The sequence below is a fragment of the Melospiza melodia genome, unplaced genomic scaffold, assembly GCF_035770615.1.
Source record: "Melospiza melodia melodia isolate bMelMel2 unplaced genomic scaffold, bMelMel2.pri scaffold_35, whole genome shotgun sequence".
NCBI classification, from domain to species: domain Eukaryota; kingdom Metazoa; phylum Chordata; class Aves; order Passeriformes; family Passerellidae; genus Melospiza; species Melospiza melodia.
In genome coordinates, this window is record NW_026948670.1 from 5,952,193 (window position 1) to 6,024,122 (window position 71,930).

General features: G+C 46.7%; 1 long non-coding RNA gene and 1 pseudogene across 1 annotated transcript; both read left to right on the plus strand.

Moving 5' to 3' along the window:
- Nucleotides 1–10,568: 10,568 nt before the first annotated feature.
- Nucleotides 10,569–11,479, plus strand: LOC134434407 (uncharacterized). The gene is made up of 3 exons (XR_010031859.1): nt 10,569–10,681; nt 10,990–11,113; nt 11,201–11,479. It is a non-coding gene; the product is annotated as an uncharacterized LOC134434407 (long non-coding RNA).
- A 16,089-nt stretch (nt 11,480–27,568) lies between these two features.
- Nucleotides 27,569–49,947, plus strand: LOC134434361 (synaptonemal complex protein 1-like; annotated as a pseudogene).
- The last annotated feature ends 21,983 nt before the right edge of the window (nt 49,948–71,930 follow it).

Sequence of the window (71,930 nt, forward strand, 5' to 3'; positions counted from 1 at the left end):
ATCCCCCAAAAAACTCTTTCAAGGAGACATTTAAAAGGAAACTCAAATTGTTTGTGTCCTCTGAGTTTTATGTGCTGAAGAAATAGCAACAAGAGACTCTAAAAAGTTCAAAAGAGCAAAACAACCTTTATTGTCAACTTTTGAAAATCAGAGAAACTTTTGCAAATATTTAATATGACATTAAATCAACAAAAAACACAACTCAATGCATTACCTTGTGCTATTCAACTTCATAAGCTCTAAGCCTGTTCAATTTTAAGTCACTCAAAATTTGGAAGAGGACATATATACGAGAAGTAGACACACAAAGAGAGACAGACAAAAAAGATACAGAGAAGCATACACACAAACAAACACACAGAACTACCAACTCCTGGATTCCAGCAGTATTCAGATGGAAATTCCAAGAGGAGGTAGGGTCAAGATGTGTGCTTGCCTTGTTGTCAGCCTTCAATACCCCTTGGTCTTCCTGGGCCCTTCCCCCAGGTGGAACTTGGGCTCATTTGGTCCCTCAGGAGCTGGGCTGGGGCTGCAGAGGTGGCTGTGGAGCATTGCCTGTGCTGTGCCAGGGACTGGCAGACACTGCTGGGCTGGGATAGAGGCTCTGGGGGGATTGGGATTCCAGGGCAGGGCAGGGCTGGGGTTACAGGGCAGTGCAAGGCTGGACCTTCTCTTTCCTTCCCAACATACAAAATTTTTCCAGCCAAAAATCTCCTCCAGTCTTTCACAACAGGCAATGTTGGAGGTGGAAATCCCAATTCTGGGCATGGGCGCCTGACTAAGAAGGACAGTTCTTTTCCATAGGAAGGAAAGCATGGAGCCCCAGTGTTTCAGCAGCTAATAAGAAGAGACCCCCAACATGCCAAGGTCAGTTGGATCAGTCAGGAAGTCAAAAGGAGGCCAAACCAGCCAGACCTATGGGGCCTAACAGTGTCACAACAGTGCCTTGATTCCATGGGGTCCAGCAGTGTCACAATGGTCCCATGATGGTCCCTTGAGAAGACCTGCGGTGTCACAATGGACCCTTGGGTGTATGGGGTCCAGCAGTGTCACAGTGGCCCCTACATTTGATAAGGCCCTGAAGTGTCACAATGGTCTCCGTGGCTCCCCAGGCCCCATAATGTCATGTGACTCCTCTGTTCCATGAGCCCTGAAATGTCACAATGGACCTTTGGTTCCATGCAGCCCTGCAGTGTCACAAAGGCCTCTTGGTTTCATGAGGACCCACAGTATCACAATGCTCCTCTTGGTTCTGTAGGTACCCCCATGGTCACAATGGTCTCTCTAGTTCCATGAGGCCTCACAGTGTCACAATGCTTTGCTTATTCCATGGTACCTCATAGCATCACAAGAGTCTCAATGATCCCATGAGTCCCCTCAGTATCACAATGGAGCCCTCAGTGCCATGGTGCCCCACAGTGTCACAATGGCCCCTTGGTTCCATGAGGCCTCACAGTGTGCCAATGGATCATTGGTTTGATGGGGGCTCTCAGTGTCACAATGACCGCTACATTCCATGGAGTCACACAGTGTCAGTACTGTTCCCTTGGTTCTATGGGGCCCAGCAATGTCACCTTGGTCTCCATGGTTCCATGAGGCTCCACAGTGTCACAATGGTCCCTTGGTCTCACAGGGCCCCACAGTGTCACAATATTCCCTTGGTCTCACAGGGCCCCACAGTGTCACAATGGTCCCTTGGTCTCACAGGGCCCCACAGTGTCACAATGGTCCCGTGGTTCCATGGGCCCTGTGCTGCTGCATTCCCCCCTCCCCTTCTCAGGCTGCCCTGCCAGCTGAGAAATGCTCCTTGGGCCTCGGCCTTGGCCAGCAGCCCCTGGGCTCAGCTCCTCTGCAGCTCATCACAAACACTGTCTGCTCCAGCCACTGCTGCTGCCCAACCAGCTCCTGCTTTCTGTAGGAGCAGCCCTGGGAACTGTTTTTGTTCCCTCAGCGGCACAACATCCCTGTTCTCACACTGCCAAAGAAAGCTGTTGGTGCCAAGTGCGGCCAGGATGAACCATTGCTGGGACTGCAGCCCCTCTCTTGGGGCCCTGCAAACAGCGCTCCAAAAGGAGCCCTTGGAACTCTCCTGGGCCAGCGACTCCCTCTGAGTGGGGCCTCTCCCAGCTGGGAACTCTCCTGTTTGCTGCACTCAGGGATCCCCAACAACCACAGAGCCTGGGCCGATCCCCCCACTCCTCCAGGCTCAGCCCTTCACCTGCTGGGGAGATGCCAAAGGATCCACAGTGAGTATTTCCTGCCCTCAGGGGAATTGCTCACAGGGGCCTTGCACCGACACTTTGTGTGCACACAGGAGTGCCTATGCTGGGGAAATGTGGCAGAAATACTGCACTCTGAGGGGTTTGAGTGCCTTGGATAGCTGAGTCAGCCAGGCCTGTAGGTCAGGTTAAGTCACAAGGCCTAAGTGAAGATAAATGCTGCTAAGAGTTGTTCTTTTGCTAAGCTGTTACCTTTAATATAAGTTATCTGTTAAGCAAAATATTGTAAAGTGTTATTCCACTGTTAAATTGCAAACTCATAGGTTTGAGTTAGATTAAATGCTGTTACACTCTGCTGTTTTGCTACATTGTGAAGTTGAAAGTATCAGTTAAGGTTAATGTGTAAGTTAAGTCCTGTTAAGTTTGAGCTCTGTTAGGCTTTCAGGCAGTATTCCTTTCATCCTTGCCCTCGCTGTCCTTGTGTCACACACAGACACACAGGGACAGTTCTCGGGTAATTTCTGGTTTGATTGCCTGGATTTTGTTTGGTTTTGTTGTTGCTTTGTTTCCTTGGTGTGCCTGAAGTATCCAGTCAGGAGCAGAGTGACTCTTGGCAAGGAACTTTGTGCTGCTGTCCCTTAATATTAAATGTGGTTTTTGCTGATCCCTTGCTGGGGATTTTTTCAGCGCTCTCAAGCCCTCATTCATAACAGGGTGAAGGAGCCCTGGCCCAGGCTCTGGCCCTGGGGGACATGGGGACGCTGCCGGAGGGTCCCTGTTCCCCTGTGCCACCCCCAGGGCCCCGGCCCCCTATCCCCGTGTCAGGCTCTGCGGTTGATCTCGTGGAACATCCTCTGGGGGAGGCTGCAGGGCCGGGGGCGGGGGGACCCGGGGGGACAGGGGACCCCACTGTGCACGAGCAGGGTTGGACTGCTCTGGGGGGAGCTGTGAGGGGGGCCGGGGCAGAGTGACCTCCCCAGTGACCTCATACAGCCCCTGTGATATCACACTGCCCCTGTGATGTCACACTGCCCCTGTGATGCCACACAGCCCTCTGTGATGTCACATAGGCCCTGTGATATCACATAATCATATCTGTGATGTCACACTACACCTGTGATGGCACACAGCTGTCTTTGTGATGTCACACTGCCCATGTGATGTCACAATCTGTTCTGTGATATCACAGCCAACTCTAAGATGTTCCACAGCCACCAGGTGATGTCACAACCCACTCTCTGATGCCACAGAGCCACCCTCTATGTTGACAGGATCTGCTCTATGGCCTCACACCCTAATCTGTGATGGCACAGCCAGCTCTGTGATGTCACCACCCCCTCGTTGATGTCACAAAATCCTCAAGAACTCAGTTCTATTGAAACCCTGAAGTTTCTTGTATTTGAAGAAATTTCTGTCAGGGACACAACTGAGAAAGTGTCGCCAGCTTCCAGTCAGAACAGAACATTGGAGGAAGTGATGGCAGCTGGGGACAAGCAAGGCAAAGGTGTCTCTGGTGCTGAGCAAAGCTGGATGTGTTTCAGGAATGCAAAGGGCCAAGGCCTGAGCCCCAGCCCCTGGCCAGGCAGATCCTGTCCCTCCCTCCTTGCTCAGGGCTCTTGCCGGGATGGGCACTGGCATGTGGGGATGTGCAATGGCAAGGGCAGGAGCATGGGGCGGCCCCTGCCAGGCTGCTGAGCAGGGACAAGGAGGCAATGAGGCCCCAGCCCTGCAAGGGTCACTTGTCCCCTCGTGGCCTCAGGCCCTGGCCCAGCAGCCATGGCCAAAGTGCTGCCCATGTTGGCTCTGGCAGGGCTGTCTTGCAGCTGCTGCCCATCCCTGTGCCCTGTGCAGCCCAGGCTGTCCCACGGTGTCCCTGCCCTGCGCCTCTGTCCCTGCAGGCTGTCGGCATCCCCCGGCTGCGCCACCTGGCTGGGCCCTTCCTTTGCTGACAGCTCTGCCTCCTGCCTGCCCCTGCCTGCCCACACAGAGCCAGGGCTGCTCCAGGCTCCATCTGGAGGACATGCTGCACCACAGCCCTGCCCTGGCAGGGAAATTCCCTTCTCCTGGTGTGCATTCTGGGCCTCCTCAGCTGCCCTTGGTGCCATTGTTTCCTTCTCATGCTTATATCCTCAATGAAAAAAGCTCCAGCATCTGTGGAACCACCCTTCCATTCCTCCCAGGCTATTCCTGTTCTGTCCTCAGTCTCCACCCCTCAGCCTCTTTCTGATGCTTATGTGATGAGGCCTCTAAACCCCATCTGGGGAGATTTTTGTGTCCTCTCCAAGGTCTGTGAAAATGGAAAAATAGTGGTCAAATTTATTTTCTCCCACATCTTGCCAAGACAGAAAAAGGGTCAATATCTTTAAACTGAATGAGGGTGGAGTTACATTTGTAAGAAGGAGGAAATATTTTACAGTTATGAGAAAGGCACAAAAGTGCAAGTGCATTTCCAGAGAAGTAGATGCCCAATCCCAGGAATACTCCAAGATCAGGACTTTTGTGCAACCTGACCCAGTGAAACCTTCTCATCCCCAGGGACAGAATTCCTGTTCTCTGTGTTCTCTGATGTGCTGGGTGCCCTCACAGCACTTCTGGCCAGAATGTCTGCTGAGGACAGCCAGGCTGCTGCTGGGGCAGTGACCTCACAGCCATCACCATGGCAGCCCTGTCCCCTGGGCCTGGCTCTGCCCTTTGCTCTGCCCCTGCCTTGGCTCTGCTGGCATGAAGAGTTTTGTCATTCATATCTTGTCCCCAAGGTGCTGGGGCCAATGGCTTCCCAGTCAGGCTCCTGGGGCAGAAGTGGCTTTTCAGAGCCCAGCCAGGAATGAGCCCTGAGGCAGCAGCTCTGCAGTGGTGGCCACCAGGCCGGGCTGCCAAGGGAGGCTTCTGGCCATGGCCTGCAAGCAGCTGCTGCTGCCAAGGTGCCTTTGGTGCCTCAGGCTCTCCCTGGCACAGCTCCCCGCTGATAAGGAACAAATGGAACAGAAACAATATTGATAACAGAAGAGATGAATAAAATTGTTAACAGGGAAAACTAAAACACAACTTACTGGGTCTTCCTGGCCACAGATTCCCCTTCCTGGAAAGGACACCCTTCTCCTCAGGGAGAGAGAGAGTCCCTTTCCTGCCCCTGGCAATGACCTGAGGTAGGAGTGAATGTAATGACAGGGCCATTGCCAGACCCTCATGTTTTTCAATGCCACATCATGTGACTGGGAGGGGCAGGAAAAGGGACTGGTGTCTTCCCCACATAGATCACAGGAAAAATGGATCACCAGGGCTCTGACCAGTGGGGGTCCTCCAATGATGTGTGAAGTTGGGGCAGTGCACAAAAATCCTCCTGCAATTGGGGCACTGGCAGGCCTTCCCTTATCGGTGCCTTCGTTGGTGTCAGGTAAAGAATGAGCGGTCTGAGAAGCTCTTCTCACACTGGGGACACTCATAGGGCCTCTCCCCAGTGTGGATGCGCCGGTGGGTGATGAGGTTGGACTTGCGCTTGAAGCCCAACCCGCACTCAGGGCAGCAGAACGGCCTCTCATTTGTGCACATCTGCTGGTGCTGGAGGAGATTAGAGCTTCTCTGAAACCTCTTCTGACACTGGGGACACTCCTAGGGCCTCTCCCCAGCGTGGATGTTGTTGGTGCCTGATGAGGGTGGAGTTGTCATTGAAGCCCTTCCCACATTTCCAACACTCATAGGGCCGTTCCCCAGTGTGGATCCTCTGGTGCTTGATCAGGGTGCTGCTCTGCCTGAAGCTCTTCCCACACTCCAAGCACTTGTAGGGCTTGTCCCCATCATGAAACTGCCCATGGACCACCAGCTCCGAGCACTGGAAGGAGCTCTGTCCACCTTCCTGGCACAGGGTGGTTCTTTCCTCCTCAGAGCACCCTGGGCTGCGTTTGCAGCCCCTCCTCCTGTGGAATCTCTGGGGATTTTCCACCCCATTAGAATTCTGCACTGTGGAGTCACTCAAAATGGCCTTTTCCATGAGGTTCTGCCATGGAGATTCTTCCTCCATGGTCTCCATTCTCAGCTCCTTCTCTGGAGTAGGAAGGACAAGGAGAGGATGGGATTTGCCTCTGTGCCAGAGGGAAGGGGAAGGAGATCCCCCCAGTGCATCCCCAGCAGGATGGGGTTGGCAGCGGGGTTGTCCTGCAGCCAGGGGCCATGCTGGGCTGGGAGATGGAGCAGGAGAGAGGGGGAAAGGGGCACTGACTTCCTCCTCACCTGACTAGGTGTCCCGGGGCTGCTTCTTGTTCTTCACTGCCTCCTCCCCCATCCAATCAAGTTTTGGGAATAGGAAATCCTGGTTTGGGAAGAAGACAAGCGGTGAGTACATTGTCTTTTGTACTGATTTGAAGGCAAACCTGGGGGAGTGTCTAAGCGCGAATTACAATTTAATAAGAAAATTAAGATCAAGGCAATGATACAGAAACACTGCCTTAAACTGACAGAGTCGGGATATAACCTGACACCCTGTTGTTCACGGTGGTGGCAGCAGTCCCAGTAAATGGTGGTGCAGTCCTGTTGGAGAGATGAAGGTGATTCTGTTGAAGCAGTGATCCTGTAGAAGGGTCTGGTCTTCCTATGGAGGTCCAGTGCTGGTTATGGAGCTCTTGTCCTCTGGCAATCCAGTAGGCAAGCTACGCCTGGTGTAGCAAGGCTCAGCTTATATCCAGGTAGAAATGCTTGGTTCCTCCCCCGGGGCAGAGCATTCCACACTGGGATGATGGAATTTTATCAGTCCTGCAGTGACACTCAATGGCCCATTCACAGAAGATATCTCCCGTGGAGGGAATAATCAGGGCTGAGTCATGGAAGAGATAAAGAACACTGCCCTGCCATTTTATAGCAGTTGATGAAGATGGGGATTGAAAACATGCATTTGGTTACATCTTGCATGGCAACCTGAAACAGTGGGGTAATCCCTGCTCAGGGGGTGAACACCACCCCCCTTACCCAAACCGGCTCAGGTGTAAAACCCCCACCCTGGGAAGGCCAGGCACACAGGGGACAATGTCACACTTGCCCTGCCCCAGGGGAGGGCTCTGTCCCTGTCACTCCATTGCTGTCCCTCTTTTTCTCTTTCTTTCCATCCCTCTCTCTATGTCACATTTACTGTTCAATAATATTCATCTTGGATTTGGTATTGTTAGCACTTTAACTGGGGCAGAAGAATCTCTCTAACAATTTTCTTAACTAGACTGTGACGTTATTTTGGCACAGTGGGTTCAGGGCACTGTTCTCTGACATCAAGTGCCTTTGACAATAGCATGGTTCCCTCCTCTGAGGAGGTTGTGCTTCTTTCTGGAGGAACTCTTGGAAACATGGATGCAGCTTCCTCTGAGCAACTTATGGGAAAACTTATGAGGAAAATGGCTGTGATAGGTGGCCAGTGTAAAGAAAATACTTTTTTGTCCTTTCTTGAAAAGTTCGTTAAAATCACTGGAGGAAAGGGAGGAAAATATACCTGAGAGACTGACAAGGTTCATTCACCCCAAGGTGAGGAACAAAAGGCTGCTAAAAGTCCCACAAGAAGCCCAGCTCAAGTAGCTCAGTTCCCAAATAACTCCTGAATTCCCAGGCTTGGGTTGTCAAATGTGAGAATCATTTTTCTCTTCATCCCTGTCACTTTTGTGACAGCTACAGAGAGCTTTCCCTTCCTTTTAAAAATCTGTATTAGGCTGAATTTCTACTTTTCTTTTATCAGAAACTGCCAGCAGTTGAGCTGGAGCTATGCAGAAACCGATGAAACTTGGAATTGCCACAAAATTACTTCTATGGTTCATTTATTATTATTTGGGATTTGTTTGCATTTCCATCACATGACTTGTGGAAAATTCAAATATACATCCAAATTATTTATGCAGAGTTAAGTTTGATTTCTGCCAAGTTTACTTTTGTCCAGTGCCCAGGAGATGCTTTAGTGGTGTCTGTGCCTCTGGCCCGGGGGGATGCTTGGGAGGGGTTTGGGGGTGTTTTTCCTGTCCCTGTCACCCCAGGCCATTCCCCAGAGGGTCTCCATCATTCTCACCCCAGGGAATGCCTGGGGGTTTTCCCTCCCTCTCACCCCTGTTCCAGGGTGTGCTCGGGGCAGTCTCTGTCCCTCTCAGCCCAGGGGATGCTCAGGGGTCTCTGTCCCCTCACCCTGGGGGATGCTCGGGGGGTCTCCATCCCTCTGGCCTCAGGCAATGCCTGTGCAGGGCTGGGGACCAGGGGCTCTGTGTCCCTCTCACCACTGAGGGTGCTCGGGCCTGGGGGGGCTCTCCGACCTTCTCACACCTGGGGAGGCCGGGGGGGTCTCTGTCCCTCTCAGCCCTGGTGTGACCCCACCCAAACATCATCGGGCTCAGAGGGACAGAGACACCCCCAAACCCCCAGAAGGGCTGAACCTGGGATTTGGTTTGGGGCTGAGGATTTAGGAAGGGGCTGGAATTGGGGCTAGGTTGGAGTTGGGGCTGAGATTTGGATTAGAGCTGGGATTGGGGTTAAGGCTAGACATGGGATTGGCTTTAGGGCTGGGGTTGGGATTGGGTCTGAGGCTAGATGAGTTTGGGATGGGATGAGATTAAATACAGAATTGTGTGTCTAAACATGGAGTGAGATTGAGAGCAGGATCAGGGTCAGGATTGGGACTGAGCTCACCCAGAGCAGGACAGGGGGGATGTCCCAGCCCTCCTCAAGCAACTCCAAACATGAGGGGCAGCTGGGTGCTCGATGATCCAGGTTCTCCCATCCTGCCCCTCAATACCAGGCGAGCATTCCCTGAGGGCAGCCCTGACTGTGACCACTGGGGCTCTGGGATCAGCCCTCACATCCCTCTGGGAGCAGCTGCAAACAGGATGAGAGATTCCCCTCCTCTTTCCAGAGGAAGGGTGAAGCCCGGCTGCCCTTTTCTTCTGGTGCCTCCTTCTCTCCTCAGCTGAGGATGTCAAACTCTCCAGGAGCAGGAAAATCCCCATTTTCTCTTTCCTTGTGGCTGCAGCCTGGAACATCCACCCAGAATGAAGGACTATCTGACAGCCCTGCTGAATGACACTGGGAGAAGGTTTGTGAGAAAGAGAGGAAACTGTATTTTGTTAGGAAATAAAAAATGCAAAATTATTTCTTTGTGTCCCTTTCATTTTCAGTCAGTTCTGGTCTTTTTTCAGTGTGCCACCTTCTCAGCTGATTGTGTTCTGCCCCCTTTCTCACCTGCCTCTCTTTCCCTGCTCTGTTTCTCTTTCAGGGTCTCCCTTGACCCAGGGCAGCTCCCACCAAAGACCCCGCCCTGATTTAAGTCCCAATCCACGAGCTACAACAACCATGGGTGACGTTATGAAGGCTGGCAGTGAAATGTCACTGTAAGATCTTGCTCCACTTGGCTTTTGGTTCCTTCTTAGAGCTTTGCCTTCAAGGGGAGGAACATCTTTTCCTGGCTGAGAACTGGAATTCCAGCCCCTGGGAGTGTGTGCCATGGATCCCAGAAGGGCATTCCCGAGGCTCCCAGGGTGCTGCTCCTGCCGTGCCTCCCAAGGAACTGTGCAGGGCCAGGGGACAAGGTCCAGCAGCTCTGTGGGGTCCCGGAGCACACAGCAAAGATGGCTTTGCCGGACATTTTCCAGCACCTTCCCTGCTGGAAATAGAGGGAGGGAGGAAATGGAAGCGAGTCCCCAACAAAATCCTGGAAGGATTGGGCTGGGAAAGGACCCTGTCCATGGGTTACGATTTCGCGAGAGAGAGACGCCTCTGCCCCAGGGAAGGAGCGAATGAGACTATGGAAACGCAACCTGCGGATCTGCTCGAACTTGGATTGAACTGATTAAGAAATGGGGAAGAGAGAAGGAGAGAAAGAATTCGGGAAGAGGTCTCAGAGAGAGAAAGAAATAGGAAAGAGGTCTCAGAGAACAGATAGAAATAGGAAAAGGCTCTGGGCCGGACTCCGCAGCTCCCAGGGACACCCGCAGGGCGCAGCGTCTGTCATAATTCCAGCCAATCAGAAGAGGCGCTAAACAATTTCCAGCCAACCAGAGCTTTTCTCTCCGATGACTCACCGGTTGCCAGGCGGGCCCGCAGAGCCCGGCGGCCCCGGAGCGGAATTTGGGGCTCGGGCCGGGGGACGGATCCGCCCCGGGGGGGTCCCCGAGCCCCTGCCCAGCCCTGGGGCCGATCGGGGGCTCCCCCAGCCAGCAGCCGGTGCTGCGGGGCCGCGGGGCAGAGCGGTGGGAAAGGGGGGTCCGGGCTGGCAGCGGAGGAAATGCGGGAGGAAGAGGAGAGAGAGGAGGAGCGGGAGCGGGAGAATCGCGGCGCTCGCAGCGCCCGCACGCCGAGCCTGCAGCGCCCCCTGCCCCGGGAGCATCGCCCCCAGCCCCGAGCCGCAGGGGAGGGCGGAGGCCGAGCTCGCCCCGGCTCCAGCCAGGGGTCTCCGGGAGGATTCTTTTGGAGAGTGTTCGGAGCCGGCAGATCCCGGACTCGAGCCCCGGGTATCTCCGGGCTCCCCAAGAGGAGCTTTTTCGGGGGGAGAGCAGCCGCGATCGCCCCTCGGAGGGTCCCGGGGGTCCACGTGGGGATGGCCCGGTACCGACAGGGCGGGACATTGGTTTTGGGGATCCCCGTGAGAGCCGGGGCTGTGGAACGGGGGACCCCCGGGGCGGGGAGAGGGGAAGGGGCGATACCTGAGCTGGGGGACCCCCGGCAGCCCGGAGATGAGGCGGGGACGGGACCCCCTGACCCTGACAGGGGCGTGTCCTGGGGTGACTTCATGATGCTCGTACCCCATCGGTCTGTTTAGCCCAGAAATGAGTTCTGCACCTTTAAGGCTGGTTCTGAGAGTGAAGGGGAGGAGAAAGAAGCAGCAGTTTGTTTTCATACACTGCATTCCTCTACATTCCAGCTGCTGGATGGAGAGACAGCAGGTAAGAGCTGTCCTTTGCTTTTAGTTAGCTTTTAGCTCGCTGAGGCAGAGAAGTTCCCTGGACTTTGATTTTTCTTTTTCTTTGGAGGTGTTTAAATCTGCTCTGCACTGAACAGCCAGAACACCGGCACCTCGCACCTGTGGCCCACCTGGCTGAGCCTGGGCCACAGCATTTCCAGTGCTGGAGGGACTGAAAAGAGACTGATAAGAGACTGATAAGACACTGAGTGCACGGAGCTACAACCCAAGGAGGGACTTTCGGAGTTTGTCATCTATTTTGGAGCAGCAGGAGGTTTTATTGCTTAATATTGTTCAGTTTTTGTGCTGGTGAATGCTTTGCCTGTAGAATAAAGTTTTTTCCACTTTTCTCCCCGGAAATATTTTCCCGGACTGGCTGAGGGTGGGGCTGCTGAATCGACATTCTAGAGGAAACTCCTTTTGGAGGGTTTCAACCAAATTTGCCCTAAACAAGGACGGGGTGGTGGAAAGAAAGGGGAACCCCAAGTGGCTGGATTGAGGGGAGGCTGGAGAGGGGGACCTTGGGACCCCAGAACCTCCCAGAAGCCAAAAGCAGGACCCTGGAGAGGGGGGATCCCCAGCAGCCTTGAGATGGGGGACCAACCATAACCCAAGAGGGATGAGAATGGAAATGGAAAACCCCTGGTGGGTTTTTTGATTCACTCTTGATTTTTGGACATCAGGTGACTTCTACAAATGGACATGGGTGGGAGGAATCCCCAACCCAAGGCATTCACAGCTTGTTTTTCCCCAAACAAGGATTTTCCCCAAACCTTCCCACCAAAACATTCTCCCTGTCCCGCTCTGGGTGAGCTCAGTCCCAATCCTGACCCTGATTCTGGTCTCAATCTCACTCCATGTTTAGACACACTCATAGTTCTGTATTTAATCTCATCCCAGTGCCAGACTTGTCTAGCCCCAGACCCAATCCCAACCCCAGCCCTAAAGCCAATCCCATGTCTAGCCTTAACCCCAATCCCAGCTCTAATCCAAATCTCAGCCCCAACTCCAAGCCCAGCCCCAATTCCAGCCCCTTCCTAAATCCTCAGCCCCAAACCAAATCCCAGGTTCAGCCCTTCTGGGGGTTTGGGGGTGTCTCTGTCCCTCTGACCCCGACAATGTTTGGGTGGGGTCACACAGGGGCTGAGGGAGACAGAGACCCCCCCCGGCCTCCCCAGGTGTGAGAAGGTTGGAGAGCCCCCCCAGCCCCGAGCACCCTCAGCGGTGAGAGGGACACAGAGCCCCTGGTCCCCAGCCCTGCACAGGCATTGCCTGAGGCCAGAGGGATGGAGACCCCCCGAGCATCCCCCAGGGTGAGGGGACAGAGACCCCCGAGCATCCCCTGGGCTGAGAGGGACAGAGACTGCCCCAGACATCCCCTAGCACAGGGTATGAGAGGGAGGGAGAACCCCCAAGCATTCCCTGGGTGAGAATGATGGAGACCCCCTGGGGAATGGCCTGGGGTGACAGGGACAGGAAAAACACCCCCAAACCCCTCCCAAGCATCCCCCAGGACGAGAGGCACAGAGACTCCTCGAGCATCCCCTGGGCACTGGACAAAATAATTTCACAGACATCAAACTTGACTCTGCATAAATCACTTTGATGAATATTTGGTTTTCCCACAAGTCAGATGTGATGAAAATGCAAACAAATCCCAAACATTAATAAACTGACTGTACAAGCAATTTTTGACAATTCCAAGTTCCACGGGTTCCTGCACAGCTCCAGCTCAGCTGCTAGCACATTCTGATAAAAGTGTGAATTCAGCCCAAGACAGATATCATAAAAAGGAAAGGAAACTCTTTGTAGCTGTCACAAAGGCGACAGGGATGAAGAGAAAAATGATTCTCACATTTAACAAAGAACTCAAGCCTGGGAATTCAGGAGTTATTTGGGAATTTAGCTACTTGAGCTGAGCTTCTTGTAGGACTTTTAGCAGCCTTGTGTTCCTCACCATGGGGTGAATGAACCTTGTCAGTCTCGCTGGTATCATTTGCTCCCTTTCCTCCTGTGATTTAAAAAAACATTTCAAGGAAGGATGTCGCAGACATTTTTTCATAAAATCCTCTCTTTTAGGATTTGTCCTTTCTGGGAAGCTGAGGCCCCAGAAGAAAAATGCAAACAATAATTATCTGCTGATGTGGAATGTAAGAGGAGCATCTGTGATTGGTCTTCTGTGAGTGTTTGGATTTGCTGACCACTCACAGGAGAGTTGGTCCTTGCTTTCTGCTGGACACAGAACTTTGTTATTCATTCTTTTCTTTCTATTCTTAGCTTAGCAAGCCTCTGCAACTTTTCTCTTTATTCCTTTTAGTATAGTTATAATGTATTATATATCATATATCAATAAATCCAGCCTTCTGATCATGAACCAAGATTCTCGTCCACTTCTCTCACCCTGAAGACCTTCATCAGGTCGCTGTAATAGAAGGACAACAAAATATTTTCTTTACACTCCGGGCCCACAAAGGCGATTTACCTCATCAGTTCTCCCATAAGTCACTCAGAGGAAGCTGCAGCCCAGTTTCAAAGAGTTCCTCAAGAGAGAACCACAACCTCCTCAGAGGAGGGCACCATGCTGTTGTCAAAGGCACTTGGGGTCAGAGAACAGTGCCTAAACTCACTGTGCCAAAATAATTTCACAGTCTAGTGAGTCTGGTTAAGAAAAGTGTTTGAGAGATTCCTCTGCCCCAATTAAGGTGATAATGAGACCAAACCCAAAATGAATTTTATTGAACAGTAAATGGGATAGAAAAAGGGGGACAGGAAGGGAATGACGGGAAAAAGAGCGCTCCCCTGGGGCAGGGTAAGTGTGACATTGTCCCCTGTGTGTGTGCCCTTCCCAGGGTGGGGGTTTTACAGCTGAGCCAGTTTGGGTAAGGGGGGTGGTGTTCACCCCCTGAGCAGGGATTACCCCACTGTTTCAGGTTGCCATGCAAGATGTAACCAAATGCATGTTTTCAATCACCATCTTCATCAACTGTTATAAACAGGTGGGGCAGTGTTCTTTATCTCTTCCATGACTCAGCCCTGATAACGCCCTTCACGGGAGATATCTTCTGTGAATGGGTCATTGATTGTCACTGCAGGACTGATAAAATTCCATCCTCCCATTGTGGGATGCTCCGCCCAGGGGGAGGATCCAAGCATTCCTACCTGGATATAAGCTGAGACTTGCCACACCAGGAGCAGCTTGCCTACTGGATTGCCAGAGGACAAGAGCTCCATAACCACCACTGGACCTCCAGAGGAAGACCAGACCCTTCTACAGGATCACTGCTTCGACAGAATCACCTTCATCTCTCCAACAGGACTGCACCACCATTTACTGGGACTGCTGCCACCACCCTGACCAACAGGGTGTCAGGTTATATCCCGACTCTGTCAGTTTAAGGCAGTGTTTCTGTATCATTGCCTTGATCTTAGTTTTCTTTTAAATTGTAATTCTCCTTAAGACGCTCCAAAGGTTTGCCTTCAAATCAGTACAAAAGAAAATGTGCGCACCCTTTGTTTTCTTCCCAAACCAGGATTTCCCATTCCCAAACCTTGATTGGATGGAGAAGGAGGCTGTGAGGAAGACGAATGAGCCCCGGGACACCCAGATAGGTGAGGAGGAAGTCAGTTTCTATTTCCCCCTCTCTCCTGCTCTATCTCCCAGCCCAGCACAGGCCCCAGCTGCAGGACAACTCTGCTGTCAGCCCTGTCCTGCCAGGGATGTACTGGAGGGATCTCCTTCCCCTTCCCTCTGGCATGGAGGCAAATCCCATCCTCTCCTTGTCCTTCCTTCCCCCAGGAAGAAACTGAGGATGGAGACCAGGGAAGAAAAATCTGCATGGCAGAACCTCGTGAAAGAGACTGTTTTGAGTGATTCTAGCACACAGGAATCCAACAGGGAAGAAAAACCTCAGACATCCCGAATGAGGAGGGGCTCCAAACCCAGCCCAGGGTGCTCTGAAGAAGAAAGAGCCACCCTGAGCGAGGAAGGTGGACAGAGCTTCAGCCAGAGTTCAGAGCTGGTGGTCCATAAAAGGCTTCATGATGGGGAGAAGCCCCACAAGTGCTTGCAGTGTGGGAAGAACTTTAGGTGGAGCTCCAACCTGATCAGCCACCAGATGATCCACACTGGGGAGTGGCCTTACGAGTGTGGGGAGTGTGGGAAGGGCTTCAGCTACAGATCCAACCTTGTGACCCACCAACGTCTCCACACTGGAGAGAGGCCCTACGAGTGTTCCCAGTGTCAGAAGAGGTTTCCGAGCAGCTCCAATCTCCTCCAGCACCAGCGGATTCACACTGAGGAGAGGCCCTTCCTCTGCCCTGAGTGCGGGAAGGGCTTCAAGCACAACTCCAACCTCATCAAGCACCGGCGCATCCACACGGGGGAGAGGCCCTACCAGTGTGCCACATGTGGGAAGAGGTTTCAGACCAGCTCCAGTCTCCTCCAGCACCAGCGGATTCACACGGATGAGAGGCCCTTCCACTGCCCTGAGTGCGGGAAGGGCTTCAAGCACAACTCCACCCTCATTACCCACCGACGCATCCACACAGGGGAGAGGCCCTACAAGTGTCCCCAGTGTGAGAAAAGCTTCACCAGTAGCTCTCACTTGACCAGACACCAACGGAGCCACCAGTAAGGGAAGCCCTGCAAATGCCAAAAATGCAGGAACAGCTTCATGCACCACTCCAGCTTCATCCCCCATTAGAGGGCCCACATTGGGAAGAACCCTGGTGATCCAGTTTCCCTGTGGTCTATGCTGGAAAAACACCTGTCCCTTTTCCTGCCCTTGCCAAAGACATAATGTGGGACGGAAGAACATGAGGGTCTGGCCATGGCCGTGTCATTACATTCACTCGCACCTCAGAACATTGCCAGGGGCAGGAAAGGGACTCCCTCTCTCTCCCTGAGGAGAAGGGTGTCCTTTCCAGACAGGGGAAATTGTGGCCAGGAAGAGCCTCTTGTTGATGTATTAGTTTTCCCAGTAAACTGTTTCATTTATCCCTTCTGTTATCAATATAATTTCTTTTTCTGTTTGTTCCTTATCTCATTGTTGTTCCCAATAAATTGTTCTTATCCCAGCCCAGGATCTTTGCCTTTTGTGCTTTCCATGGGAGGCGGAAGGGCAGCGAAGGCAGCACGGTTTTAGCAGGGGCAGGAAATTGAGGAATCCCATTCCTGAATCCCGGCCCGTGGAAACCGAGAATCCCAGCTGGTCCCAGCCCTGGTGGCCATGGCAACAGCCTTGGGAGCGGGTCCCTGGCTGGGGCTGTGGGAACCTCTTCCCTCTGGTGCCCAGGGACAGGAGTGGAGGGAACGGCTGCAGCTGAGTCGGGGCAGGCTCAGGTTGGATGTCAGGAAAAGGTTTTTGCTCAGAGGCTGCTGGGGCCCTGCCCAGGCTCCCCAGGGAAGGGTCCCAGCTCCAGGGCTCTCAGAGCTTCAGCAGCGTTTGGACAGCGCTGCCAGGCCCAGGCTGGCATTGTTGGGGTGTCCTGTGCAGGGCCAGCAGTTGGACTGGAGGATCCTGTCAGCTCAGGTCCCTCCCAGCTCAGCCAATTCTGTGGTTCTGGGATCCCATGAGCCTGGGGATGGGGCTGCCAATGGTTGCCATGGCAACGGGCTCTGGCTGCAGGCCTGAGCTGGTGTCCATGGTAACCACCCCTGGCATGGGGTCTCCATGGAGCTGCCAAGGGACTGACCACAGCAACAGGGGGCTGGTGATGGTTGCCCTGGAAACTGACCATAGCAACAGGGTCCCAGTGATGGTTGCCATGGAAACTGATCATAGCAACAGGGTCCCAGTGATGGTTGCCATGGAAACTGATCATAGCAACAGATGTCTGGTGATGGTTGCCATGGAAACCGACCATAGCAACAGGGGCCCAGTGATGGGTACCTGCTAAAGATCAGATTTGTCACAGGCCCTCAGAGGGGTGCCATGGGGACTTTCCAGGAGTCTCAAGGCTGTTCCAGAGCTGGAATGTCACAGGCACAGACAGGGGCTCCATGGAGACCTCCCAGGGCTTTCTGGGGATGGTAAAGAGCCCTGTGGTCAGAGGCAGTCTCAGCCATTCCATGGTGACATCCCAGGGCACCTTGAGCTGCAAAGGCACTGATCTGTCACAGGCACTCACGGGGGCTCCACAGTGACATCCCAGGAGTCCCCAGGCTGCCAAAGAGCCGGGATGTGCCCGACACCCACAGGGGTTCCTGTCATGGGCACAGAGGGAGCTTGAGGCAAGAGCTTTATTTCTTTATTGGAGAAACTCCTGCCAAATCATGAGGTGGAGAAATGACACTGAACAGTCACCATGGATCCTCAAACCCTTGCAGGGCCTGTAGACTTCTAAAATTCCTTCTAAGAGAGGAGACTGGGAGTGGCTGGATCCAATCCCAGCCCCAGACTTTGTCAAAGGTGTAAAAGATTGAACAGGTGGAATTCAACTTCAACACAATTTGTCCCACAGGATTAATGACAGAATACCAGATACGTTTATATAAATATGTCTCTGGCTTATTCTGATCATGGTCAGATGGAAAGATCACTAGCACAGTTATTTACTCCACAGTTCAGGAGCTATAACCATTATTAGAATATAGTGCTCTAGGAAGCAGTTTTGAAGTCAGCAGGGCCTTGCTGGAGTTGTTGGAGCCCATTGCAGGCAGAGCCTCCTGCTCCAGCAGGAGCTGCCTTTCCTGTGCCATGAGCAGGGCAGGTCCCGCTGCAGGAAAAGCCCCAGGCCAGCCCCAGCACAGGGAAGGGCTCGGGCACAAGGGCAGAGTGCCGTGCTGGGAGCTGTGCCAGGGAGAGCCTGAGGCACCAAAGGCACCTTGGCAGCAGCAGCTGCTTGCAGGCCATGGCCAGAAGCCTCCCTTGGCAGCCCGGCCTGGTGGCCACCACTGCAGAGCTGCTGCCTCAGGGCTCAATCCTGGCTGGGCTCTGAAAAGCCACTTCTGCACCAGGAGCCTGACTGGGAAGCCATTGGCCCCAGCACCCTGGGGACAAGATATTAATGACAAAACTCTTCATGCCAGCAGAGCCAAGGCAGGGGCAGAGGAAAGGGCAGAGCCAGGCCCAGGGGACAGGGCTGCCATGGTGATGGCTGTGAGGTCACTGCCCCTGCAGCAGCCTGGCTGCCTTCAGCAGACATTCTGGCCAGAAGTGCTGTGAGGGCACCCAGCACATCAGGGAACCCACACTACAGGAATTCTGTCCTTAGGGATGAGAGGGTTTCACTGGGTCAGGCTGCACAAACATCCTGATCTTAGACAGTTCCTGTGACGGGGCATTCCTTTCTCTGGAAATACACTTGCAGCTTTGTGCCTTTCTCATAACTATAAAAGATTTCCTCCTTCTATCAAATGTAAATCCACACTCATTCATTTAAAGATATTGACCCTTGTTCTGTCACTGCAAGATTTAGGAGAAAAATCCTTTAATCACTATTTTTCCATTTTCACAGGTCTTGGAGAGGACCAGAAAATCTCCCAAGATGGGGTTTGGAGGCCTCATCAGATAAGCACCAGGGAGAGGCTGATAGCTCGGGGGTCACTGGGGTAGAGATTGAGGACTAAATGGGAATAGCCTGGGAGGGATGGAAGGGTGGTTTCAGAGAGTCTGGAGCTTTTTCTTCATAGTGGGAATGGGCCTGAAGAAGACATAATAGCACCAATGGCATCTGGGGAGGCCCAGACTGGCACCAGAAGAAAGGACATTCCGTGGCAGGGCAGGGCTGTGGTGCAGCACGTCCCCAGCAGGAGCCTGGAGCAGCTCAAGGCTCTGTGTGGGCAGGCAGGGGCAGGCAGGAGGCAGAGCTGTCAGCAAAGGAAGGGCCCAGCCAGGTGGCGCAGCCGGGGGATGCCGACAGCCTGCAGGGACAGAGGCGCAGCTTTGCTCAGCACCACAGACACCTTTCCCTTGCTTGTCCCCACCTGTCATCACTGCCACCTGTGTTCTGCTCTACCTGGAACCTGGGTACATTTTCTTGGTCCTGTCCCTCAGAAGGATCTATTTAAAGTATGAGAAACTTCAGTGTTTCACCCTCTTTTTGAGTCCCTGCGAAATTCTTTGAGCACATTCTGGGGGATGGGTCTGAAGCAAAGAGCACCAAATCCCCAGAGGGTCATTAAAGTCCCTGTGCTGTGTCTGTGCTGCTGAGCTGGGCCGGGCTCCTGGCCCAGAGGCAGCTCCTGGCAAGAGCAGCGCTGCAGAGAGACAGCTCTGGCCAGGAGCAGCTCCTGTGCACAGCCCAGCAGGGCTGGGGCACTGCCAGGGCCCCTCAGGGACACCAGGAGGGCACAGACAGAGCTCACAGGGGCTCAGCACTGGCAGGGGCTGTGGGACGGCCCTGAGGGGGCTGTGTCACAGCAGCACCTCTGTGGCTGTGTCATAGAGGCACAGAGCAGCTGGGATGTCAGCAAGGGGCTGTGTGACAGCACAGACTGGGCTGTGTGAGGTCACAGATTGGGCTGTGACATCACAGAGTTTGTTGTGTGAGGTCACTGAGTAGCTACAGGATCACAGAGGGAATTGTGTGACATCACAGAGCAGGTTGTGAAATCATGGTATGGCTGTATGACATCATAGAGCTGGCTGTGAGGTCAGAGTGTGTGCTGTGACATTACAGAGTGGCAGTATGACATTGCAGAGAGGGTTTTGTGGCATCACTGAGACTGTTGCAACATCACACAGCTGCCTGTGACAATAAAGAAAAGGGTGTGAGGCCATAGAGCAGATCCTGCCATCATAGAGGGTGACTCTGTGACATCAGAGAGTGGGTTGTGACATCACTGGGTGGCTGTGTAACATCACAGAGCAGGCTGTGACATCACAGAACAGACAGTGACATCACAGGGTGCCTGTTTGACATCACAGTGTTTTCTGTGACATCACAGTGTAGCTGCATGACATTCCACGGTGACATCCCAGATTTGGTTCTGTGGCATCACAAGCGTGATGTGTGACATCCCAGAGTGGGCTGTGACATCATTGGTGTCTATGTGACATTGCAAAAGAGGTGTGTGGCATCATAAAGGGCAGTGTGACATCACAAGGGCAGTGTGACATCACAGGGGCAGTGTGAGGTCACTGGGGAGGTCACTCTGCCCCGGCCCCCCTCACAGCTCCCCCCAGAGCAGTCCAACCCTGCTCGTGCACAGCAGGGTCCCCTGTCCCCCCGGGTACCCCCGCCCCCGGCCCCGCAGCCTCCCCCAGAGGATGTTCCACGAGATCGACCCCAGAGCCTGACATGGGGACGGGGGGACGGGGCCCTGGGGGTGGCACAGGGGGACAGGGACCCCCCAGCAGCGTCCCCGTGTCCCCCAGGGCCAGAGCCTGGGCCAGGGCTCCTTCATCCTGTTAGGAACGAGGCCTTGAGAGCGCTGAAAAAATCCCCAGCAAGGGATCAGCAATAACCACATTTAATATTAAGGAACAGCAGCACAGAGTTCATTGGCAAGAGCCACTCTGCTCCTGACTGGACAGTTCAGGCACAGAAAGGAAACAAAGTAACAACAAAACCAAAGTAAATCCAGGCAATCAAAACAGAAATGAGCTGAGAACTGTCCCTATGTGTGTCTATGACACAAGCACAGTGAAGGCAAGGATAAAAGGAATACAGCCTGAAAGCTTAATAGAGCTCAAACCTAACAGAATTTAACTTACACCTTAACCTTAAGCGATACCTTCAACTTCACAATTTGGCAGAAGAATGCTACTTAACAGTATTTAACCTAACTTATAACTTACGACTTAACAATTTAAAACAGGAATACCACTTTAAAAAATTAGGTAATAACTTAAAATAAACTTTATATCTTAGCAAAAGAACAGCTCTTAGCAGCATTTAACTTAGCTTAGAGCTTGTGACAAAACCTTACTTACCAATACCTGGATATCTGACTGACTCAGCTATCCAAAGCACACAAACCCTTCAGAGAGCAGCATTTCTGCCACATTTCCCCAGCACAGGCACTCCGGTGTGCACACAGAAACAAAGTGTCGGTGCAAGGCACCTGTGAGAAATTCCCCTGAGGGCAGACAATGCTCAGTGCTGATGCTTTGGCATCTCCCCAGCGGGTGAAGGGTTGAGCCTGGAGGAGTGGGGGGATCGGCCCAGGCTCCGTCGTTGTTCAGGATCCCCGAGTGCAGCAAACGGGAGAGTTCCCAGCTGGGAGAGGCCCCACTCAGAGGGAGTCGCTGGCCCAGGAGAGCTCCAAGGGCTCCTTTTGGAGCGCTGTGTGCAGGGCCCCAAGAGAGGGGCTGCAGTCCCAGCAATGGTTCATCCTGGCCGCACTTGGCACCAACAGCTTTCTTTGGCAGGGTGAGAACAGGGATGTTGTGCCGCTGAGGGAACAAAAACAGTTCCCAGGGCTGCTCCTACAGAAAGCAGGAGCTGGTTGGGCAGCAGCAGTGGCTGGAGCAGACAGTGTTTGTGATGAGCTGCGGAGGAGCTGAGCCCAGGGGCTGTTGGCCAAGGCCAAGGCCCAAGGAACATTTCTCAGCTGGCAGGGCAGCCTGAGAAGGGGAGGGGGGAATGCAGCAGCACAGGGCCATGGAACCAAGGGACCATTGTGACACTGTGGGTCCCTGTGAGATCAAGGGACCATTGCGACACATTGGGGCCCTGTGAAACCAAGGGACCACTGTGACACTGTGGGTCCCTGTGAGATCAAGGGACCATTGCGACACTGTGGGGCCCTGTCAGACCAAAGAGCCAGTGTAACACTGTGGGACCCTGTGACATCAAGGGACCATTGTGACACTGTGGGGTCCTGTGACATCAAGGGACCATTGTGGCACTCTGGGGCACAATGGAATCATGGAGAGCACTGTGACATTGCTGGGCCTCATGCAAACATGGAGACCATTGTGACACTATGAGGCCCCGTGGAATAAGCAAACCATTGGGACACTATGAGGCCTTATGGAACCAGTGAGACCATGAGGAAGTCCATTGTGATACTATGGACCTCCTCATGGTGGCCCTGGGAGGACCATTGTGATACTGTGGGGCCTCATGAAATCAAGAGGCCTTTGTGACACTGCAGGGCTGCATGGAACTAAAGCTCCAGGGCAACACAGAGTGGCCTCATGTCATCAGTGGTCCATTGTGACACTGTGAAGCCAGAGTGTCTCAGACATATTTCTCCACAGAAATCCTTTCTTTCGGATTTCTGCGTCTTCTGGAGGCCTCAGAAGACAAGGTAAACAATTATTATCAGCTGCTGGGGAATGCAACAGGGGCACCTATTTTGATTGGTGATTGGTTCATGTTCCCATGTTTATAATTAAGGGCCAATCACAAGGAACAAGCTAGGGACTGAGTCCTTGGCCACAACTTTGTTTTAGATTCTTTCTTTCTATTCTTAGCCTAGCCTAGCTGCTCTGCAAACCTCTCTCCTTATTCTATTAGTATAGTAATAATGCATTATATATAATATCTTATATTGATAAATCAAGCCTTCTGATTCAAGAAACAAGATTCACTGTCTCTCTCTCACCAGCTGCGACCCACTCAGGCGCGGTAATACCAGAGGGGACCATTATGACACAGCAAAGCCCCAGGGTACAAAGGTCCATTGTGACATTGCAGACCTCATGGAACAGAGGAGTCTCATGACATTTGGGGCCTGTGGAACCATGGAGACCATTGTGACACTGCAAGGGCTCATGGAATCGTTGGGACCATTGTGACACTGTGGGGCCTTATGACACCTAGGGGCCACTGTGACATTGTGGGACCCCATGGAACCTAGGGGCCATTGTGGCACTGCAGGTCTTCTTGTAATCAGGGGGCCATTGTGACACTGCTGGAAACCATGGAATCAAGTCACCATGATGACACTGCGGGGCCCCATGGATCCAAGGCACCATTGTGACATTATGGAGCCCCATAAAACCAAGGGAACACAGAACAGCTCTGGCTGGTTTGGCCTCCCATGGACTGCCTGACTGGTCCAGCTGACCTGTGTATGTTGAGGGTGACTTCTCATCTGCTGCTGAAACACTGCGGCTCTGTGCTTTCCTTCCCAATGGAAAAGAACTGTCCTGCTCCAGGCACCCATTGCCAGAATTGGGATTTCACCTCCAAATTTCCTTATATCCCGAGATTGTTCCCATAGGAATATTGCCAGGACAAGTCTGGCTGGCAGTGGTTTCACAATAGTCACTTCTCATCTGTCCCCAAAACACTGAGGGAGGGTCCATGCTCTCCTTCCCATGGGAAAGAACTGTCCTGCCTCTCCAGGTGCCCATGGCCGAGATTTGGTTTCCACCCCCAAAATTCCCTAAATTCAAAGACTGCTCCCAAAAAAAATCTGCCATTCCTGACACGTCTGGCTGGCCTTGGCCTACTGAGGTTCTCACCTGCCTTCCAAACCTTGGAGCTCTGTGCTTTCCTTCCTATGGAAAAGAACTGTCCTTCTGAACCAGGTGCCCATGACCACAAATGGGATTTGATTTCCAGCATTCCCTGTTGTGACAGACTGGAGGAGATTGTTGGCTCGAAACATTTTGTATGGGGGGGAGGAAGGGGCAGGTCCAGCCTTGCCCTGCCCTGTAAGCCCAGCTCTGCCCTACCCTGGAACCCCAATCCCCCCAGAGCCTCTATCCCAGCCCAGCAGTGGCTGCCAGTTCCTGGCACAGCACAGGCAATGTTCCACACCCACCTCTGCCGCCCCCAGCCCAGCTCCTGAGGGACCAAATGAGCCCAAGGCCCACCTGGGGGAAGGGCCCAGGCAGACCAAGGGGTATTTAAGGCTGACCACAAGGCAAGCACACATCTTGACCCAACCTCCTCTTGGAATTTCTATCTGAACACTGCTGGAATCCAGGAGTTGGTAGCTATGTGTGTGCTTCTCTGTATCTTTTTTGTCTTTCTCTTTTTAATTCACACTTCTTGTAAAATTTGAGTAACTTAAAATTGATCAAGCTAAGAGTTTGTGAAGGTGAATGGGCCAAGTCAGTGCTTTGAGAATTGGTTTTTTTTGATTGAATGTCATACTAAACCTTTTGCCAAAGATTCTCTGATTTTTCTAAAGTTCCCAGTAAAGGCTGTTTTGTTCTTTTGAGCTCCCAGCCCCATTCCACACTCCATTTCCCAGCTGGAGCCGCTGGTGCCTCTGAGTTGTGCTGCCCCAGCCCCAGGGACGCTCTCCTTGTCTGCTCATTCCCCCACGATCTCTGGGCAGGGATGGCCTCAGTGGGGGCTGCTGACATCCTCACCAACTTGGAGGCTGCTGCTGAATTTTCCTGCTCCAGAGGCTTGTTAAGCCTTCAGCTCTTCAGTGCAGGAATTCAGTGTCCCAGGGCTCATTAACATTCAGAACACTTTAACAAGCCAAGCCTCTGGGGATAATTTGATTTCAGTTTTCAAATCTTGTGTGGTTAATTAGGCAGATTTCAGAAGTGCATTCAAACTGAATATATTCTATTTTAAAAAACAGTGAGAAAAGATTTCTTAGGTCCCGTTTAGGTTTTATTCCCTGTTAATAAATTGATATGTGCAATCTTCAATTGACACTGAATCCAAGTACATCCTCGTGCAGTTTGAATAGATATGAAAATCAAGACCCTTCATGGCTGACAATCAATCAGACTCTGTCCCTATCCCCACCCCACCATTTCCCCCATCCAAGCCCTGGCACTCAGAGCAGCCTTGTGCAAATCTGAGCTCCCTCCAGCCCAGGCTGCACCTGCAGCTTTCAGCTCCTTGGCTTCAACTCCCACCTGCTTTCCTTGGAGAAGGAGCTGCCTGAGACACAGAGGGATGTTCATTTCTTGTCAGCCAACAAAGCCAAGGGAAGGCACAGCTCCATCAAATGCAACAGTCATTCCTCTGCTGGATATTAAATCCACTTTCCACTGCAGACAGCCTCAGAGCAATGGAAAACACCTTCTGTGCCCAGCACAGATCCCAAGGTCTCCCCAAACCCTCCCTGCCCCAATTCTGCCCAGATTTGCTCTTTGCACACATGAGTCACAGGCTGAAGTCAGGAGCTCCCTCCATGCCCAGAGGGAGGAAAAGAGAGAAAGGGGATGAAGAGCTCTCCTGTGCAGAGCCCAGGTCCAAGTGCTCTGGGATGTCCCAAAACCATATGTCCACCATCCCCCAGAGATTTCCGTACAGCAACAGTTTCAGACAAAGACAAAAGAAAAGGTAATTCTGTGAGATATAAACACAATTAAGATGTTGACTAATATGATATTTATTTGAGCTTCAGAAATATTAGGCAATTCCCTGAAGCTTGAAGCATGAAACCAGTCAGCTGAAGGGCACTTCAATGACAAGAAAGCATTGGGAGAAGTGCTGAGGGTTTTTTGCAGGACAATGGACATATGCAACATGTGCACAATCCAGCCTTCATAGAAACTGAGTAAGGTCTCTATGCCCTTAAAGGACACAAAAGGAGAAGAACATGCTCAGCAGCGACGGTTCAGGATGCAAAGGCACACAAGAAAACCTGCAGCAAGATGCACGAAGAAGAAAGACTAACTAAAATTAACTGTCAAAATGCATGCGTAAAAAGGATTTAACCAATCATGCATTAGCTTGAGGTGTGAACAATAGAGAACAGTATAAAAATGGCTTGCTTTTTGTAATAAATTGGCTTCACTTGATCATATTGATCATTGTGTGATGTCCCGTCAATGATCCTCCGCACCTGGGGACCAGAAATGCATGCAAGCCTCCACCCCGAGAGACATTATGAATTCAGAAAACATGGCCATTAACTGCTTGATACCAACACAGAGTAATGGCAACCAAAATGCAGTCAGACCAGGGGTTTTTCCACTCTCTCTCAAGCCCCATGCGTTGGGCACCAAATTTTGTCCTGGTTTAGGGCAAATTTGGGAGAAAACCTCCAAAGGGGCCCCTCCAGAAAGGAAACCCACACAGCCCCTCTCCCCAACCGGGTTGGGAAGGATTCCTTGGGGAGAAGTGGAAAGAACCTGTTTATTTAACAGGCAAAGCACCCCCAGGACACAAAATGAACAATACCAGGGGACAACACTCTTTCACCACTCTGAAAAAGATGACAAATTCAGAAAGTCTCTCTTGGGAGTGGTCGCTCTGTTATCAGTCCCTCCGGTGCTGGGGCAGCTGCTGCAGCCACAAGGTGCAAACTCTCGGTGTTTCCCAGGTCCCAGTCCAGAGCAGGCTTGAGTGGTTCCAAAAAAGGGAAAGAAAAACAGTCCAGGCAAAAATTCAGACTGCTTAACTAAACTAACTAATGAGCAGAAACAAAAGCAAAAGCAAAGCAAAAAGCCAAACAAAAAGCCAAAGCAGCACCATGTACTGCCCTGTCTCTGTGTCCCGCCAGCCATGGGGGAGCAGCTGATAACAAAACCAAAACAAAACTTCGCTCTTCAGAGCCAGTCTTGAAGGCACAGAACATAATATCCAGCACAAACAGAACAGACAGCTAGGGATACAAGCATCCTAATGTCACCCTAGGACAGCACAGTTACTCCAAACTGACCCCCAGCAGCCCCCTCCTCACCGATGCCATCTGCTGGGGCTGTGCCAGTTCAGGAGATGCCTCCAGGGCCTGCATTACCTGTGTGAAAAATGCATATTGTATGACTGGCTTTTCACAAATATTAAAATGAATATTATATGTGTTGTGTTAGACAGTTATGTTGTACTAATTTTCTTCAGTAGTGTGTTAAATCTAGTTTTAGGTTATAATATAATGTTAAAATAGAAACTATGCTACGTAAGATACTTTTATACTTAGAGTATTAATAATTTGGACAATTTGAATTAGGACAATATGAGATAATAGAAACAAAGAGTTACAGACGTCTGGGTAACTTCTTCTGGGCAGCATAAGCCTGAAAAAGGACACACATTAACAGAGGGTTAACCCTTAAAAACAACAGCCTGTTGCATATTCATACCCCTCATACACGATGCATAAATTCCATTCAAACACAGGATTCTGTCTGATCAATGTCAGCTTCTTCCTCTGAATCCTGACGGCGTCTTCATGGCAGAGCAGGCAGGAAGAAGTTCGTTTCTTCTGATAAGAGAGCAATAAATTCTCTTTCTCTGAAAGATTTAGGTGTCCTGTGGCCGCTATCTCGTTGCGAGTCCTTTCTTTAAAAAAAGTATCTCACATAGCATAGTTTTTATTTTAACATTATGTTATACCCTAAAACTAGATTTAACACACTACTTAAGAAAATTAATACAGCATAACTTTCTGACACAACACATATAATATTCATTTTAATATTTGCGAAAAGGCAATCATAAAACACACATTTTTCCCACGGGAGGACTGGGCTCCCCCAGTTATTCCCTGCACAGGCGGGACCCCTCCCTTCCCCTCAGAGCTCTCCCGCGCTGAGGGGCCGCTGCCACTTCCCGCCCTTCGCGCTCGCCCTCAGCGGCTGCCGGGAGCTGGGGCTGCCCCGGCTGCCCTTTTATCGGAGCCATGGAGAAGGAAAACCGCTTTAAATTGTTCATGCCGCCGCGCCTGAGTGCTGGGCAGGTGTCTGCGGGCACATCCCAGGTGAGCGCTCGGCCGCGGGGCCGCTGAGGGCAGCCCATATCGCACACCCCGACCCCAGCCGCCTCCTCGGGCTGTGCTGCTCTGGAGGCCGCGGCTGAGGAGGGGACGGGGGTAAAGGGCAGGGCCCTTCCCCGGGGACACGGGGACAGTGCTGGGCCCGGGGAGTGCCCCGGCAGAGCCCCGGGCTGGAGCACACACACACCTGCCCCTTGCATGGGCACAGCCCCGAGCTGGAGCACACACACACCTGCCCCTTGCCCCAGGCTGGAGCACACACACACTTGCCCCTTGCATGGGCACAGCCCCGGGCTGGAGCACGCACACACCTGCTCCTTGCCCCCAAAGAGCCCCGGGCTGGAGCACACACACACACACCTGTCCCCTTGTCCCGAGCTGGAGCAGACACACACCTGCCCCTGCATAGGCCGGGACGGCTCCTGCACTCGACTCATTTCTGTGCGTGTGCCTTGAGTGGCGTACGCACAGACATCTTCGGTTTGAATTTTAAAGACTTTTGTTGTTGTTTTCTATCAAAACTGAAGGGAATAATCTTCTGGAGCATCCGCTCTGTGCTGTAAGTCTACGTTTGCTGTGGGTAATTCAGCCCAGAGAGCAAGCAGGGCTCTATCGCTGGCCAGGGTCTCTTAACAAATCACCAACGGGACAGGACTGCTGAGGAACTGCCTTGAGCTGTTTTATTTTCCAGCATCAGTCTCATTACATGGTTATGACAATGGGAAGATGCCAGCAGCTCACATCCCAGGCAGCCGACCAAGAACTTAATGGTACAACTTACTTGAAAAGTTTTTTGACCAATCACACAAAGCAAAAGCACACTGACAGTAATTCTATCCAACCACTATAAGCACACATACCTTTGGTTAAAACAATGCTTGCTTATTTTGAATACAATACCTGCTTGTAAGCCTTAAAACACAATGCACAGAGCTCCATTATTAAGCTTAAAACTTCCTAATACCTTGCTAGATGAACTTTTCCGTAACTTAGGGAGTTGTTCTAGCCAAGCGTTAATACACAGACCATTGTTCTATTTGTCCTTGCTTTTCTACTTTTTACATAATTTTTCTGCTGACCTATCTCATGGCTTCTGCTTGGCTCTAATCACAGTTCTGCTCTCTCTGAGGCCTGCCTTTTGCAGCTTTCCCAAACCCTTCTGATTTTATGGATTCCCACAGGCCCCACTCAGATGCTCACACTGGCATTGGTGTCTTGGTCTCATCGGATCAGGTGTGCAGTGAAAATGTTCTGTCCCCATGCTGAGTTATGGGAATTCAACAAGTTATTTTTTCATGTCGAAGCTCCTAATGAAATATTTTGAGATTAGGGATGAGATATTCTGACAGCAGATGAGTTAACTGTTTACAGGATGAACTTCTGTGACTTAAAAACCTTGTAAAAGGGTATTTTCATGCTGAAACATAATCAGATATGGTTTAGAAGTGCCCTTGGAAGTAAAGCAAAGAAATATCAACTACTGGTCTTCAAAAAAGTAATTTATCTCCTTGAGTCCTTTGCCATGCAGCAATGCCCAGACAGGCAGGAGCTGCTGAGTTCCCTGCATTGAAAGCTCCCCTTTGGCCACAGTCTGTAAATCAAACTGCAGGACACCAACAGTTTGATCAACCACTGGGAAGTAAGAAGTGAGTTCCAAAGCCATTACCAATCCCCTGGGCTTTGAAAATTGTAGGCAGCTGTTTTATTAATGACAATTCTATTTTCACATCATCTGTAGGGATTTTTTTCCCCAGGATTTTATAATTCCTCTTTACAAATTTACACATAAGAAACTAAGAAACTAAAAATTCATAAATTTGTGCAGGGTTTTAACAGGCGCTCAGATGATGACTTTAAGTTGCCATTCGATGTGTTGAGCCGTGGCGAAATCACTGATTCAAGTACGATTGGAATATTTGCCATGCACCTTCTTTAGATTTGTATATATTGTCAAGTTTTAATTTTCATGAGTAGTCCCACAGTTTCATATCTGTAACTGTTAAATACAGTTTCACTGTTACTTTTTTTAGAAATAAATTGATCAAAATCTCTTCATGTTTCAGATACAATTTGACAGCAAGTGAAACTTTGCTCTGAAGTAGATGAAGAGGTCAGCTAAGTATCAGCTCTGCACATCTCATTCCTTGGGGTCTTTTGAATTTGTTCCCAAACAGTGCCTAAAGCATTATTCAGTAGATATTTGAGGGCTAAAGGAAGTAGTCAGAAGGGAATAATGTTTTCTGTCTCCTGTTTAAAGCTGAATCACTTAGAGGAGATACTTGTGATTTAGTGATCATGCCTGGAAATTAATCTTTAAAAATTAAGGTGATTGCAATATTGTTGTTGTTTTTTTCTTTGTTTGAAGTGTCTGCAAAGCCTATGAGCTTTAATTAGAGTAAGATTTAAACACTTAAATATCCTTGTGGAACTGGTTCTGAATATTCTGTTGAGGGGCAGAAGGGTTGAAGTCAGAGTATTCTTTGGAAAACTGAAGTGGATTATCCCAATTGCCTTGTCTGGCTTTATTTTATCTGTAAAACAATGAATTCAGTAGTTTCCTCAAGTACTGGGTTCTTTTCACAGTGTCTCTACCAGCAGATCTCTGCTTTAGCACAACTCAGTACAGCTCAGTTTTTTTGCAATAGCTTCTGTACTTTGCAGCTACAAAACACTGTTTGCTAGCACAAAATAAAACACATTTCTTGTGCTCTCTCTGCTGATTTTCATATCCCTGACAATTTTTAGATTTTTTAAATCCTAAGCTATTAAAGTACCATCAGGACTGTAAAAAAACTGTGGTGCAGCCAGAACAAGGATGTTGTTTGGGGCTGTTGTAAGTGAACCAAAGGGCCCTTGGGGCTTGTGTGTTGCTCTCCCTGCCTCAACCACTGGCCCAGCACTGCTTGTAGGGAACTTTCAAGGTGTTCTAAGAGCACAAGGGTGCCAAGGGTGGTGGTTTTCCTTCTTGCTCCATGTGTGAGCAGAGAACTGCTGGGACACTTGGGTATTTATAAACCCATGGGTCCAGATGGGATCCATGCCAGGGTGATGAGGGAGCTGGCAGATGAGCTTGCCAAGCCTCTCTTCATCAGGAGTTGTGGCTCACTGTGAGGTTCCAGATGATTGGACACTGGCCAGTGTGACACCCATGTACAGAAAAGGTAGGAAGGAGGATCCTGGTAATTCCAGGCCAGTCAGCCTGGACTCAGTGCCAGGTGAGATAATGGAGCAGTTCATAGTGAGTGCTATCACACTGCACTCCCATCATGGCCAGGCTATCAGACCCAGGCAGCAGGGCTTTACCAAGGGTGGGTCATGTCTGACCAACCTGGGCTCCGTCTGTGAGCAGGTGACTGCCTGGTGCATGCAGGAAAGGCTGTGGGTGTTGTGTATCTGGGCTCCAGCAAGGCCTTTGGCACTGTCTCCCACAGCACACTCCTGGAGAAGCTGCAGCCAGGGCTGGGACAGGAGCACTCTGTGCTGGGCTCAGAACTGGCTTCATGGGCCCAGAGAGTGATGGTGAATGGTGCTGCATCCAGCTGGCAGCCAGGCACCAGTGCTGTCCCTCAGGGCTGTACTGGGACCAGTTCTGTTCAATATTTTTATAGGCGACATGGGTGAGGGCATTGAGTCCTTCATCAGTAAATTTGCAGAGGACACTAAGCTGGGAGCTTGTGTTGATCTATTGGAAGGAAGGAGGGCTCTGCAGAGAGACTTAGATCAGTGGGATGGATGGGCAGAGTTCAGCAGCATGAAGTTTAATCAGTCCAAGAGCTGAGTTCCACATTTTGGCCACAGAAGTCCCCTACAACGTTCCAAGCTGGGGACAGTGTGTCTGGACAGTGCTCAGGCAGAAAGGGCCCTGGGGGTGCTGGTGACAGCCGGTTGAACATGAGGCAGCAGTGTGCCCTGGTGGCCAAGAAGGCCAATGGCTCCTGGCCTGGATCAGGAATGGTGTGGCCAGCAGGAGCAGGGAGCTCACTCTGCCCCTGTATGGGCACTGCTGAGGCTGCACCTTGAGTGCTGTGTCCAGCTCTGGGCCCTCAGCTTAGGAAGGACGTTGAGATGCTGGAGCACATCCAGAGGAGGGCAGCAAGGCTGGTAAGGGGTTTGGAACACAAGCCCTGTGAGGAACGTTTGAAGGAGCTGGGGCTGTTTAGCCTGGAGAAGAGGAGGCTCAGGGGTGACCTTATTGCTCTCTGCAGCTTCCTGCAGGGAGGTTGGAGCCAGGTGGGGTTGGTCTCTTCCACTGGGCAGCACTGACAGAACCAGAGGACACAGTCTCAAGCTACAGCAGGGAAGGGATAGGTTGGATGTTAGGGAAAAAATTTTCACCAAAGGAATAATGAAGCACTGGAATGCTCTTCCCAGGGAGGTGCTAGAATCTCCATCTCTGTATGTGTTTAAAAAAGCCTGGACATGGCACTTGGTGCTGCAGTTGAGGTGTCAGGGCATAGGTTGGACTCGATGATCTGAGAGGTCTCTTCCAACCTCATTATTCTGTGATTCTGTGATTCTGTGTGTGTCCATGGCAATATCACAGATACTCCTGGGCAAAGTCTCTGAAGCTGCTTTTACTTAACTCAGCAGTGTCTGTCAGAAGGAGAGGACAGAAATGTGTGAAGAGCCTGCTAGAAGGAATTTTGGCTTCACTGATAATTCTGGCAAAACATTTATTGATTTTGGTGGACTGCAGTTATCTGTGTCTTTAAGCCCATATATTTGGTGATGTCTGAAGGGGGTTTGGGATATTTCATTGTTTCTCCTATGTGCTCTGTAATGCCTTTTGATACATACACAGAGGAGGCACAAAGATTTAAACTTGGGCTCCTGATCATATCTAAGCTTATATCACCATCTGTAGAAAAATATTACTCTTGTGATGTTTCTAAGAGATAAATACATTATCTACAACAGTATTAATTACATATTATATCTTATTAATTAGATAGTATTCGAGATTAAATTGTGGAACCTGTTTTATTAGAATCCAGAAACAATGAATTAATTGTTCTCAAAACTCTACAAAGAGGCTGAGAAGATCAAGCAGTGGAAACTGACTGTGGAAACTGAACTAAACCAGAAAGAAAGAAAACTCCAAGAGAACAGAAAGATTATTGAAGCACAGAATAAAGCCATTCAAGGACTGCAGGCCAGTATTGTATAGTGTACATTGAATAGATGAAGTTCAGTGCTTCCTGATTCAGTATGACACTATTATTGATACAATTAAATATTAAAGACTGTTGCAGTTTGGTTTGTGCCTTGAGAAAATGATTATTTTGAGAAGTTGCAAGCACCTGTCCTGTGTGAGGGTGTGTATGAAGAATATACCTGTCAGTGTCTCATTTGCTGGTAAATTATTGTTCATTAATTATTACATCTTTCATGCAAAAGATGACTCAGCATGTAATACCAGATAAAACAGATTTCTGTCTACTGATGCCCCAAATGACTTTTTCATGAGGGATTTGAGAAGTCAAAGTGCATTTCTAATATATTTTTCAATAACGTCTTTTTGCATTTGTTCCCTATGAAATCAGTTTGAAAATGAAAAACTCCATTTGAAACTGGAAGATGAGATATGTGACAATAAAGATCTTGAAAGAGTAAGTAATAGAACCAAGGATATATTTTTGTGGTGGAAATAATCAGTTTCCATGTGGGCAGTTTTATGCAGCTGTTAAAGTTTGAAGGTCATTTCCATTGTTACTCCTTAGGTAAACAAAGCACTGTGCACTCCTGTGCAAACATGATATTTTTCCCTCCTTTAGAGCTGCTGCTTTGAGGCATCTGTGTAATCTGCTCAAGGAAACCTGTACTCACAGAGAAGACCAGCAAATGTAAATGCTTTTTTAGTTTTTATTTATCAGAGTAAATGTGCTTCTAGCTTGCTCTAAATTCACAAACAGAAGCAAGAAGAAGAAATTCTCGTGCTGTTCAGAAAAGTTCTCCAGCTGAGATTGACTGGATGTGGCTCTCAGAGTGAAAAGTGAATTTTAAGTGGCTCACAAAATTGGAAATGAAGCCCCAGGTCTAACAGACTTGTGGTTTGTAGTGCTAAATGCAGAGGGCTTTTGAAGGCTGTGAAATTGCTTGCTGCAAGGTTGCCAGCCTGGGAGCTCTTTGGGTGCCCAAACAGTGCTCCAGGTTTGAGGCAGTGCCCACAGCCCCGACTGGCACTGGAGCCACTGCAGAGCAGGGCAGGGCTCCCCAAGGCTGCCCAGCCCATTGAAGCTTTGCAGTCCCAGCCACACTCTGGGAATATATTCAGACATGAGAAGTGACACTTCATGCCTGGTTTTAGGCAGTAGAATCTACTCTGAATTCCCAGCACTCTGGGATTTCCAGAGCTGACATTTCCTGTTTTCAGCCATACACATTTATGGGGAAAAAGGGTCTGAACCCCAAGGTGTAATGAGTAACTGGAATTCTTCTCATGAAACTCAACAAGCCAAGTCAGTTGGATAACTTATTGAAGTTTAAATTCTTGAGGTTTTAAATATGTTCTTGATTGGAAATTCTACTTTATATGCAATTTTGAATTGTTATTATGATAATTAGAATTTTACTAACTTGATCCTGGATACTAAGAAATGTCTATTCTTTTTAGCCTTAATTCTAGAAACAATTGTATATAGATGTACTGTTCTTTTTTGATAGCTGTTTCTTTTACTGTTCTCTTTTAAATTGTTTTCTTAGGAAAAAAGAGTATCAATTACAAAAGTGAAAGGAAAGAAGGAAAATATGGACATGGAGTGTTGCAATTTTATAATGACAGCTCTGTGGTTATAGGTATCTGCGGATAGGAAGAAATTCCGTGCTAAACCCTAGATTACAGTTTATAACTACTAACAGTTGTGATACATTATTATTAAACAGCATTAATACCATAATAATTAATATGGTCACGTAAACTGATCTAGAATTACACTTTTCACAGAAAAAAATATCTTAGGAAGGAAATTTAAAAGCTGAGCTTGCTCAGTGTTTCAATGAAATACATATTTTCCCTAGATTCTGTAACTTCTGGCACCATGTTTCATAATGACTTATTTAATAAGAATGGAGCTGAGAATTCCTTTTTGAATTCATTTTGCTGATTAAGTATAATGACTTGGGCAGCTGGCATTCTTGTTCAAAAGAAAAACTTTCTCATATGTTCTTGCTTTGATAGATGAACAGGAAAAGGAAGCAACAATACAATTGTATGAGGAACTTCACAGCAACATAGAAGTAAGTTACCAAGCTCGATGAAAGGAATGTGAGTTATGTGAGCTGAGCTGAGTTCCATGTTTATGTTGGGATACTGTTTTTATCCATCCTGTGTGGGTATCATGTCATGTGTGATGCAGGAAGTTGGGTTTTCAATCCCTTTTCAAGAATTATTTTTGTGTTCTATCAAACACATTCAATGGAGAAGGTGCAGCCAGTGTGTGGGATGTAGATCCTGTGATCTGGGTGATGTGTGCTTAGTGCTGGGTCACTGCCACAACTTCTGGCTTCTTTCTGGGCTCTGTTTCATCTCCCTGCTGGTTCCTTAGAATGGCTGAGGTGGGCAGCAGCCCCTGGAGAAGTTCCAGGGTTTCCAGTATTGAACTTCAAATATTAAATTTTGTTTTTAGAGAATGACAGTGGCATTTGAAGAGCTTCGTGTGCAAGCAGAGAACGACAGATTGGAAATGAGTTTCAAATGTGAGAATTCTGTTTATTGAGTTTATGCAGCTGGCTCAGTTTTGTACTTCATAGCTTGTGTTACACATGCAGTGTCAGGGCAGCCAGATGTGAAGTGCTGGAATGGTGAGCAGCTCACACTGAGACACTGGGACCCTTCTTTTATTCATGCTGCCTTTGGTCACTGCCTGGCCCTTTCTGTTGCTGTTCCACTGGGCCAAAGCTGGAACTTTATTTCTCAAACAGTCACTCAAAATTGAAGTTTTGTCTGTGAAGTACAGTCTAAAGATCAATACTTACTTCCCATAGTTTGTTTATTTAAATGACAATGCACTAGTGTATAGCTACAGAAACTTTAGCTAAATGCTCTCTCTCTGTGTGTATAGCCTGGTATGTTCCTGTTTCATTCTCACATGCTCTTTTCTGTTTGTATTTTGATTATAAAATCAAACATTGCCTCAGCAATTACTCTTGGGAAACAAATGGTACAGCTGTACAATTCCAAGCAGTCTTAAAGTGGAAGTTATATTGAACTTGGAGTATATTTCAGCTAGAATGTTAACTATGGATGTTACTGTATCTCCAAAGTAAAAGAAGAAGCAAAAAAAGTGGACAAGTTTGAGAAAGACTGCAAACTGGAAGTCAGTCAAAAGGAAAAGCAGGTTTGCTCATTTTACCATCTAACATGTAGAGCTTTATTTGTGCCTAAAGGGGCAATGCAAGAGCCAAGAAGTGTTTCTGGGTATTAGTAAAAAAGACAAAATAACATCTGAAGCTGCATTTAAGTCAAATTCCGCTAAGTTTAGTGGTGTTTCAGTACCTTTAGTCTCCTGGAATTTATGGTTTGATTTTGAATTGGAGAACTTTTTTGTTTAGAGTTATGTGACTTGATCAATATTTGGCTAAGATTATATCTAAACAAATATTATCTATCTGTCTTTCTGTCTGTCTGTCTTTCTGTCTATCTATCTATCTATCTATCTATCTATCTATCTATCTATCTATCTATCTATCTATCTATCTATCATCTATCTCTGTTTGTCTATCTATCTGTCTAATCTAACTTGAATGACAGCAAAATGGCTGCTTATTATACCTGGATACAAATGAAAATTAATATCTGTCCCTTTTCCAGACTTAATGATGATACTTCTTGCATTTTTCTAGATTTCAGCTCTTACCATACAGAGAGATGAAAAAGATGATGTCATAAAAGACATCGAGGCTCAGCTGCAGACATCACAAAATAAGATTGCTGACTTAATGGAAGCAAAATGTAAGAGTTCTGCCTGCTGTGTTTAAATGTAATTGTTTATAGAATTTCAATGTAGTTGTTTATGAATATTTATTTATTATATGTAATTGTTTATAGAAGCATAGGAAACAGGGCCATGATAGTCTTATTCTGTTGCTGGTTGGCAGCAGAATTTTGGGGTCGTGAAGGCCTTATTTTTGTTTGGAACAGGAGCTGCTCATGTGGGAGCAGGACTGGCAGGGCAGTTTTTAGGGTGAGTCAAGCAGTGAGAGCTTTTGAAAATTACAAGGGAAAAATATGTTGCTTCAGTTTTGCAAATGTACAGTCAGGCAGATGACACTGAGGGAACTTACTTTTCAGAACTTGATTGCCAATACTTTTAAGCCATCTATATTCAAATTTTATATATTATTTTATAGTATATGATGTCAGTACCATTGGTCTTTGTTACATTCTTTAAATGTATGTAATTTTCCACTTTTAACAGCATTTTTTAGTAAATATCCTATTTTTTAAAATATAAACATCTTTTTTTGTTTAGTACATAATGAAGAAATGTTAAAGGGATCCCAGGGCAGTAAAGAACATTTGAGGGCAGAGCTGGAAGAGGCTAAAATTTCATTGCAAAAGGCAGAGGTACCCCTTGCTTGTAGTTTTACAGTAGAAATAGATTAGATGAGTATTTGCATAAATAATTATGGATACTTTGGACATGAAACAGCTGTAGCTGTTTGTTGCAAAAGATGTTTAGAAATGATATCATGTCTTGAAGGTTGCTCAGAAGAACTTGGAAACTGAATTCCAGACTACAGTGAAAACATTAATTCAGGTCACTGGATAAAAGGAAGAGCAGGAGGAAGAATGTAAAAAACTGAAGGCTTTGCTTGCAGCCCTGACAGAGGAGTTTGAGACTTCTGTTGCCAATTTGAAAAGTTTGCAAAATAGGCAAATGAATGAGTTTAAATTCCAGGAGTGATCTTACAGGTTGCAGTCTATGACAAAATCAAGAACAACTGGAAATGAAGCTGAAATTTGGAGGTTTCTTTCACACAGTGGTCTAAATGCAGAGAACTTAATGTAATTTTTTTTTGTTTGTGATAGTTGATACTGTATAAAAAGTAAATTTTTGTCCCCTTCAACTTTCATAATTCTGTCTTTAAGAAATACAGATTTCTTAAAGGTAGGTATATATTTGTTTACTTTTATGTCTGCTGTTCTGAGGTTGTACAAGTGAAATTTGATATGTATTGCAGGCAGATATCTCATCTGCCTGGTGAAAGGTAAATGTTCTTAAAGTGCTTGTGGTAAGACTTTGTCTTATTGTCCTTGAAGTTTCAAATGCAGTGCTTTGTACTCTACATTTGGGGTTTTTAATTTACCATTTCCTTAGATTAAAGAAATCTGAAGATGATTCAAAGCTGCTTACCTTGGAGCTCCAGAATAAATCTGCTGAACTGGGTAAGGCTTGTAGAAAGGCAGAAAATGAGCTGGGCAGTAATAAAAATGTTTTTTGCTCTTTTCTGGAAATGGACTGTCTCTGGTAGTTGGGAAGTGATTTTACAGTACCTGTACCTGTCAGGAAGGCCTGGATTTATTTTTACTCGGCTGAACCCTTTTCTTTGGGGCTCATTGGTGCTGGCAGCAGCCACAGGGCAGTGCTGTGCACAGCTCCCATAGTCAGGCCATTCATGCATAAATTCTTCTGGAGGTCATTTTGGTTTGCAGCTCAGAGCAGCAGCACTGCAGGTGCCAGGAGTGACTTCTGCAGCAGAGATGAAACCCTCCCATGGAGGTTTCTGTGACCCTCCCCATGCTGGAAGTGGAATGATGCTGGCAGGGATTGTCTTTAAATATCATCAATTTGACATCCTGTGGTTTCTAGGGATGCGCTCCTTAGTCCCCAGAGTAAGAGCTCTGTCTTGCCGTTGAGAACTTGCAAAAAATACCAGAATTGTGGATGTGCACATAGAAACCATCTGGAAGTTAGTAACAACTGGTTTCCCTTCTCAGCATATCCATCTGATACCTTCAGCAGTTCAGATTTTTTTTCTGGAACAATGCAGGTGCATCAATACTTGGAGAATACTCTAGTCTTACAGTCCATGGTTTATTTGAAGCTATATTTGTGGAAAACATAATAGGCTGTAAATTTTTTTTAAGATAAATATTTAGTTTCTCTTCAGATATAGATTTGCTAATGTCTGAATCATTTCCTCAAGTCTACATTTAGATTAAGTCATAAATTAGCTTTTCATTTTCTTAACTTAATTCAACAAGTTTTGAGAACTGGGTATTGCAAAAGGGTAAGTGTTTTATATTGCCTGCTAAATATGAAAAATCATTTCTGTTCCAATAATTTTACATTTCATGTGCTGTAGAAGAGATGACTAAAGTAAAATGTGATAAAGAAGTGCAACTTGAAGAGCTGTCAGAAACTCTGGTAAATGTTCATTTTATTAATCTCATGGCATTCGCTCTTCATATGAAATTCCTCTTGCTTTGTAAGTATCTTAAATGCCATAAATAAACTCCATCCAGTCTACCTGAACATTTCTACTAAACTTTCTCACACACAATTTCAGTGTTTTCTTTGAAGAACTTCTTCATTGCCTCTGTTTTTCTTGTCTCCTGTGCTTTTGGTTTTTCTTGTCTCCCATGTTTTTGGTTTTCCTTATCAAGGTTTTTGGTTATTTCCGTCTTTGTTCATGCCCATTCAAATGTCACTCCCTCTGGATATAAATGCCACTCCCTCTGTGAACCCTGCTGTGCTGTGACACAGGCCCATTTTCTGTCACAGAAGTCTAAGCTATATGAAATACACTCATAACAGAGGTTTATTTTCATTATGATTTTATATTTACAAGCCTAACAAGAATCCATATCAACTAAAGTTAAGATAGTCTGAAATCATGTGTGCATTTTACTGTGTCTGCTTGTTGTTATAATCTGTGCATTGAGTGTTCTGAACTGAGTTTCACTCATTTTCTAAAATGGGTAAATTGGAGGAGTTTTATTGAAGAAGAATCTTGAGGCTACTGTAGAAAATATGCAGAGAGAGAAAAATGTGGAGAGAGAAATGAAAATGCTCTCCAGATGAGAGAGGTCTGAAGCAGGGCAATAGTAACATGTTTTTAGAAACAGTGAAGTTACACATCATGACTTGGATACAAGTTTATACATAAGAAACAGCACCCAGAGCAGGGTCCCACCCTAATTGTGCAGCCCAGGTAATGAAACTCACAGCAGGGGACAGACATGAGCAGCCCCGGTGTCACAGTCCACTGTCTCACACCACTTCCAGATCCCAGCAGAGACTGGAAAGATCCAATCTGGATAATCCATGGCATGGATGTTGTTGGGTTCTTCTGAAAGCCTTGTGCTCTTAGCTCACGTCTAAAAACCTCCAGCAGTTGGAGTTTGCACATGGATACTCAAAACTCTTCCTTTTCATTTTGCAGAAAGAATTGCAGGATTTGAAAGCACAGCTGACATGTACAGCTGAGAAGGAACAAGATTATTTAAAGCAGCTTGTGACTCTGAAAGCAGATCTGGAACAAGAGGCATATGACCATTTTGAAAATATAATATTGAATTAGTTTTGGTGTAATATAGAAGTTGCTTTAATCCACAGTGAAATGAACTATGATTGTTTTGAACCACATATATGCCATTAATTATATACTTACATTTCTAAATTCCACTTTCTCTATTTGCATGTGTTCTATGGCATATGTAGTTGTTCCATATCTCTCTGACTTATTTAACAAGAAGAGAAAGTTTCTGAATTCATTGCTAATCTTGCTTTGAACTACATCATCTTCACTAACCATTATATTTATATAAAAGTTGACTTTGATTTTCTTTCCTTCTTCTGTCACCTTTTTACATCTCTCTCTGGCTCTGCTGCAAAGCTTATATTTGTAGATAAAGACCTGGACTTCTTTCAGCATGGAATAACACTTGATAATGGGTATGTTTATTTAAAAGGAGATTCCAAAATGCATCCTCTTATTCCTCTTGGCCATTTGTTTTAAATTAGGTTAAAGAATGAACAGCTAACAGTGTATCTCAGTAAGCTTTCACTAGAGAAAGAACAAACAGCACAAGAGAAAAATGCTGTGTCTGCAGATCTCCAGAAGCTGCAAGAACAACAAGAGGCAAGTTGTAAACTTCCAGCTTTCTTGAAAGGACTCAATTTGAGTCAATAATCAATTTGACAAATGACTCAGTTTCACAAATTAGATGATGAGCTGCAACATGACTTGGTAGAGTACCTGAGCTATTTTTTGTGTTTGAATTGGAAAGGAAGCGTATTTACACTTGTGAACAAGGCAGGTCAGTGTGCTTTGGATGTCTTTGAATTTTTTAAGAAGTCACTTTGAATTTTATTTCTTTGCTGACACATGTGTCTTTATTTAGGTTAGTAAGAAAGAAGAAGAAAATACAAAGCAGTTAGTTGAAAATCTAGAAGAGGCAAATAGCCAGCTAAGGCAAGTAAAAAAAATATTAATAATATTTGATATTGTTTAAGGAAGTAGACTCAAATAATTGGTTGTGTTCATATGCTGCTTTCTGGGATTTTTTTGATTAATGTTTTTCTAGGTTACATAGCTAAACAGAAACTATTCAGAATTGCTGTTGGCCAAGTAGAAATTTTCTCAGATTAGAAATACCAATTGCTGCAGGAACAATGTTTGCCATCATTTTGTAGTACACGGTAGGAGCTGTCTTGTTTTGCATTAGACATCTCAGGTGTGAAGGAAATTCAAATGGAAGCTGAAGGTTATGGATTAAATGTGACAAGGCAAAACTGGCTCAGAGTTACTCTCTGTATCCCCAGTTCAACAGACAGGCAGCTCCCATGTTCCACAGCTGCATTGCAATAGTCCAGGTCAGGATGTATTTTCCTTGGGTTCCTGGAACATCTTTTCCTACTTAAAAGAAGTATGGACAGTTCACATATTGACTTACTGGGCATGTTGCTGCATTTTAAGAACATTTTCGTTGAGCAGGTTATGAAGTTCCCATCAATATTAGAAGCTTTTTTTGGAAAATAAAATATGGGTTTATTAGAAGTACTGAAAATAAGTTAAAGGCAATAAGGAAATATTTACTAATGCTTGTTATATTGGCACTTAGAAACGAACTGGAGTCTTTGAAGGAGAAAATGGCAAAGACAGGTGAAGAGATGAAAAGTACACTGGATGAAAGAGAAGAAAATGTATGTCCTGTGTCATGAAAATATCTTACAGAACCTGTAGGACAGCATTCAATGTAAAATCTTTGTTGGGTTTTTTTCTGCAAAGCTCTGCCTGGGGGATGTGATCTCTGCCAGAGGTTTCTTCTTTCCCAGCTGCTGCCAGCTGTGCCATTGTGTGTCCCCATGTGAGCCCTGGTATTTCAAAAGACAAGCACAGTCACTGGGATGTTCACTCTGTGCTGGAAGTTTAATATTAAAGATTTATTTGTTTGTTTTCAGGCAAACAGAGAACCTGCTTTTGTTTTTTCATATACCCACTCAGTGATGGATGGGCTCTGGATTAGCTTTTTTTATGTAGTGTGAGTTTGAGCTTAAATAGATTCAAACATTTTTACTTTTCTTTCTATTGGTTCAAAGCAACCTGGGGTTTTTAGCAAATTTCAAAATTTCATTGTAAAAGTCAAAGATTTACAATTTAATTTCAGGTTAAGAGAACTGAAAATGAAATTTCAAGAAAGGAAAAGCCATTGAAGATTCTAGAAAATAATTGGGAAAATTCATTTTTTCATGGATGTAGGGAACTTGATACAAGTGCATTTTTTAAATTGTGAAGATCCTGGGTTTTTTTCTTCTTCTTTCTTAACTCTATAACCACTAAGGAACTGGTTCACTGCTATTAATTAACATCTTATGGTACTTTATGGCTAAAACTCTGATTATTCTAACATGTCAGCTGGTGTTTCAGTCCCATTGGAACAAACCAGACTGGTGCAAGTGCAGGTTTGAGAACATTTACAGGAATTGCTCACATAGGGAGCCATTTGTAGAACTTACTAATTCATGTCTGAAATATCTCTTTCAGATGAATAATTTAAAGAAACAGATAGAAAATAAAACCAAATGCATTGAAGAGTTGCAGCAGGAGGTGTGTTGAGATTTTAAATGTCACAAATACATAAACACATTATAGTTTGGGTTGCTTTTCAGCAGGTTTGTGTCTGCTGTGATGTCTTTAGATACACCTATGTAATTTAAAAATTCTCCTTTCTTATCCCAACCCTGAGCAAACTAGGGAGTCATCTTAGGGATCACTTAATTTGTTAAATGAGCCTTAATTTGAAAAAAGCAATTACAAAAATAATATCTTTAATAAACTTCTGCTCTTTTTCATTTAGTGCATAGTGTTATTTATGTACTTGTAATGAGTACCTCAGTTACCACTAGTAGAAAAGAATTCTGCACTGGCACAAACTGTAGTAACTTCACTGTAAAAATAAATAACTTGTGGTTTTGGTCATGAACATCTTCACACCTTCTGTCAGCAGCATCTTAGTTTTAATTCCCATTCTGCACCTCATTTGTTATTCCCTGCTGCTGCTCAGGAGGAGCCTTTCTTAAGGCCATGAAGTAATTATCACAGAAATTAGCTGAGCATTCATTTGTTTGAAGAATTGTTCTGGAACCTTCGCTGCACAACAGCTGAGAGGTATTTGCCCGATGAAAGCTGGAATTTCTTGATGCAGTTAAACCATGACATAATTCTATTAATTTATTAAGATACAGTGCTTGTTTTGTTTAATTTCAACAGAATAAGGTGCTGAAGAAGAAAATTACTGCAGAAAGCAAGAAAAGCAATACTTATGAAGGGAAGGTAGGTTTAAATAACATCATGTAGAAGACGAGGTGAGTGTTTTTAAGTCCCACTGTAAATAATGATAATACTTATTAAATACATTCTGAACTGGTGTTTGGATCTGGGATACAGACTTTGCCAGAATGAGCTCATAGTTTTTAGAAGATGCTTCCATTTTTAATCATTGGGCGCTGACTATTGGACATTTAAGAGATGGATTCACATTGCAATTAATGGTGTTTCCAATCTGTTCCTTTACTTTTTTTTCTTTTGTTGATAGTGGACTGAACAGGGTTCAGCAACCTCATTGTAACAGAAAAGCATTTAAAAGACATATATGTATATGTGTGTGTGTGTATATATATCTTTTTAGGCTGTTCTTTAAATGTGTTCTGCAGTGGCAATCCCTCTGATGGGAATATTGTGTCCAGCTTTGTGTACTGCACTTGGAGCAAAGTGGACTTTTTTGAGGATATTCATATGATAAACTTAAAAGGAAAAACTGTAATCAAAATGCACTGCTGGGAGAAAAATGTACCATAAAACCTGTGAAAATCTGATACAGATTTACAAGAGAGGGAATAAAATCTCCATCTGCATTTGTTTTTTTCTGAGGCATTCAGAGCATTTAGGGTGACTGCTTAGGGCAGTCTTCCCCATTGTGCTGTTGCCATTGTTCCTTTGAGTATTTTCTAACTCACTTCAGGCCAAAGTTCAACTCTTTATTAAATAAAAAGCTGAACTTTAAATAGGAAACACTTTAATCATATACCTGAAAAGTAACAGTGTTTGTGCTCAAAAATAAGAGGTAAGAAAAAATCATCAACATAGTAATTCCTAAACAAATAACAGCAGCAATTCTGCATTCTCCAAAGGTGAATAAATTGCAGTTAGAGATGGAAAATATGAACAAGCAACATAAGGAAGAAGTTGACATCTATCAAAAAGACATAGAAACAAGAAAAGTAAATGAAAATAAACTTCGTGAAGAGGTGAGAGGTGTTAATTTTTACTGCAATTTAAATTTTTTTAATGTAAAATATTTTTATGAAGCTTTATTGGCCAGACTCCTTGCTCATATTTCAGTCTTATCAACATAAATGGAACTTGTTGTGTTTGCCTGTGAGCAAAGCTTTAGTACATTAGGTGCTGAAGTTGAAGTATTTGAATTTGTCTTTGAAAATCAGAACTCCATTGAAAATTCTTTCTTTCAAGATATAATTCAAAGAAATTCTACCCTTGGTTGCAGTCAGCCCAGTTACATTAGATTATAACTTCTCCCACATTAGGATTTTTCTGCCCACACATTTTTTGATGGCAATGCTAAGAAATGTTAGGGCAGAGTGCTTGAAATGGCCTTTTGGTTTGCAGTGAGCTTGCCTGCCATGGATGTACCTTTGATCTTGCCCATTTTAACAATCTGCAGAAAAGATGAGGGATTGCAAAGGGATCTTAAAAGCAAACGAAGCCCAAGTGGGACTGCAAACTTTGCACCCACAGGGGGAAGAAGAAATTAAGATTTAAAAGAAATATATTGTTATGTTGATGAATGAAATGAAATTTATTACTAACAGGTAGAAAAGATGAGGTTGCTTTGTGAGGAAACTGCAATGATACAGAGAGAAACTGATGCCAGATGTCAGCACAAGATAACTGAGATGATGGCACTGATGGAAAAGCACAAGGTCAGAGATTTTCCTGCTTGCTGTGGTTTGCAATGGGTGATACCATGTCAATACCATGTTTATAACTTGTGACACCACGTTAATGACCTTTCAAAAGCAGAAACAGGCCTGAGTCTGGGAAAAGGAAGATGAATACATGCTGGACTTTGCATCATCTAAAATCAAATTCATTTGAAGATTTTGAAAAGATTCCTTTGGGAGATAAATTCCATTAATCTGAACTTCTGGGATTTTTAGATTTTTTTAAATTCATGCTTCCTTTGATACCATGTGAATGCAATATTTTTCAGTTTAGTTTACCTTTCTATTCCTCATTTTGCAATATCTTTAGCAGATACATTAATAAAGATGGCACAGCTGGCTCTTAATATCTGCTGAGCACATATTGCTGCACAGAAATAAAGCACTCTCTGCCAGTCCACAAAATAATACTTGAATTGAGCATTTCCTGTTTTACAGTTTCTGCAGAAGCATCAATGGATCTTTTCTTTCTGAATCTTAAGGGCCTGGTTTGAAAAAAATGATGTTTTAAGACTGGATACCTCTGTAATTGTAACATTTAGTCACATGTTTTGAGTTTGTTGTTGGTTTGGTTTTTTTAACACAGAATGAATATGATAAAATGGTTGAAGAAAAAGATGCAGAGTTAAAAGTATATAAAATGAAACAGCAAAAGCAGTTCTCATCAGAAAGAGCCCTGGTAAGGAGCACTTTGCAATGGTCAATAATTCAGTGAAGGGGCTGATGTCCTTGTGTAGTGGTTTTATACTGGCTAAGTGCAGGCACACACACAAAAAAAACATTCAGTCATTTTTCTCTGCTGTAGTTGAGCAGAGGAGGGGAAAGAAAAATTCAAGGACTGAGTTCAGATAAGGATTAGGGGAAAAACACTTTGAGGGTAAAGCAGATTGAAACTTAAATAGTATAAAATAGTTATTATTAATAGAATTAAAAGTGAGTAATGAGAATTAAAATAAACCTTTAAAACACCTTTTTTCCCAATCCCTCCCTCTTGCCCACCGACAGCACAGAGAGACAAAAGATGTGATCTTCAGTCACTCTGTGACTTCTAAAATCTTTTTTGAGTTTGCTTAGAGAGTTTCTTTTCCTGCTGTGCTCTGGGGTCTTTCCCACCACAGACATTCTCTGGGAACTCTTCCAGTGTGCTTTTAATTTTTACCAGTAGCAGTGCCACCCAACCTGCAACAGATCTTATTCTGGGCACTAAAAACTCCAAATGTTTCTAAAAATCATTTGGGGTAGCAGTGTGTTTGTGTCTGCTCCTCCAGATAGTGTGTCATGTTCTGACTCCCCACTTTGAATAGGAAACTTTTGTTTTAAATATTTAGATTGTGCCCTCTCACCCCTGCTCTCCCAAGGGTTTTAAGGTATTACCTTGAACACTTCGGATCAAATTCTTGGACATTCACACTGTAAACTGAGTCCTGAGTTTGGCTTTAGATTCCATACTTACCCCATAAAATATAATCTAAAAAGTGAAACATTTTCTTTCCTAGACATGTGTTATAAAGACTCCTCCAGTGGATAAAATGCAGAGTGGAAGAAGCACAAACCTGCCTGCAGGGCAGAGCAGCAGGAAAAAGCAGAAAGTGCTTGTGCAGCTGGACACTGAGTCAGACAGCTCTGTGCACACTGACCTCCTGGTAAGAGCCAGAGAACAAATCATGTGCTGAGCAGCTCTTTGTGTTCACTGCTGGGGCTGAGAATGAAATAAAGAGTTTGGGCTCCCACATTCCAGCCAATATTTATGTGTATATTTTTAATTTATTGGTTCTTTCTGGAATCGTAGTTGTATGTACATAATTAACATTCTTTTTATTCAACTGTTTTGCGTCATAATGACATCTTTTCTTTTTCATAATTTAATATCCTTAGGCAGAAGGAAAAAGTACTTTTAATATAGTGTGACTAAGTAACTTTTAATTTAACTTTCAACTTTTAATTAATTAGAGCATAGTCTCGGAAGAAGAAATGTTTAAAAATTTGTACAAAGATTATCCACAAGCTTCACAATTACATTCCACAGCACCAAAAAAGGTATGTTAGCCTTTCCTAAGATTAAACCAAGCAGTTAATCAGATTGTTTACAGAAACTAAAGGATGGCTTTATTTTCCTTCCCAAAGCCCAGCTCCATGCAGCGTGAAATCTCCAGGCTCTGCTCTGAAACTCAAAACCATGAGGAGGATGCATGAGGCGGGCTGGACTGCACTCTCCAAAATGGGCAGGAGAAGGAAAATTAAAGATGCTGTAATGCTCTTTGCTTAAAATGCAGAAACGCCCAGTGCTGTGGCATTGCTTGCACAGTTGTTCTTCTCTCAGAGTTAGGAATTTGTTGCTTTTTTCTGTCATATTCAGTGTGTTTAATACTTCAAAATGTTGGGACAAAAATGAGCCAATTTTAAATTTTGAAATAAATGAACTACATGGAAAGTTGTTTCAAAGCTGTTTCTGGCATTATAAACTCTGGTTTTAAAAACTTCTGTTCTTTTACATTTGCTCTGTTTTTCTTAACACATAAATACTTAGTGGAAGAAATGTAGCTGTTAAATGAATGTTCTTTTACCTGAAGTCCTCTTGCTTTTTCCTGCATTTTAATGGCTGTTAGACCTGTCTTTTTACACTGTTTTGTTTTCATTATGTTAAAATGGTTTTGAAACTTCTAAAATTTCAGTAGAATTACTTGTATTTAAAAAGATTTCAGCTTCACAAGGAGTAAAATACGCACATTATAAAATTGTGAAAACAATGTTAAGATGCCATTAAATTCTTTATCTGAAATATAAAGTGTGGGACTATTTGTTGTTGCTTTAAATATTTGAACACAGACAGAAATCACCCACCAGCCTTCCTAGGACCTGCAGAAGTGCAAGGATAGATCAGAACATCTATTTCTGTATTAATCCTTGATTACTCTGTGTCAGGGTCTCTGGCTGGTCAGAGTGACCCCGAGAAAAGTTCCAAAGTCTCTTTTCCCAGCCCGGCGCTTGAAGAAGGAGTCAGGGCTCTTCATTTCTCAGTCTCAAGGTTGTTTCATTTATCTTATCTGTAAAAAGTTTTCTCCTGCCCTGCCAAGGTCAGCTCAGCAGGACAGTCTGAGGCATTCTGCCTCTCCCGGGGCAGTGTTATGTCTTTATACTACAAACTATGTGTACAATGTTTACAATTACTTTCCAATACCTATCATCTATGTTAGACAGTGAGCTTCTACTCTAAACCAATCTGTAAGTGCCACCATCACAGCAGAAGAAGAAGGAGAAAGCTGGACACACATAGTTCCCTCCATCTTGCCCCCTGAACCCCCATACCAGAACCCCCCATACCAGAAACCCCAAAATCTACTTTTTCACCCCGTAATAGCTTCACTAATATGCTACCTAAACTGTTGTGGCTTGCTGATCTTCATAGAAGGTTGGTAACTTGCTCCATGGGTCATAATCAAAACCACAGGGGCATCCTGGGCTCTGTGTCAGGGTCTCTGAGCCCCCTGGCAGGAGTCTGGGCTGCTCAGGACAGCCAGAGGGATGTCCTGGGTCCTGACAAATCTTGGTTTCACAACAATGACAAACCCTGCTTCAGAGACTAGACATAACAACAAAACTACAAGTACATCTTAATCCCCGAGCCCTGAGCCCCCTGCCCATCGCTGGGGGCTGTGGGGGTTTCTCCCCCTGTCCCAGTGTAGGACTGATGGGGGTAGCACGGTCGGGACGCATGGAGATGAGAGAACACTGCAGCCAGGTCTTGGAACTTGGGGTTTATTGCAGAGGGCCTGGGTGCAGGGCCCTGATGAGATTTGGGGTTTATTGCAAAGGGCCTGGGTGCAGGGCCCTGCTGGGATTTGGGGTTTATTGCAAAGGGCCTGGGTGCAGGGCCCTGCTGGGATTTGGGGTTTATTGCAAAGGGCCTGGGTGCAGGGCCCTGCTGGGATTTGGGGTTGTATTGCAAAGGGCCTGCGTGCAGGGACCTTTTGGGATTTGGGGTTTATTGCAAAGGGCCTGGGTGCAGGGCCCTACTGGGAGCTGCAGCCACAGCTCAGAGCAGGCCCGAGAGAAGAGAGGGGGAGAGAGGATGAGAGGGTAAGAGAGTAAAAGCATGAGAGAGTAAAAGGGGTAAGAGCATCAAAGGCAAGAGCTAAGAGACAAGAGGTAAGAGCAAGAGTAAGAGAGGTAAGAGCTAAGACAGCGAAGTTCCCGTTTCAATACAATAAATCTTCTTCTGTGTTGAATATTCTGATTCTCACTAACTAATCTAGTACAATATAGAAATCCTACAGCATTTCCATACCGTCTGTAAGAATCACTACATTACCATATAGTGCTACATTTTAAACCCTAAAATCTCCTCTGTGGACCCCTTCTGTAGAGGCTGCTCTGACCCTGGGACCTGCCTGCAAGCAGAGGGAATTGTTTCATCAAAAGGGGATTACTTTCAGCGGCCTCACTGTTATTTTCCCGTTGTTCAGTAACTGAGGGATCTCAAAGCTTGCTTTCATTTCAATCTCGCTTATAGTTTCCATATTCTCAAAATCTTTTGCCAAACAATCATATTTGTAAGGCTTTCCTGTTTCATCTTCCCCAACACCCCAGAGCCGGCGCTGCTGCGGCCGTGGGGCAGAGGGGGTGCGAAAGGGGGATCCGGCATTGGAGCGGGAGGAAGGGGAGAGAGAGGAGAAGGGGAGGAGCAGGTACAGGAGCAACACGAAGAGGAGCAGCCCGAGGAGGAGCAGCAGCAGGGCAAGGAGCATTGCGGGGTTCCACGGCGAGCCCGCAGCTCGGCTGGGCCCGGCAGCGTCGCATTGCCCCGCGTCCCGCAGGTGAGCGCCGAGGGGAAGCGGCAGCTCCGGGAGGGTTTTCTGGGGGAAGAGGAGGATTCTGCTGGGGTTTGGACCTTGCTGATTCCGGAGTTGGGAAAAGTGCATATTGTAGGGCTCTATGCAGATATTTACTGTGGGAATCCATAGAATCAGAGGCTTTTGGGAAAGCTGCAAAAGGCAGGCCTCAGAGACAGCAGAACTGTGAGTAGAGCGCAGCCATGAGATAGGTCAGCAGAAAAATTGTTTAAACTGTAGAAAAAGCAAGGGCAAATAGAACAATGGCCTGTGTGAATAGCTGAATAGCTATTGTGAATTGTCTGAATAGCTCTCTAAGCTGCAGAAAGTTTATCTAGCAAGATATTAGGAAGGTTAAAGCTTAAGAATAGAGCTCTGTGCGTTGTGTTTTAAGGCTTACAAGCAGGTATTGTATTCGAAATAAGCAAGCATTGTTTTAAGCAAAGGTACGTGTGCTTATGGTGTGTGAAAAACGCCAGTCACTTATTTTTAAAATTTTAAAAGTTTAATAGTAATAAAATGGTTCTAAAAATAGTAATACAATTAGAGTAATAATAATTTGGACAATTTGAATTAGGACAATACGAGACAACAAGTACTAAGAGTTACGGACGTCTGGGTACCTTTTTCTGGGCAGCATGAGCCCAAAAAGGACCCCCGCTAACAAAGATTAACCCTTAAAAACAATAGCCCATTGCATATTCATGCACTTCATACATGATGCATAAATTCCATTCAAACACAGGATTCTGTGGTTCTGGTCAGTGTCAGCTTCTTCCTCTGAATCCTAACAGCGCCTTCGAGGCAGGAAGAAGTTCGTTTCTTCTGATAAGACAGCAATAAATTCTTTTTCTCTGAAAGATTTAGGTGTCCTGTGGCTGCTATCTCGCTGCAAGTCCTTTCTTTAAAAAAGTATCTTACATGGCATCATTTTTATTTTAACAATTTTTATAACCTAAAACTATATTTAACATGGTACTTAAGAGAATTAATGCAGCATTACTTTCTAACACAACACATATAATATTCATTTTAATATTTGTGAAAAGCCAATCATTAAATACAGGCATTTTCACATTTACCATATGTATTTTGATGTATTGATTTGTAGTGCTGTATTAACAGTTTAATAATAAATGTAGTCTTGTAATTAAAAGGTTACTTTTGCAGTTTAAAGAAGAACTATGTTAGTGGGGTTTTTTTAAAGAAAGGAACGAGGCACTCGCACCAGATAGCAGCCAGAGGACACCTGAATCTTTCAGAGAAAAGAATTTATTGCTGTCTTATCAGAAGAAACGAACTTCTTCCCACCTCAAAGGGGCTGTTAGGATTAGAGGGAAGAGGTTAATGATGGCCAGACAGAATCTTGTGTTTGAATGGAATTTATGCATCATGTATGAGGTGTATGAATATGCAACAGGTTATTGTTTTTAAGGGTTAATCCTTTGCTAACGGGGGTCCTTTTTCGGGCTTGTGCTGCCCAGAAAAAGGTACCCAGACGTCCGTAACTCTTTATATTTGTTGTCTCGTATTGTCCTAATTCAAATTTTCCAAATTATTATTACTCTAATTGTATTAGTATTTGTAGAACTATTTTATTACTACTAAACTTTTAAAATTTTAAAAACAAGTGATTGGCGTTTTTCACAGGAGTTGAGTCCCAAATATATTTTGGTGTCGCTGAGAGAGGTATTTTTAATTCATTTGATGAGGGGATATTTTTGGATCTCTTAGGAGTGCAAAGGGGAGCAGGGGAAGCGCTGAGTGCCTAGAGTGGAGGGATGCTGGGGAAGGGGGACCCTGGAACACCTGATATAAAATTTCAATGGTCAATCCAAATTTTACTTCTTTACCTTTTATTTTAAAGCAAGCAAGCAGCGCTGGGTGGCTGGGGAGTCACTGCTCCATTCACAACACACACAGTTCAGTAAAGTAAATATACTGTTTTTAAGCCTACAAAGCAGTTTCTAATGTGCTTGGTTAGTCCAAATTAGCAAATATCAATAAGCTGGGAGCAGTAATTTCATAATATTTCTAGGTGGCCATTGATTGCTATCCTTGTGGTTGTCTGGAGGGAGGCCTTACACTGGTGTCTGCTACATGATTTTGTCAAGCGCATCAAGCTTTTTATTATACATAAGCTTTTAATTGCTTTGTTGCAATATCTCAGCTTTACCCCAACTTCCTCTAATTTATTCTAAGCATCAGTCATCTTGTTACCTCATCTCTTTTGCTCTACTATACTTCTTTGATTTTGATGCTTTTTTTGGCTGTTTGGTCAAAAAGTTTCAAAGCCTTTCTTTGTGTCTATTTTGGACACATCAGATAGAAGCATTTTGCTGATTCCATTGCCAATTGGCACGAATCACAAAAACAATTTCCACAGAATCAGGGGAGGGTGAGCCCTGGGACCCCCCAAAACCCCCTCATCATGTCTGAGCAGGACCTGGGAGAAGGGGGGGATGCCCAGGACCCACGGGCCCCCCAGCAGCTCTGAGAAGAGGGACCCCCATAACCCCAAAGTGAGGACACTGGAAACAGGGAACTCCTGGGAGAGGTTTTTGGACTCCTTGATTTTTGGAGGTATTTCTGGCCACCAGACACACGGTGACTTCTAGAGATGGACTTGGCTAGTGAGACCATCAAAAGCAATGCACTCACATCTTGTTTTTTCCCCAAACCAGGATTTCCCATTCCCAAACCTCATCTGGATGGAGAAGGCTGTGAAGAAGAGGAAGATGCCCCAGGGCACTGAGGCAGGTGAGGAGGAAGTCAGTGCCCCTTTCCCCCTCTCTCCTGCTCCATCTCCCAGCCCAGCATGGCCCCCGGCTGCAGCACAGCCCCACTGCTGATGCTGTCCAGCCAGGGATGCACTGGGGGATCTCCTTCCCCTTCCCTCTGGCACGGAGGCAAATCCCATCCTTTTCTTGTCCTTCCTCCCCCAGGGAAGGAGCTGAGGATGGAGACCAGGGAGGACAAATCCCCATGGCAGAACCTTGTGGCAGAGGCTGTTTTGAGCAGCTCCAGGGCACAGGAATCCAACGGGGAGGAAAAGCCACAGAGATCCCTCAGGAGGAGAGGCTGCAAACCCAGCCCAGGGTGCTCTGAGGAGGAAAGACTCAGCCTGTGCCAGGAAGGCAGCCAGAGATCTGGCCAGATCTCTGAAGTGGTGGTCCATGAGCAGCTTGACAATGGCAAGAAGCCCCACCAGTGCTTGGAATGTGGGAAGAGTTTCGGCAGGAGCGACCACCTGCTCATCCACCAGAGGACCCACACTGGGGAACGGCCCTATGAGTGTGGGGAATGTGGGAAGAGCTTCAGGATCAGCTCCCACCTCATCGTCCACCAGAGGATCCACACCAATGAATGGCCTTATAAATGTGGAGAATGTGGGAAGGGCTTCAGGAGGAGCTCCAGCCTGAAACTCCACCAGATGATCCACATTGGGATACGACTCTTTGTATGTGGGGAATGTGGGAAGGACTTCCGTGACAGCTCCCGCCTGATCATCCACCAGACAATGCACACTGGGGAATGCCCCTACACGTGCTCAGAGTGTGGGAAGAGCTTTATTGAGAACTCCAGCCTGATTCTGCACCAGAGGATCCACACTGGGGAGAGGCCCTACAAGTGCAGGGAATGTGGGAAAAGCTTTAGGCAGAGCTGCCATCTGAATGCCCACCAGAGGATCCACACTGGGGAGAGGCCCTACAAGTGCAGGGAATGTGGGAAAAGCTTCATCGACCCCTCCAGCCTGAGTGTCCACCAGAGGATCCACACTGGGGAGAGGCCCTACAAGTGCAGGGAATGTGGGAAAAGCTTCATCGACCCCTCCAGCCTGAGTGTCCACCAGAGGATCCACACTGGGGAGAGGCCCTACAAGTGCGGGGAATGTGGGAAAAGCTTCAGGCAGACCTCCAGGCTGATTGCCCACCAGAGGATCCACACTGGGGAGAGACCCTATGAGTGTTCTTAGTGTGGGGAGAGGTTTCAGAGCTGATACCGTCTCCTCAAGCATCAGCAGATTCACACAGAATAGAGGCCGTTCTGCTGCCCTGACTGCAGGAAGGGCTTTAAGAAAAACTCCACCCTCGTCACCCACCAGCGGATCCACACTGGGGAGAGGCCCTGACAGTGTTCCAAGTGTGGGAAGAGCTTTTCCCAGAACTCTACCGTGACTCAAAACCAAGGGAGGCAGCAGTAAGGGATGCCCTACAGCTGCCCTGTGTGCAGGAAGAGTGTTGCCTTGATTTTTTAAGATTTTTTGAGCCTTCTGATATCTGCAGTCTTGTAGCAAACTTTCTCAAACACTTTCTGTAAATAACTTCTTGTTTTGCTTTCTTACATAGAAGAAGAAAAATTTGATGGACTGTTAGTTTGTCCAGTGTCATTGGAGAGGTGGCACTTTCACCCTCCAATCCACTGTCACTTTTAGAAAACTATAAATGTTGGAGTCAGAAAATAAACTTCCCTTTTCTTCCCCTTGAGAGCAGCAGTGTGTGTGCTCGTATTGTTTTGTGTCCTACAGTGACAGGAAGAGCTTTGAGCGCTGCTTCAACTCCATCCCCCATTGGGGACCCCCACTGGATGGTCCACAGTGACCCTCGCTAGGCAGAGACTTGGTCATCCGTGGTCCTGGTGATCCATGTTGGGAAGACACCGGGCTGGTGGTCTCCACGTCATCCTGGCTCCCCTTGGGCACTTGGACACGGCCAGAGAAAAATCCATTGGGATGCAAACAGACATCAGAATTTCACAGGGGACAGAATAGTTTTTTACTTTTGACACCAAAAAAGTCTCACCTTTTGCATCCTATCATTCTTCGGGTGGCATCCAGGAACTCCAAATGATGTTGGAGGTCTTTTCCAACCTGAATCATTCCATGATTCTAATTCTCTCTGGCCCACCGGCATCTTCCACAGCCAAATGGTGATGGACTGGGGCAAAAAACCAGGATTTTGTAGACAATGGAGTGGAAACTCCTCTTAAAAAAGGTCGTTCCTACCCACCCAACACATGGATACTCAGCAGCATGGACACATAAATGCTTTTATTTTGGCCTTTATTTTCTTTCATTTTTCATTATCCTTCACCCAACACTGGGGTAAATATAAAGACATTTAACTAACACATGGATGGTGACATTGTGGGACGTGGGTGGGGACATGGTGGGGATGGGGACAAGGACATGGGTGGGGATGTGGTGGGGATGGGGACAAGGACCTGGGTAGGGACATGGTGGGGATGGGGACAAGGACCTGGGTGGGGATGTGGTGGGGATGGGGACAAGGACCTGGGTAGGGACATGGTAGGGATGGGGACAAGGACCTGGGTGGGGATGTGGTGGGGATGGGGACAAGGACCTGGGTGGGGACATGGTGGGGATGGGGACAAGGACCTGGGTGGGGATGGGGACAAGGACGTGGGTGTGGATGGCGATATTGGGCATGGGGGGTGTCACAGATAGAGATGGTGACATGGAGCTCTATGGCCATGGATGAGGAAATGGGGGACATGGCCATGGATGGTGACACAAGTGACCTAGAGACAAGTCCATGGGTTGACATGTCCATGCCATGGGGTGTCCCATGGCCAAGGACAACACATCCCCACCACCACCATGATACTGTCCCTTTCATGCTACCATTTATTCCCTGCTCCTCCCCACTGTCACCCCACTGTGAACCCAGTCAGGGACAGGGGTGGCACTTGGGGACACTCCTGTCCCCACTCAAGCACATGCCTGGGCCCAGCAGAGAAGGGGATGAAGGACGACGGGGACCGTTCCTTGCTGTTCTCCAGACTGAACCTCAGAGGACTGAACACCTGGGGTGACACCGACACAGTCACACTGAGGGGACACAGCTATCACCACCATGGTGACAGGGACACCTCATAGGGTGGCCCTACCTCAGGCTTGGGCCAGAGGTCTGGGTTGTGGTGGGTCCCATAGATGCTCATCAGGCAGATGACCCCTGGTGGGATGAGAATGGCCACTTTAGGGACAGCAGATGAGGGTGGGTGGTGACACTGGGGACACCCTCGCCATGCCATACCCTTGGGGATGACACGGCCATCACACAGGGGGATGTCCTTGGTGCAGCGCCGGGACACAGCAGTGACAGGAGGGTGCAGCCGCAGGCTCTCTTTGATGCACATGGTGGTGAAGGGCAGCTGGGACAGGTCGTCCCTGGGGACAAGTGGGAGATGGCACCATGCTCCCAAGGCACATGACCGGGGTGGCCCTGGAGACATCTCACCATTCAATGTCTGCAGTGTCCCAGCCAGCCAGGAGCTCCTGGACCTCCTGGCAGCATCGCTCCTGGTGCTCAGGATGGCCGGCCAGGTTGTAGAAGAGCCATGCCAGGCCACTGGCCGTGGTGTCATGGCCTGTGGGGACACTGGGTGAGTGAGGGGACACTGGAGTGGCTCCTCCCCAATGGCACCTGGGAGCTCGTGCTCACCCTCAAACATGAAGGTGTCAGCCTCAGCTGTGATGTCCTCGTCCGACAGGGTGTGGCCATTCTCGTCCTGCAGGGGCAAGATGAGCCACGGGCCGCTGGGGCCACCAGTCCGTGGGCCCCCTGGGGCCAAATCCCATCCATGGCCACCACTCTATGGCACCACAATCCCACTGGCCACCAGCTCTATGGTCAATGCTGCCCATGGCCACCACTGTTCCCCTGTAGCCACCAGTCTATGTCCAAGCCTCCCATGGCCACCAGCATCCTGCTGGCCTCTATGGCCAACCCTTCCATGGCCACCACCACTCTCTTGACCACTTCCATGTTCCATGGCTACCCCCCCAGCCCCACCTTGGTGAGCAGCAGGATGTACTCGCTGGGCTGTCCGCACCAGGGACAATGGGGGACACTGTGGCTACCAGCATGGGTGATAGCAGGACCACTGGGGACACCAGAGTGGCCAACAGGGACAGTGATGGGAAAGGATGGCCAGTGGGGACCATGGTGGGGCCAGCACAGCCACCAGGATGGCCAGCAGGGACAATGGTAGGCTCACCAGGGCCACCAGGATAGTGTCATGATCCGCTCGTACAAGCGGGGGTCATGATGGTTCGTTAACTGATCTCAGAGTGCAGAAGCAACACAGAAGGGAATTTTAGCATTAATCAAAAAAATGCACCTTTTATTGAGTGCCCACAGCAGATGTGATAGAAGGATTAGAAAGGAGAATAAAGGATAGAGAGAGAGAGGAGGGAGAGAAAGAGGGGAGGAATAGCTGCCAGTGGAGAGATGAAACCCTCATGGTCCAGCCAATAGATCTGTCTTGTCACATCAGGGAGAATCTCAAAGTCTTGGTTCTAATATAGTCCTCCACCAAGGGGGGGAACAGGTAAGTCTATTGAAACCACCGAGAGGGAACAGGTACATTTACAGACAGTCCATGTTCTCAGCAGTGAGCGAGACCAATTGTTTTCGTGGTCCAGGGAACACACCGGCAGGCAACACTTGGCAAACATCTGGCTTCAGTCCGGCCAGACCCCTGTGTTAGAGTTATAGGGGTCTCAATTGGGGGGGGGGCTTCAGTCTCTGTCCATCACAGTGGTCGTGAGGCAGCTGAGGGAAACTTCAGACTGTCTCTTACAGATGATCAATGGGGACAGGTGACATTCACTCCTGGCCATGGCTCTTGTGGCTGAAGATGCACTTCTGGAGCGTGTCCAGGGGGAGGAGGTTCAGGGGCTGCAGCACCTCCAACTCCACTGGCCCCCCACCAGCTGCCACTGCTGCTGCCCCCCACTTGTGGGGAAGGACTGGGTTGGGGAGGGAACAGGGAGGGGATCAGGGACATGGGATAAATTTGGAGGTGGGACAGGGGTGGGAGAGGGGGAAGAGTTTAAGAGAGGGTGTGGAACAGGGATGTGGTGATGAACGAGGGGTGGGATTGGGGTTTGGGGGCAGCTTTGAGTTTGGGGTATGGGACAGTAAAGAATTTGGGTACAGGACGGGGCTCGGGGTGCAGGATGGAACTCAGGATGCAGCAGTGGGTGCAGGACAGAATTTTGGGTGCAGGACTGTCCTACAGTGACGTTATGATGGTTGTATCCCCATCCATGTGTTCTGTTTATGCTGGATATTATGTTCTGTGCCTTCAAGACTGGCTCTGAAGAGTGAAGTTTTGTTTTGGTTTTGTTATCAGCTGCTCTCCCACGGGTGGCAGGACACAGAGACAGGGCAGTACATGGTGCTGCTTTTGCTTTTTGCTTGGCTTTTTACTTTGCTCTTGCTTTTGTTTCTGCTCATTAGTTAGTTTAGCTAAGCAGTCTGAATTTTTCTCTGGACTGTTTTTCCTTTCCCTTTTTTGGAACCACTCAAGCCTACCCTGGACTGGGACCTGGGAAACACCAAGAGTTTGCACCTTGTGGCTGCAGCAGCTACTCCTGCACCGGAGGGACTGATAACAGAGCAACCACCCCCAAGAGAGACTTTCTGAACTTGTCATCTTTTTCAGAGTGGTGAAAGAGTGTTGTCACCTGGTATTGATCATTTTGTGTGCTGGGGGTGCTTTGCCTGTTAAATAAACAGGTTCTTTTCACTTCTCTCCAGAGAATCCTTCCCGACCTGGTTGGGGAGAGGGGCTGTGTGTGTTTCCTTTCTGGAGGGGCCCCTTTGGAGGTTTTCTCCCAAATTTGCCCTAAACCAGGACAAAATTTGGTGCCCAATGTGTGAGGCTTGAAAGAGAGTGGAAAAAACCCTGTTTTGAGTGCATTTTGGTTGCCATTACTCTGTGTTGTTATCAAGCAGTTAATGGCCATGTTTTTTGAATTCATAATGTCTCTTGGAGTGGAGGCTTGCATGCATTTCTGGTCCCCAGGTGCGGAGGATCATTAAGGGACATCACACCATGATCAATATGATCAAGTGAAGCCAATTTATTACAAAAAGCAAGCCATTTTTATACTGTTCTCTATTGTTCACACCTCAAGCTAATGCATGATTGGTTAAATCCTTTTTGCTCATGCATTTTGATATTTCAGTTAATTTTAGTTTGTCTTTCTTCTTCATGCATCTCGCTGCAGGTTTTCTTGTGTTCCTTTGCATCCTGAACCTGAGCGTGTTCTTCTTCTTTTGTGTCCTTCAAGGGCAGGGTGACCTTACTCAGTTTCTATGAAGGCCGGACTGTGCACATGTTGCATATGTCCATTGTCCTGCAAAAAACCCTCAACACTCCTCCCAATGCTTTCTGGTCATTCAAGTGCCCTTCAGCTGACTGGTTTCATGCTTTGAGCTTTAGGGAATTGCCCAATCTTTCTGAAGCTCAAATAAATATCATATTAGTCAACATCTTAATTATGTTTATATCTCACAGAATTGCCTTTTCTTTTGTCTTTGTCTGAAACTGTTCCTGTACGGAAATCTCTGGGAGATGGTGGACATGTCAGATGCTGCTGGGACATCCCAGAGCACTTGGACCTTGGCTCTGCACTGGAGAGCTCTTCATCCCCTTTCTCTCTTTTCCTCCCTCTGGGCATGGAGGGAGCTCCTGACTTCAGCGTGTGACTCATGTGCGCAAAGAGTAAATCTGGGCAGAATTGGGGCAGGGAGGGTTTGGGGAGACCTTGGGATCTGTGCTGGGCACAGAAGGTGTTTTCCATTGCTCTGAGGCTGTCTGCTCTGGAAAGTGGATTTAATATCCAGCAGATGAATGACTGTTGCATTTGATGGAGCTGTGCCTTCCCTTGGCTTTGTTGGCTGAAAAGATACAGAGCAGCACATACACAGGTACCAGCTCCTGGATTCCAGCAGTGTTCAGATAGAAATTCCAAGAGGAGGTAGGGTCAAGATGTGTGCTTGCCTTGTGGTCAGCCTTCAATACCCCTTGGTCTCCCTGGGCCCTTCCCCCAGGTGGGACTGTGGCTCATTTGGTCCCTCAGGAGCTGGGCTGGGGCTGCAGAGGTGGCTGTGGAGCATTGCCTGTGCTGTGCCAGGGACTGGCAGACACTGCTGGGCTGCAATAGAGGCTCTGGGGGGATTTGGGTTGCTGGGCAGGGCAAGGCTGGACCTGCCCCTTCCTCCCCCACACATGAAATGTTTTCAGCCAACAATCTCCTCCAGTCTGTCACAACAGGCAATGCTGGAAGTGAAATCCCAATTGTGGCCATGGGCACCTGGATGAGCAGGACAGTTCTTTTCCATAGGAAGGAAAGCACAGAGCCTCAGTGTTTGGAAGGCAGGTGAGAGTCTCACTAGGCAAGGCCAGCCAGACTTTTCAGAAATTGCAGATTTTTGTCTGGGAGCAGTCTTTGGATATAGGGAATTCTGGAGGTGGAACCCAATCTCAGCCATGCATGCCTGGAGAAGTAGGACAGTTCTTTCTCATAGGGAGGAAAGCACGGAGCCTTCCCCAGTGTTTTGGGGACAGACGAGAGGTGACTCTCCTGAAACCATTGCCTGCCACACTTGTCCTGGCAATATTCCTATGGGAAAAATTTGGACTTGAAATCCCAGTTCTGGCCATGGGTATTTAGAAGAGATTGACAGTCCTTTTCCTAGCAAGGAAAGCACAGAGCCGCAGTGCTCCAGGAGCTGATGAGAGACAGCCCTTGGCATCCCAACATCAGCCAGAGCTATCCGGTGGCCCCTGGGAGGCCAAGCCAGCCAGGCCTGTTCCATGTTCCCTCAGTTCCATGGGACCCAATGGTCCCTTGCTTCCATGTGTCCCTGAGGTGCCATAATGCCCCCTTGGTGACACCAGGCCCTGAAGAGTCCCAATGGTCTCCAAGGTTCCTTCAGGCCCCACAGAGCCATAATGGTCTCTGAGTCCATGAAGCCCCTCTATGTCACCAAGGCCCCTTGGTTCCATGGGCTGCAGTGGTGCCACCATGATCCCCTTGGTTCCATGGGCTCCAGTGGTGCCACAATGATCCCCTTGGTTCCATGAGGTTCCATAGTGTCACCACGGTGTCCTTGGACCCTCTGGGACTCTCAGTGTGTTCCCAGTCACCCCCAGTATGGTTACAGACACTCCCAGTATATCCCAGTTGCCCTCAGCATACTCACAGTCATTCCCAGTCACATCCACTTGGCCCAGTAAGGTTCCACTTTCCACCAGTATGATCCCAGTCACTCCCAGTGAAGGGAGGGGACCGGGACAGACTGGGACAGGCTGGGATGGACTGGGACACCAGGATACACCAGGATAAACTGGGATACACTGGGATACACCGGGACACACCGGGATATACTGGGATACACTGGGACATACCAAGACACACCAGGATACTCCAGGATGCACCAGGACACTCTGGGATTCACCGTGCCCAGCACTGGGACCCACTGGGAGCAGGATCAGAGCACACTGGGACTCAGCAGGTCCAGAATTGGGGCAACAGGGATCATAGTGGGACAAACTGGGATATACTGGGAGTGACTGTAACCGTACTGGGGGTGACTGGGATCCCACTGAGAGTGACTGGAGTAACTGAGTCTACACTGGGGGCAACTGGGATTGACTGGGACTATGCTGGGGAAGACTGGGATCACAACAGATTCCGACTGGGGCCATACTGGGAGTGACTGGGTCTGTGCTAGGGTGTCGTGGTTTTGGTTTGCTAATATAAGATCTCTTTAATTTTGAGATATTTTTGGCTAATGCACTAAAGAATGTGGTGGGTTTGGTGTTGGTTAATTACTAATACACTTATTTTTGGTTGTGAAATAGGATTAGGAGAAAGGTAAAGCAGGCTCAAAACTCTAAAAGAGTAGAAAGAAAAATTTTAATAATAGTAAGTAAAAAGAAAAAAAAAAGGTAGTAAGAATCAAAGCAAACTTTTTAGAATACTTCTCCCCACAACTTTTTCTTTCTCACTGACAATGTAAAGAAACTAAACTTAAGATTTCTAGTCAGTTTATTAGCTCTCAAAGAGTCTTTTTTTAGTTCAGTTAGGGAGAGAAGTCTCTCTTGTTAAAGTTATGGAGACTTTTCTACAAAAGGAAAAAACAGTTTTCTCATAATTCTCAATTTTGTCATGAATAACAACTGCCAGGGGAACCTTGCTATCATAAAATCTTTCTTATTTCTACCTTATTTCTACCTTCCCACAGCTTGGAGATGGGCTATGTTGATTGATGGGGTATTGTTTTAAAGATGAGCTGTTTTAAAGATGAGCTGTTCAAAGGCAAAAGTTCTCATTATCTATCTCTAAAATCATCTTCATCTCTGGGAGCAGAGGTCTTCATTTTTAGAAGCACAAGACTGCGCTCTTTCTTTGTACAAACTTCTCATGAGATTACAGCTATTTCAACATCTGCTTACTTTAACATAGAAGCCTTTACCTAATATCAATTCAAACACTTTCATTTCCTTATAGTTTTATGTGTTATAAGGGAAAAGAGTCTTTTCTTTATAGCTTACAAGAGGATTTCAGCTCTAAAAACAAAGCATCTTCTCACCCCTCCCATCTGGGACTTACTTACCTTCTTCTTTATTACCTTTAATGTCTTCATCTTGTTTTTAATATACTTTCATGTTGTTCTTTTCTCTCACTCAAAAGAAGACTGAAGTACTGAAAAAGTTAACATCATGCCTGAAGCCTACCTAACCCACCAATAACTTGTAACAGAAAGCTGTGGCTCAGTTGTGTTCAGATCAGCTTTATAGTTAGTGTTTAGTTTTCTACAGCAGCTACAAAAGTCTCTGGTCTCAGCCATGCTTACAAGAAGAAGAAGCAGCAGCCTGACAGCGAGATCTTCACAGCCACAGCCAGCCCTGCTCTGGATAAAGCTCCGCAGCCTCCCCTGTCTCCTTGCCCGGCAGCTGCTGAAGCCCAGCCTGGCCAAACCAGAGCCCATGGAGAGAGAAGCCAGCAAGCAGCCCAGGAAATAGAAAAGAAGCCCAGCCTTCAGCAAGACTGCCCAGCCCAGACACAGAGCAGAAGCCAAAACCCAGCAGCTTCCTGCCGACCAGCAAAGAAAAGAAAAGTTTCTGAATTTTTTGGTCTTTACCATGTGTGTTTCACAAAAGCATGTCTAGCTTTTCAGTAGCTCAACAGACTGTCAGATACACAAAAAATTTTGCATCACTTCCCTAAATTTCCTCCCATTCCAAAACATAACACAGGGGCCACTGGGAGCAACTGGGATCAGACTGGGAGGAAATGGGAGCAACCAGGACCATACTAGGAGCAACTGGGATCATCATGGCATCAGAGTAGGATCATACTGGGAGGGACTGGGTCTGTGCTAGAGGCAACTGGGATCACACTGGGAGGAAATGGAACTATGCTGGGACAAATGGGATCATACTGGGAGCAGCTGGCACCACACTGAGGGTGACTGGGATCCTTCTGGAATCATACTGGAAGTGACTGGGAGCAGGCTGAGGGCAACTTGGACCATGGTGGAGCAACTGGGATATACAGGAAGTGACTGTAATCATGCTGGAGGTGACTGGGAGAGGCTGTGAGCAAATGGAATCATACTGGAAGCTACTGGGAGCAACTGGGAGTGAGTGGAAACACATTAGGGACAACTGGGATGTAATGGGAGAGACCAGGAGTGACTGGAATCACAAAAGAACCATAAAGAAAGTCACTGGAATAATACTGGGAGTATCTGGGATTGACTGGAATCCTACTGGGTGACTTGGAGTGACTGGGACCATACTGGTGGCAAATGGCACTGTACTGAGAGTGACTGGGTTCATCCTGGAATCATACTGGGAAGGACTGGAACCATAGTGGGAGTGCCTGGAACTATAGTAGGGGTGAATGGGAACACCTGGGATCATACTGGGATCATGCTGAGAGTGACTGGGATGACACTGGGAACATCCTGAGTGTAACTGGAAGTGACTGGGACCATCCTGGGGGTGACTGGGAGCCACAGGGCCCATGCTGGGAGTGACCTGGGGGGAACTGGCCCAGCTGGGGCTCAGGGTTGTTCTACCCCAGGGCTGCCCTGAGTCCTGCTGCTGTCCCTGGCCCCACAGAGCTGAGGGACAGGAGACAGGGGCGGGGACGTGGAGAGGTAGAAGGGAGTTCCAGGGGGTCCGTGAGCCCAGGAAAGGGGAGTCCAGGGTTTCCCAAAAAGAAGGTACCAGGGTGGGGACACCCAGGATGTTAGAGAACGAGGAGTTCAGGGAGTCTCTGGTTTTGCACAAAGCTGGGGCTGGGGGCTGGGAAAGGCAGGAATGGGGGTCCAAGGCATTCCAGGACATCTCAGGGTCAAGCCAATGGCCAGTCTACAGGCTGGGAGCCATGGGATGGCCGGGAAAAGGGGAGCAGGGAGCCCTGATGTCCAGAAATGGGGTGTGAAAAATGCCTGTATTTTATGATTGGCTTTTCGCAAATATTAAAATGAATATTATATGTGTTGTATTAGAAAGCAATGCTGTATTAATTTTCTTAAGTACTGTGTTAAATATAGTTTTAGGTTATAAAAATTGTTAAAATAGAAACTATGCTTTGTAAGATACTTTGTTTAAAAGAAAGGACTTGCAGCGAGATAACAGCCACAGGACACCTAGATCTTTCAGAGAAAAAGAATTTATGGCCTTCTTATCAGAAGAAACAAACTTCTTCCCACCTTGGAGGTGCTATTAGGATTAGAGAGAAGAAGTTGACACTGATCAGACAGAATCCTGTGTTTGAATGGAATTTATGCATCATGTATGAAGTGTATGAATATGCAACAGGCTATTGTTCTTAAGGGTTAATCCTTTGTTACCGGAGGTCCTTTTTTGGGCTTGTGCGGCCCAGAAAAGGTACCCGGATGTCGTAACTCTTTGTTTTTCTTGTATCATATTGTCTTAATTCAATTTGTCCAAATTGTTATTACTATAATTGTGTTACTATATAACCATCTTATTACTATTAAACTTTAAAAATTTTAAAAACAAGTGATTGGCGTTTTTCACAATTTGGTAGCAGAGGATGGTTACTAACACCTCGCTGCCGGTGCTTTGGGAGAGTCAGAGTGGGGAAGGCGCGCCCTGCCCTATTTGGCAGCCTCGCTCTGTTTCCCTTGGGGTGACTGACAGACGCAGGTTACGATCTGTGGACAAAAGGAGACAATAAAACAAAGAGAAGGGAAAAAGGCTCCCTACAACCGCGGTAATCAGCCCCCTAAGACTAGTAGTGCGCAAGAAGAACCCGGGAAGGAAAAAGGATTGGTAAGTATTTCTCAGGGGGGCAGGTACGGGGGGATGAATCCGTGTGAATGAGAGGCGGGCTGGTTGTCCCAGACCTAACAAGTGAGTGAGGAGTCTCCCATGCTGCGTTTCCGTCTATTTGCAAGAAAAGCGGCCAGTAAAGAGACGAAGCAAGTGATAAGAAAGTGAAAGAATCCCCCGGGGTGACTGGGACTGGGTCTCAGAGAGGGGTTGGACCCCTCGGAGGCAGGGAGCAAGGTGTCCTTGCCCAATCCACTAGGAAACAGGACAGGAGGGGCTCCTAAAACCTGCTGGGTTGAGGGATTTATATTCCAAGAGCATCCAAGAGCAGGGTTGAGCAGAATTCTGTCGGACTGAGTATATGCCAAGAACACTCAGGGTGGGACAACACAGCTGGATTGGGGGATGAAAATTTTGCCCAACAGTATCCAGGTCTGGACAACACAGCCGGATTGAGGGATGAGAATTTTGCCTGACAAGATCCAGGGTTGAACAACACAGCCGGATTGAGGGATAAAAAAATGCCCAAGAACATCCAGGGTTGGACAACACAGCAAAACAAATTAAATGCCCAAGAGCATCTGTAGTTGTACCACACCTCTGGGTTGAGGGACAGAAAATGCCCAAGAGCATCTGGGGTTGAACAACACAGCTGGATTGAAGGAAAATTACCCGAGAGCATCTGGGGTTGGACAACACGGCAGGATTGAGGGAAAACTTGCCCAAGAGCATTTGGGTTTGGATAACACAGCTGGGTTGAGGGATATCCAATAGCACCGAGACTGGCCACTAACACGTAAACTTGTAATAGGTGATGTGACAGTAAAAGGTACCTTATTGGTGTTTTGTGGTGTGTGAGAGTGACACACACACAGAGCCAGCCTCAACTTCCCGGGCAGGTGGGAAGCGGGAGGCAGTGGAGAGAGGAGTGAGTGACCTGCTCACCAAGCCGTAGCTCCCAAGTAGGTGGCAGCTTCTGGGCCAAAGGGTACGAGTTACCTACGCACCAGGCTGTAGCTCCCGGGTAGGTGGGGGCTTCTGGGCCGAAGAGGAGTGAGTGACCTGCGAACCAAGCTAGCGTTCCCTGGGTGTGTGAGGGGCCGTAGCTGAAGAGTGTGAAAGACACGCAGACAGCCTCACAGGGGAACGGACACCAGAGGCAGCCAGAGTCAGGGGCCTTCTAGGGGGCCTGGTGACACTGAGACCTGGAGGTAAACCCCAAAGCGAAAGAGGGGGCCACAAGGACCTGTGATTTCCTAGCAATAAGGATCCACTCTGTGTCTTGAGAGTGTGAAGGAATGCGTGAAAGTGAATGAGAAATAAAAGTGAGTGAATGTAGACGAATGAAAGTATAGGTAATGTTGACTGTGCATTTTAAGCCTTACCATATCTCCTTGGAGGGATGTGGATTATATTGAAAAGCAGTGTGAGAAAAAGATTTTCAGGTGTAAGTAGTTGAAAGAAAAGTGGTATTTAAGTTGTTAGTAAAATGTGAAAAACTGAAGCAGGGGACGAATAGATAGAATATTGAAAAATGAGACAGAAATCCAGTAATGTGAATACAGGAAAAGAAAAACAGGAAAAAAATTACCAACAGAAATACCCCAAGATAGCACTTTGGGAGTTATGTTAACAAACAGAAATACAACTCCTTGCAAAATACAGGGTATGCAGAAGTTGATGAGAAAAAACATGCAAATTTGTGAATTATATACTTAAAAAGAGCATTAGAAAATTTAACACAAAAGAAAGGAGTTATATATTGATTCAAGGTGTGCCTTTAGAGTAGCACATACCTTAAGAAAAATTTTAAAAGGGAGATTACCTTATTAAAGAAGAAAAAGATTAGTACATGAGAAACTTTTTTTCGAGGTTTTAGAGGCATTAAAACTATCTAAGGGAGATAGCAATAGTACATAATAAAGGACACCAAAAGGTAAAGACCCAGAAATAAGAAGAAATAATTTGGCAGATCAGGAAGCTAAAGATGCAGCAGAAAATAGAGCTGAAAGAGTTAATATCTACTCCAAATGAAGAAAAACTGGAAATTCCAAAGTTTAGAGAAGCAAAAAAAGGGAATTAAAACAAGATAGGTGGCGAACAATATGAATCGGGGAAATTGAAGCATCTTGATGGAAGACAATTAGATAATAAAACGCTCACTAGGGAATAACAGAGGACATGTATCAAAAAAAGCCCGGTGGGATACTCAGGCTTTGTGTGTTCATTTTTTTAAAGAACTATGGGTGCACTGAGACTTTTAGAGTAGAAAAACAAGTACCTGAAACATGTATAATTTGCCAAAAGATAAATAAAAGGGTGATAAGAAAAACAATATGAGAAGGTCGTGAGTTAGCTCGTCGACCATTTCAAAGTATCCAAGCAGAAGTTTAGATTTGTTAAGCTCTGGATTTATTTGTAAAAAACGTTTAATCCAGAAGAAAAAGAGTATACCACATGCTGGGGAGGGGGGAGGCTGTAAGAAAATAACATTTTTGAAAGTCAATAAAAGCAAAACGGGGAAAGTATAGAGCTGAGAACAAATTACCTCATCCATTCCCGTTCGTTCCCCCACTCATTCGCACCAGCCCTCCCAGCCCCTGTGCCGGCTCCGGCACACTCCGTGTGTCCCAGTCCGTGTGTCCCAGTCCGTCTGTCCCAGTCCCACTCCGCAATTCGTGCCGGGGCTGGGGGTCTGTCCTGCCCTGTGCACCGTGGTCACCGCGCTGACCGCACCGAGGGGAGTCCCGTCTGTCCCATCCCCGGCTGCCTTGACTCTGTCGGCTCCCGGGGTCAGTCCTGGCTTTGTCTGTGCCGGATCAGCCACCGTGAGCCGTGTGGGAGCGATCCATGCTCCAGCTCGGCCTGCATCACCCTCGGGCGATCCAAACCATAGACCCCGCCTTTGGAGCCCCCAGACCCTGAGCTGTGCCGATCCCCTCGGGCCATCCTGGCTGCAGACCCCGCCTTTGGAGCCCCCAGACCCTGAGCTGTGCCGAGTTCCCCCGTCCCGCCCTGAGCTCCGTTCCCTTGGTAACCACAGCTCCGGCTGCTTAGGGGATCTTTCTAAAAGAATCACTTTATCGAAACACTAAAAGTTCAGTTAGAAGAAAGCCCTCTCCTGATTCTTCCTAAAAATACGGGAGAAATGCTATAGAAGATAAAAATCCAAAAAGAATGAGATAAAGAGATTGGTCTATTTCCATTAAAAGAGGCTCTCATAGGAGGGGACGGATCAGAGTTTGTAAATGCTCCTTTGACTTCATCTGAGGTCTGAAATTTTAAGAAATAAATAAAAGGGATATTTGGAGAATCCCATAGGCATAGCTGAACAATTAGACCAACTTTTAGGTCCAAACATTTATCCTTGAGAAGAGATGCGGTTGGTAATGAAAATAATATTTTTCTCAGGAAGAAAAGCAATCAGAGCAACTGAAATAAAAGCTTAAGAAAAAAATAATCTGCGGAGACCCCCAGAGAAGACAAAATGCCAACTGTACCTCCTGAGTGGGGTTAAAATAATGAGGAGGGGAGTAAACACATGAATTGTTATCGTAATTACATAACCAAGAGAATAAATGAGACAGCATATCAAAGGCGAAATGCCAAAAGAAAAGGTTTTTGAAGGGCAGCTTTTAAAGGGGAAAGAAGAAACTCCAACTAAATAGATAAACCTGAGAGAAAAAGGAAAATGGTCCTAAGTAAGTGGAAGATCTGAAAATCTTTAAAGAAATGTGCACATAAAAAAAATAAAGTAATAGGTTCTAATTTTTTTTTTGAGACAAATACCATCTGGAGCCTGTGATAACTTTAAAAGTGGGAGAACTGGAATTTGTAATAGACACAGGGGCAAAGAGAACCTGCCTGTTAAATGTCTCAAAAGGTTATAGTGTAAGCAAACATATAGTGAAAGTAACAGGGGCAAAAAGAGAAAGTTTTAAATTTCTAGTCATTAAAGATGTGGTAATTGAAGGAAGAAACTAAAATTTAGATGGGAGATGTGTTATTGGTCCCAGGGGCAGGTAGCAATTTATTGGGAAGAGTCTTACAAGTGCAATTAAGAATAATAGTTATATCAGAAAATAGGAAAATGACAGCTAGAGTTTTGAAATTAGGCCAAGAGGATGAAGAAAAAAAAAAAACAACAAAGAAGTTTGGGCAGAAGAAAGAAATAGGGGAAGATTAAATATCGACCCCATAAGGGTTACAATTGAGAGAGAAGAAAGAGAGAAGTTGAAGTAGAGAGGTAGTTGAGAAACTCTGAGATGTTAGAATGAAGTGATGACATCTTGGTGCTAGAAGAGAGTAGAAGTGTGAATGAAGATTTTTGCATGAAAGGCAGAGAACTATCTTAACACATGGTTGTTAGGAGGTTATTCAATGCCACACTGGGGTCCGGAAAAGCCTTAGCAGAACAGGCCCTGCTTGAAAGGAAAAGAGGATAAGTTGCCTAGAGAAGGAAAAAGAATGTCAGGAGCACCTGGGGATGCCGAGTTTGGGGTTGTCAAGGCTGGGAGGTGTCTGAGCGCTCCCTATGAGCGGCGGGGTCTCGGGGGCTGCAGCAGGGACCGATCCATGGAGGTGCCCCGGGCGGTGCTGGCAGCAGAGGACACAGGTTTGCGGCCAGGAGCGGGCTGGCTCCGGGGCAGAGCTGCCGGGGGGCTCCCAGACTGTCGGGGTCCCGAGGCCAGGATGGCAGCGTCGGCCCGGGAAGTGGGCAGAGAGAGAGAAGGAAAGAGAGAAAGAGAGAAGAAGAGATAGAGAGAAGGAAAGAGAAAGAGAGAGAAGAAGAGAGAGAAAAAGCAAAAGGAACCCAAGGCAGCCCCCAGGGTCCCCATGCCCGTGGCTGCTCTCCCCGGCTCTGGCCCTGCAGCCAAGGGGCAGCACCGAGAGAAGGGCGAAGAACAGCATTGACAGCAGGGCTGTGAAGAGAGGGAGAGGGGGGCCGCACTGAAAGATAAAATCAAAGCAGAGATTGCTGACTCTCCAAACCTCACATAGCGGTTTGTTTTTCTCGAGTAAGAAGTTCTTTGGTTTTTTTTCTTTTGTGTGTTTTGCTTGCTGTTAAAGAGAAGGTTTGTTTTTTTTCCTGAAGAATGCGTTTGTAAAGCTAAAACGATTAAATGTTGCTGAAAAAGTAAAAACCAATAGATGTGATACATCTCGTGTTAAAATTGGTCTGGCTTTTCTTATTTAACTAACTGTAACTCACAGAAAGAAGAATTTGCCTCTGCAGGTATTAGCACAGCTAGATAGAAGAAGAAGCTGCTGTGGAGAAAGCTTATAGCCAAACCCAGAAAGTCTGGAAGAAAAGCAAATAGTAAAAGTTAATGCAGTATTATCTTTCTTTTATTACTATGCTGTTAAGAAGTCCTTTCCAGGTACTACTGAAGCAACAATCAGAATCACGGAAAGAGGGTGGATTCATGCCAGCAGAATCAAAGGACTTGTGAAGAAACCTGAGGAATGGACTATCACTTTTAAACCGTGTGATACCGAACTCACTTTCCAATGGAGACTGAGTGGTAATAGTTTGGAAAATCCCAAATTATCCGAGAAATGTACAAAGAATAACGCTGAATTAAGAAATAAGATAATGCCTATATCACTGATTTTGAGCACTGCCTGAATAGAACATCTCCTTGGGGGAGGAGTACTTCAGATAGAAGGATCAAGAATGTTTTTGTATTCTGACCTTAGCCTGAGAATTGTACAGGGAAGAAGGGGAATTACCATTTCCATGAGTAAACTTTATTTGATTCATTCCAATACTGGACATGCTAGCTGGGTTATAAGTAAATGCTTAAATTGTCAGAGAAATTAGTATTGTAATTCACAAAATTTATGCTCTGTTTGCAAAAAGGTGTTAAAGTAATAACTTGGCTTTGTGGATGGGAATTATTAGTGCCTGTTGAATGAGAGATACCTGAGGAACAGTAAGAGACCACAGTTAAAGAGTGTCGAAAACAATTTGCCTAGAAATTAGTTAAGAGAAAGTAACAAGAAAATAGAGGGCAAGACCAGATTGGCCTCTGTATTTTGGCACCGAGAAGATCAAATAAACCTGCTGTGGGTTGCAACCTCACAGGCATGGGAGGTGGGAGTATAAGCCATACTGGACCTCTGTTATTCCTGTTTCTGGCACGCATCTATTGTCTATTCCCTTTTGGGATACGAGCAAGATTGTGTCAAACATGCTGCAGAAAGCATCACATAGAAAGAAACCGAAGTTCCTCTTTTATTACAGACACCTATGTCAACAGCAACTGTTATAATCCATCCAAATTAGGAACCTTTAGGCAAAACAGAGTAAATTATTGGATTACAAGAAATTTAAGAAAAAGTGGTAATAGATTTAGAACTGAATGTCCAAAAGGAGAGAGATGGATTTGTTTTAAATTTAATCTTGAAGATACGGTTCAAGATTTGGAAAAAAACCCCAAATAATAAACAAAATGGTAAAACTAGCACAGCAATCTAACTCTGTATTGACTCCAAATTATCTGTTGAATCGTATTACAAGACTCCAAGCAGTTCTAGAAATGATAGCAAATAAGGCTGCCCAAGCATTGGAGTTAATATTAAGTCAGCTAAGCCAAACAAAAATTGTAGGGTATCAAAATAGGTTCGCTTTAGACTATTTATTGGCCAAAGAAGGGGGTGTTTGTGGAAAGTTCAATATATCAGATTGTTGAAAATTGATGACCACAGAAAAGTCATTCTAGCAAAAGCAAAAGAAATCAAAGAAGAAAAATATATATGCATATAATAACCCAGGTACCAGTCCAAAAAATAGAAAACAATGTTAAAATCTAGCTGGTGAGGTAATGTATTAGAAGA